Here is a 53,715-nt window from a genome sequence, read left to right on the forward strand (position 1 = left end):
AGGAACTCTTCGAGGGGGCCTTTCCGCGTTTACTTTTCAAGAACAGGGCACCTCCCGCCCCGGCGCCCGACAGCAGCAGGCGTGGAGCTCCTTGCCGTCGGTCGGTCGGCTGGAATGAATGGACGAATCCGGGGGTCGGCAGCTCTGGGCAGGCCAGGCGAGGCAGGCCAGGCCCCCGCGGCCTGGCGCCCCCCGGCGCCTCGGCGGCCGCGCTCACGAGCCAGACCGGGGGAGGGACAGCAGCAGGTGACGACGGCTGGGCCGCTGGGCTATAAATAGGGGCGGGCGTCAGCCTCGGCCCAAGCGGCAGCCAGTGGCGGGCAGGGGCCTGGCGGGCGGGCAGCGCCATGGGATCGCGGAGGGCCCTGAGCCGCGAGTGCGGCGCGGACGTCCGGTCCGGGGCGGGGGGCGACGGCGAGGACGACGGGCCAGTGTGGACCCCCAGCCCGGCCAGCCGCAGCTACCTGCTCAGCGTGCGGCCCGAGACCAGGTGAGTCGCGCCGGAGGGGCCTGGCCGGGTGGCGAGGCCGTTAGCAAGGCCCTCCAGTGGGGCCCGAGGCGCTGGCCCGAGGCGCCGCGGGTCTCTGGAGGCCTGGACGGGCCTGCGCCCTCGAGCTCAGAGCCCCAAGGCCTGAGGCCTGGTTCCAGGCCGGAATGGCCTCACGGGCCCTCCCGGCTCCTCTCCACCCCTCATGGCCCTTGGGCTCAGGCCTCTGGCAAAGCGAGGCTCAGAAGAGGAGAAAGGCTGGATTTGGGGATAATTTCACAGACTGGGGCCTGAAGATTCTCTTTGTCTCCCTGCCTCTCCCCCTGTCCATCGGCACCCCTCACCCCACACCCCGCTACTCCCTGGACTCGGATTCCACAGTTAGTGATAAGGAAACCCAGAGTGGCTGAAATTCCTCCTGGCTGGAAGGGAGGGGGAGAGGGGTGGCAGGGGAGCTGCGAGGCATAGGGGGCGGGGGTGGGGGGTGCTGCTTAGTTAGCCCAGAGTAGGAGCGGATTCACCAAGAAGAAATAAAGCTATGCAAATAAGGTTCCTCCTCTGGGACCAGGACTTTGGTCTTCCTCAGAACCCTTGTGGGAGTTGGGATGAGGTGCTGGTTGGCCTTGTCTGGAGATGTCCAGGACTGAGAGCTTGTGGCTCTGAGGGAACCGATTGCCCTGCCCAATTCGGGGGAGTGGGGTGCCAAGGGAGGGATCTAACTGATGAACACTTTGCTATTCTTCCAAGAGCTTGAAGAGGTGTGGAGGCTTTGTTTTAGCAGCTAGGCTCAGACAAAGGCACACACACAGAGATAAGACAATAGAGACGTGTACAGGCACTCAAAGGCCCCCAGACATGAGTGTTGCCATGGAGATGGGCACTTCCTGCCCCCTTTGGGCTGCTCAGTTTTCCTTCTAACTCTGGAGCCTATTTTCCACAGGGAAACGTGATGGTTTGGCTATTGGAATAGTGATTGTTTCATCCCTTCAGAATTTGTTCTAGGTTATGCAGAAAACAGCCCCTCCTCTGAGAAGCTGTCTCTGGACCTCTTGTCCTCTGTTCCTAAAACAGCTCAAAAACAGGCATCAAGGACATTCAGGAAAAGTCCTGGGCACTTCCTCATGTATTGGCTGAGTTCTGTTGACCTTGGAGTTGGAAAAGTTCAGATGTAACCGGAACCGGTTTCTGCATAAAACTTGTCAAATGGTGTCACATGTCTGAGGCAGGGCTGAGGGCTGGTGTTAGACTGAGTCAGAGTTGACATGGCCCCCGACTGCCAACATTAAGAATGCCCCTTCCTCATAACCACTGGCTCTCTGGAAAAACTGGAATGAAGTGTGGACATTTTTTCCAGTCCTTGGTGACACTCACTCCTTTCTGGGGGCCTCACACTTGTCTCACGCTTATCTCAATGGCTTGTCTGGGCTTTGCCTCCCGAGTCTGGTCTTTCTCAGTACAAGAGGTGGAAGCAGAGCCCTTCTTGGAGATAGCAGTAATAGAGAGAGGGATGGAAGGGTGGCTTGAAAACTGGGCTGAATAGGGAGTGGAGAGTGTCTGGGTTATTAGGACAAAGGCTGTTGGGAGAGTGGAGACAGTGGGGCTGCCTGTCTGAGCAGTTGTGTGGTAGATGAATCTTAATTACACACCTGATGAGCGCAAAGTAGTGTGCCAGCCTGAGAGCTAGAGGTGGGATAGAAGTGGCTGGCTTAAGTCCCCCTTGGACTTAAATGGGAATGTTCTTAAAAAGAGACTGTCATCAAGCCTTTGGAGGGGGCAGGCCAGGGACAGTGGGTGAGAGGGGTTTCTAGCCCAGTACTCTGGACTGTGTTTTGCCCTTGCAGAGTTTTTTACTGCTCCTGTTAGCTGCCCACTGACCCTCACAGGTCCTGAAGGACAAGAAGAGCTGGATTCCTAGGAAAAGCTTATGACCAAAGAGGGGAGAATGTGAATGGGGCTGTGTGTTGGGGAGGGGGTCAAAGGAACAGCTCCCAGTTGTCTAGCCAAGTCTGACTCTTGTGTTGGAGGAGGCAACCATACAGTCCACTATTGCTCAGAACAGCCCCACTGCCCATGGGGATGGTGAGAGCCCCAAGAGATGAAAGAGAAAGAGGGTCCCTTGAAGAGATCCCTAGCTGTCCCCAGCTCCAGCCTAGCTAATAGAACATCAAAGTCACCGTGTTTTCAGGAGCCCTCACCTTCCCAGGGTCCGGACTGAGAGGTGAGCCCTGTCTACATTCACTCTTGGCTCCAGCATTTTTCAGGTCTACCTCTATACATATCTATCATGGAGCTCTTCAGGCATCCTTCTGGTGGGCCCTTGTGAGGATGGGCTGCCCCTGGGAGCTGATGGACAGCTGGCTTGGGGCAGGCTACCAGAAGCCTTGGCCCAGAGTCCTGACCCCCTCTCCCCACCCCCGTCTCTGGAGAAATCTATAGTCCAAAACTGGCTCAAGGATATCTCCAATACCCGCTGGGGTCAGAGGCTCGACAGGCAGATAGTTTCACCAGATTGTAGGCCCAGCCTCCTAGGTCACCAGCCTCTACTGCTTCACTCCTACGAGATGGACGGGTACAGTGGGTTAAGGTGGGTTAAGGAACCACTAGCTTCTGAGGGACACTCAGACATTCCAGAAGTTCCTGTCCCCTCATTTCTTGGAGGTCCTGGCCCAGGTGAGACCAGAGGAGCAGCAGAGCCTGTGATGTTCCTGTAAATAACTTTGTAATCTCTGCTGTTCTGCTCAGGTTGGGCAGGTCATATAGAGGGGTCAGGGAAACTGAAACATCAGGCCAGTACTTCCCAAGGTCCTTTTACATCCCAGAATAGGTGAAAGCCTGTCGAGGGTGGGAGGTCCCCAGCTTCCATGGCTAGCCCTGGTCCCTAGCCCCCACCCTAGGCCTGCTGCTCTCCTTTATGTGAGGAGCCCTGCCCTTCCTGGTCCTGTATTCCTATTCGGTAAAATAAAGGTGGCATTAGGAACTCTTTAAGGCCTTTCTGCCCCAGCATTTGATGTCTCTGATTCTGACTTCCTCAGAGGCAGTAAATGGGGAACCCCCCTCACCCCAGCCCGGGTGGGAGCCCTGAGCCTAGCTCTGGCCCAGAAGCAGGGCACAAGCAGGTCCTGACCTGGCCAACCAAGCATGAAGCCTAGAGAAAGAGGACAGTAGGGCCAGGGAGCAGAGCATCCTGACCAGAAAGCAGCAGGGAGAATGTGTGTGTGCTGGAGGGGTGGAGGGTCACTATCTCAGCTCAGTCCCTTGCCCACTTGCAGGTGGAACCTGTGAAATCTGTCATTTTCCTCTCTAAATTAGAGAGCTGACTCACTCCCTCTCCTTCCCAAGGAAGAAACCCGGACCTAACAAAGTAGAAATCTCTCAGCTCTAAGGAGAGGGGCTAAAGGAAGTTCCATGGTCAGGAAAGGATGGAGTTGGCTGGTGCCTTGGACCCATGGGAGGTTCTGCCCACGCAGCCTCCAGAGGGTTTTTAAAGCTCTGAGCAAAGGCAGCTGCACTCTTGCTCTCTTCTTTCCATCTTTTCTGGAGCAGCAGCTCCCTCTGGGGGGCAAGACCCTTCCTGTTTGAAAGATGTCTTTCTCTTCCATCCCCCTCTCCCTCCCTCCCTTCCTCCCATTCTTCCTTCTCTAAAACAGCGAACACCCACTGTATGCCTAGCACTGTGCTAGCTACCAAAGCTATGAACCAGCTAGATTTGAAGCCTGGGTGGACAGGATTTAGTTGAGCAGAAGGAAGGAGGGATGGCTTTGCAATAGGGAGGACAAAAGTGAAGTCCCAGGGCTGGGAGTGGACATGTTCATGCCAGTGCAGGGACAAGTCAGGCTGCAGTGGAACGTGAGTGCTGGGAAGTAGAGGGAACCATGGTTGTAATGGGGGTATGAGCAGATCAGGGAGGGCCTTAAATACCCAAAGAGTTGACATGCAATGTAATAGACAGTGGGGGGATTGTAGCATTTTGTTCAGAGAAGTGGTATGATGTGAGGGGTAAGGAGAAGGGAGCTGAGGTGGCCATCAAATACGGAGCTAAGAATGAGGAGCACACCAGCAGGCATAGACAGAAAAGGGCCAAGAATTGTTGACTGCCTGGATTTAGAGGATGAGGGAGAGCGAGGAGTCCAAGATGGCAGGTTTTGAGTTTAGTAGTTTGGGAGAATGCTGGTGGTATCCACAAACCCAGGGAAGACTGCAAGGGAAGCCAGGTTTTGGGGAAGAGGGTGAGTTTGGTTTTGTGGTTAGAAAGAGATAGGACCTCAGGGGAGCTTTCTTATGGTTTGAAATGTAGGCCTGGAGTGCCATTGAGCAGGCTGGGCTGCTGGTAACGAAGGGAGCACTTTTCTCAAGGTAGAGACAGCTGAAGGGAGAGAGTACGGGTAGGGTGGCCTTGAGATCTCACTAAGAGCTGGGGTCTAGGGCCCTACTGGAGACATTTGGTTTGGGAAAGGTGGAGGGAGGGTGTCAAAGCTGGCTCATCCCACGTGGGCTGGATCTCCACAAAGGGACCATCCTGTGTGGGTCCTCACCCCCCAGTGGCCCACTGGTCTCTGCTAGTGTCTGCTCCCAGCCTACCCAGACAGAAGGGATGATGGAGCCTCAAGGCAGAGGGGCTCTGTGCTGGTCTGACTGAGCTGGATGTCTCTCAGCTCCTGATGAATTAACTGCTTTGTTTTCTCTTCTTCACTCTCCCAGCGAATTTGCCTTGTATGGCTTTCTTAACTGAACTTTAATGTATTAGTGGTGGGTGTTCTCCAAGCCACCTGTCTCCTTCCCAGCCGGCCGGCCAGGGGATTTCCAGGATTGGGGCCTCTTCTCCCCAAAACGGCCCAGGGCTGAAGCAGGAGCTGCCCCTGCTAGTGTGCTGTAGGGTGGGGAAATGTGCCAGGTAACTGTCAGCCCTGCTCTTGGGGACAGTGACCCAAGTGCCTGGGGCACACCTTTCTCAATGCGCAGCCCCAAGGGACCTCCCTCCTGTCTAACCATTTTCCTGGACTCTGCTGCATCTAATGAGCTCTTGATTTCAGATACATTGGTGTCTGGTGGTGAGGCCACTTGCTAACTGGAGCAGGCCAACTAAGACAGCTGGTCCCTTTTAATAGAAAGGCCTCTGGGCCTCAGATGGTGGCCGATTAATACTTTGCAACTGTTGTTGATTTCGCCGCCTCCTCTCCTTGCTTTTTCGGCCTAATGATTCCGTTTGCTGTTTTTGCTTAGCTTATCAAGCAACCGGTTGTCTCACCCCAGCTCTGGAAGGTAAACGCACATTGCATTACATTTCTCGGACTGCTTTTTTTCTTGGGTCTGGGCCTCTGGGTGACTGCTTGTGCACTAACCAGGCTGCATGGGGTGAGGGGAGGGCTGGAGGGTGGGTGGGGGAGGCTGTGAGAGGGTACTCACGTGAGCATGGGTCTCACAGGGGCCAGGGCTGATGTTTGCATGGGCCATTTGGAAGGGGCGCAGGGACCCAGGAATAGAGACAAGGTTGGGGTCCCTGAGATGCCTGCAACAGTATCTCTTTGCCCCAGGGAGAGACACCATGAGAACAGAACAGGGAGCCACTGGTCACATGACCCACTTCTTCCCCAGCCTAGGTTTCCATGGTTTTTGTAACCACATATCCAGGTTTGACACCTTATTGTCTATCTTCTAACCATGGCCACTAACTTTTAAAACATCTTTTCTTTAATTCCTTTAGTTCTTCTTCTACCATCTCTTTCTCTGAATTTTCCTTTCCTTTGGCTCCTTCATCCCCCTGCAAACTGTGAACTTGGTGAAGTCAAGCAACACCATGTTAACATGTTCTGCACTAGCTGGATCTGCTCTAGAGCCAGCACAGGGGCAGAGCAGACCCATGGCCAGGGTTTGCTGGTTGAGGACTGTCCTCTTGCCTCCTGAGCTGGGGACAGCTCTCTACCCCTGGCTGAACTGTTATGATCAAAGTGGGAACATTTCCTGGCTACTTCCCACCACTTGGGCCTTAGCCCAGAGTCTGGTAGATTTGGGGAGAGTTGGCTACAGTTTCTTTACACAGAAAGGTTTCTGAGTAACTAATTGGTCTGCGAATAGCTAATGGTGTCTACAGACATTGTTAGCACCTACCAAGTATGTGGCCATTTGATGAGGGAGAGCACTGGGAAACCTTTGTTCTGGGGTCTCACAGTCTGAAGGAGGTGGATGAGAGGTTATACACAGCTAATTCAAAGCAGAGTATGGTAAGTGCTGAAAGAGAGAGGACTTGGAGGATTTCTTAAAACGAGGTAAATAACCAAACCTAAAGGGAGTGTTGGGTTCCTTTGAACACCATGAAAACCAAGGATTCTGGTGTTCTTTAGAGACACGTGGTTAGGCTGTGATATCCTTATGAGGTCACAGAGTTGGCAGGACCTAGAGGTGTCATGGTGGGATGAGACCATTTCCAGATGTGTAGACTTCCTGGCTTTCCAGGGAACTGGACACAACACACTTAGAGGCCATTGCACATCTGTGTGGTTTGGAGGATGGGGACAGGAAGTTTGTGGCAATGAGAAGCAGTGTGACATTCAGTGGAACTTGACAGTGTATGCAGTGACTCTCCCTGTCCCCTCAAATGCATCCCAAACCCACTCCACTGGGGGGCTTTCATCTAGTCATGTTGCAGCAGTCAGTTACAATTTTAAAACATAATTTTTTTTTTTTTATAATATAGCTTAGGACCTACTGTGGAAAGTTTGAAAAGATACATGTTTTTTCCTATTCAAAAAGAGAAATAAAATAAATATCTGTTGTTGAATTTCTAGCACTTGTCTCTGCAAATTTTCTTGAAGTGTAGCTCTAATGTTTTCTCACTCAGAAGCTGAAATGATTTTCTTAGATTTACCTAATTGGCTTCATCCCTAAGAGCCTAAGCTGAATATTGGATTCAGGGTCATGTTCATGGGTGAGGCAGGATTCAAATTATGTAGGGAGGATATAGTTAGGGATGTTCTAAATTAGTTGCAGTCATAGAAGTCAGATTCCTTTTAGCATGGCAGTTTCCTCTAGAAACTGTTGGTTGAGATTTGGTATTCCCCAAAGTCAGAAATTGCTGTTAGTATGATAGCAGCAAGAAGCATTTTTCAATTTTACTTCCTGAGTGTTCAGGGAGTTGAGAGCTATGTTCTGAAGGACCCTCTATTTCTGAGTGGTTTAAAAGGGAAAGGAAAGGAAGCTTATTGAACAGATGAGTCCTACGTGAGAATGTTGCACAAAGTTTTATGGAAGTCTAACTGCAGACCCAACTCCAGTGTTCAAGTGTGTGGGGCTGGGATCCCCTTTCCATCTAGTCTTTGTGGGGAGGGCTCCTGTCAACTCCCCGAATGCCCAGGTATCTGCATTCCCATGGAGAAGCCAAGGCTGGGCCCCGATCATTCCAGAAGTTTTATTTGATTCCACACACTTCCTGGGATGCAACCTTTTTCCTCAAACTCAAGTCTATAGTGCTATCCACAGAAACGATAAATTGAATGTGGAACCCACCCCCAAGTGTGTAGGCTGTCGGTTCTGATTGCTTGTGCTCGGCAAAGTTTCACTCTACCACCTAGTGAAGAGGTCACGGACAGATACACATTGCCTTTGGGTGACCACCCCCTCCTTCGAGGCACAGAGAAAGGCAGTTTTCTCACTACAGTTCCTCCTGCTTCTCTACACTTTGCCCCCTCATGGTCCTCCCCGCTGCTCACATTGGGTTTCTGTGTGGGGAGGGGGAGCACAGAGTGTGCACCACACAACCTGGCTATGTGGTTGCGCTTCACGCCTGGGAATGCACTTGTGTCTCTGCTGACCCATGAAGGGGTTTGGCCTGGTGGTTTGCTTCCTGTGCCTGGGAAGGAAAAGACTATAAACAATGAGCATTTCTGGTGAGTTTGTGCTGGGCTCAGGAAGCCCACAGATAGATGTACCTATAGTCGGGAGATGGACTGTCACAAGGGAAATAAACGTCCTGGCTTTTGTGGGGTGGACCTGTTTGTGGTTTGGCAGTCCTGCTGGTTTGTTCTGGAGCTGCCAGTCATGTATTCACTGCAGCCTGTGGTACTCAGAGATGGAGCAGGGGAGCCACGGCTGGCTTTCTACTGCAGGTCCAGAGCCCACTGGGGTCAGACTTCATTTGAGACTCTCTTTTCTGATATCTTTCTGATATCCCTAGGAATAAGAGTCCACCTTTGGGTCTAGGCCCTTAGTGCTGGCTGACTTATTCTTTGTCTACTGTGGGTCTGTGCTCACAAATGCGGGAGTTTTTCTTCAGAGCCCAAGCTCCAGAAGAAGTCCCTGAGCTCCTAGGACTTGTATATCCTTGAGGGTTGTCCAGCTTTTCCCTCTTTGGCATGAGTGGAGGCTCTACTGTGCTGGGGGCTCCAACCCTGAGGTTTGGTCTATCCATGTGTGTGTCTCCCCCATGCACGTGCTTCCTTGGAAATGAAAGGTAGAGGGTGAAGCAAGGCCCCCAGTGGGGATGGGGTAGAGATACCTGGTCCTGGGGTCTGGCATGCTCAGGAGCTTGGCCCATGGTCAGCAGCCTGCCTGTTGTAATGGGCCTAAACCAGGCTTCCATTCAGCCCCTGGGCATCATCCCTGCGCGTGATCTGGCCAAGAGGCCCAGACTCCCTTGAAGAAAGAGTTGCCCAGGTACTGTGGCCATGGCCATGGGATGATGGATGGATGTTGCAAAGGTACAGATTTAAGCTGCCTTGGACAATGCCAGGCTGTGGTATATTTTTGGGAAGGGCTGCTCTGAATAGCGCTTTGCCTTTCCTAGGACCACCTTCTGCTCCATCATTGCTCACCTAACAGAGGAGACTCAGCCGCTATTCGAGACCACGCTCAAGTCCCGGGCTGTGTCCGAGGACAGCGACGTCAGGTTCACCTGCATCGTCACAGGTAAAGAGGCTGACTGTGTGCTCCACGCCAGGGCCTCTGCACAGAGCAGAGTCCAGTGAGGCTGTGGAAACTGGCATGGTGTGGGAATTGGCTGTGTGCATAAAACTGTGCAAGTTGACATTTGCTTTTTTTAGCTTTCTCCTCAGTTTAATCTCCCTGTGTGGGCTGGGTTTCCTTTCTCCTCCCATTCTGGGGCCACGTACACACCCTGCTCTTCTTCAAAACCTGCTCTCAGTAAAGAGTCCTCACCCTTGGGTGTACATACATATCTGATGAATCTTAGTTCCGAGAACAGAAGTTCTCACATTGAAAGAGAGCTTTGAGGCCATCTCCCTGAGTGGCCCAGTTTACAGGTGAGTAGTTTGAGGCTTGAGAGACTCAAGCCTGAGAGGCAGTAAAGTGTGGTGATTACGACTACAGACTCTGGAGCTGGACTGCCTGGTTTGGAAGCCTGGCTCATCCCGTTTCCAATCATATATCAAATTACATAATCTCTTTGTCCCTCAGTTGCCTCCTCCGTAAAGTGGGGATAATAACAACTAATTTCATAGGGTTTTTTTGAGGATTGAATGAGTTGATACATGCAAAATATTTGGAATAGTACCTGGCGTATAGTAAGTTTCTTCGTACTAAGTTAATTAAGACTGTCATTATTTGCATGTCACTGAGTTCAACAATGGGATTTAAAGCTACAGGAAGCCAGTTGGCAGAATAGGAAGCAGAGTGATATTCCTTGGAGGGGGAGTAATAGAAGGGTGGGAGTGCTGGGAAGCTGGCTCCAGGCATTGCTCTTCCCCCAGACCTCCAGGCAGATCCTCCTGTTGTTGTATCAACCTGATCTGATTTAGACATCCATGGGTACCTGCCCTCCCACTTCTGCAACCACAAGGTCAAGGAGTCCAGCTTAAGGTTCCCACTGAGAGCCTGTTTCTTCAGTAAACCAAGGGCGTTGGATTAGAATCTTCTAGGTGGCTTCTAGCAATGACATTCCCTGATTGTGGGGGACTTGTCTGCCCCAGCCAGCTAAACAGCTTGTCTGGGTATTAGGTTCCCATGGGTAGTTTTCACCCTTACCCAGAACCCTCTGAGCTCCAGGCTGAGAACTCTCTGTTCCAGGGGACACAGGGGCATGCCTGCATCCCTTACCTGTGTACAGCATGTTACATCTTGCAAAGTTCATCTGTTTCCATTGTCGTTGAATTGTTACAACAACCCTATGAAGTAAGTGCTATAATTAAATTTTACAGAAGAGGAAACTGGGAGGGGTTAGGTGACTTGCCAGCATCCACAAAGCTGGTGAGGAGGAGTTACTACTTTTCCTCTCTGTGGCATCTGGCATTGCTGGCCTCTGCTTACATTTCCTAGGTTATTGTGACACCAATAGTTTTTAGAAAACATCAGCTCTTTCACAGCTCCATGCTTTTGCATATGCTGTTTTCTATATCTAGAAGTCCTTGCTTATTCTTTTTGAAGATTTTGTTTTATCAAATTAATACATGTGCAAAGTTTAAGACTTCAGATTTTACCAAAAGTCAGATATCAAATTACAGCAGTTTGCCACTCCTTTCAATTTGTCTTTCCAGAAGCAACCGTTTTCAACTTTTAGCCTTTTTCTTCTGGGGTGTATACATTTCCGTAATGCTAAGTAATACGTGAATACTGCTAACTTTTGAGTCTTCAATTTTAGATATTCTCTATTATCTTCATGTCATGGTAGATAAGGAATTAGCTCTCTTATATCATCATTTTCTCTGCCTTTCCTCATGTATCCTCTCAATACAGTTACATCATAATTTTGCTTAAATCAATATTTATTGTTTATCTTATGCCTATGCCAATATTATTTATAACCAAACATTGTAGTATATTATGATTATATTCCTTTCTTATTTATGCCTTTTCTAAAGTTAATACTTTCCTTACTTTTTTATTTATTTCATTTTTATACCTATTGATAATTTTTCTTATACTTTCTAAAAGTCTTCTAATATATTTTTCCAAAGATCAATGTTATCAATAATCTATCACTTACTTTCCTTGGAGACTTCTTTCTTGGAGATCTCTTCTTCTTCTTCTACCTGAACTGGTGATCTTTAAGGCCTGATACACAGCTGTTATCTTGGATTTTCCCTTTCCTTTACTCCTGGATTTGATTCAGTTTCCTGGATCTCATGTCTTTATCTTTCTTAGTTTACTCCCTGGCTTCATTGAAAGACATCCTCCAGTAGTTTCGTCAGGTCCTAAAGCTGGTAGAACAGCAGAGGACATTGTGATGACAACTGTCGACCAATCTCTCCTTTGAGTCACTCTGCTCCAATATGATTTAGTTGCCCTCTGTGTCTGATGCACAGTTTCGACCTAGGATCTCCCTTTATCATCATCCTGTAGAGTCCCTTTGCCTGTCTCCTGTGATGAATTTCCTTTTTTTTTTATTCCACATTTTCCTCTTTTTTGGTTTACGTTCTTGTTGTGGTAGCTTCCTAGAAAGAGTACACAGGAGCTCCTGTTAGACTCCTTGTGTCTAAAAATGTCTTTCTTGATGGAGAGTTAGGTTGGGTATAGAATTTTAAGTTGCTAATAATTTTCCTTAAGAACTTTGAAGACATTGCTCCTTTGTCTTCTTGCTTCCAATTGTTGCTGTTGAGAATGGGAAGACATGTGACCAGTTTTTCTCTCTGGAAGCATGTAGAATCTCCTCTTTGTCCCCAGTATTCTGAAATTTCATAATGATTTATCTTTTTTTATTGTTGTAAAAATATATAACACATTTGTCAATTCAGCGTAAAGATTTATCTTGATATGGATGTCTTTTCAAGCTTTGGCATGCTTGAGTGCTTTCAGTCTGGTGATGGCTTTTAGTTCTAGGAAATTTGAGATTATTTCGATGTTGATTTCTTCCTCTCGTTTTCTCTGTTCTCACCTTCTGGAACTCTTGTTATTTGGGGTATGCTCCCCTGGACTGGTTGTTTTATTTTCTTATCCTTTCATCTCTTTGTCCTTTTGCTCTACTTTCTGGGAAGTTGCCTCAATTTTATCTTTCTACTCTTCTACTGATTTTTTAAAATTTCCAAGAGCTCTTTTTTTTTGTCCTTTTCTATTGCATCCTGCTCTTTTCATGAATGTAACATCTTCTCTTAGCTCTCTGAATCTGTTAGTGGTAGTTTTCTAAAAGTTTCCTTCTCCTTGCATAGTTTGTGTTTCCTACTATTTGCTTTTTTGTTTAAATTTTTTTTTCCTTAATCTTCCATTTACAGGCTTTCCTAAGATATCTAGGAATTCTTGCTGTCAGATAATGGTTAAGAGTGGGAGACTAAAAAGCGATTGGAAGTTCTGAATAAATAGGAGGGTCCTGAAAAGTTGGATCTCCACTGTAGGGTGATCTGGGTGACTACTGTTGGGAACTGCCAAAGTAAGTTTTCTTTAGTTTCTTCCTCTTATATAGTTAGATTCCCTAGTGAATACTCTTCCAGTATCTTGCCTGAAGGATAAAGGTTTTTTGGGAGCCACCCAGATTAGAAGATTGGGATGGGCTGTCCACATAACGCATTTATTTTCTATGTATTGTTATTACATTTTCCTGTTTTCCATATGTAGGTATACCTTCAGCTATGATGGTTTATTCTTAGTCCGCAGTTTTGCCTTTCTAGATAATAAACCTCACCTTTGGCTCAGGTGGGGACTGAGTAGTCACTAAGTGGGATAGAGTGAGTGAGGAAATCAAGAGATCTAATTGCTTTTCAAGCAACTTTAACCAGTCCTCCTTCCCTTTGCCCCCAGTTCCAAAGCTACCTGGTTGCCAATTCTTATACCTTTTGGGAATTTTCTGGTATTAAAAGAGTCAGTCTCAGTTTTCCCCACTGCTAGCTTAGGGTTAAGCTTCCTTGGGTCTGCTAAGTCAGTTTCCACTTGTCTATCTGCTTCCCAAATTTCACAATTTTGTTGTTCCTATTGCTCTCCTTGCCTGTTCTTGTGTCTTTGTGGTCTTATATCTTTTTTTTTTTTTTTTAAAGTCCCTTTAATGTAGTTTTGGAGTTCTGGTGGTACAGTGGTTAAGAGCTCAGCTGCTAACCAAAAGATTGGTAGTTCGAATCCACCAGCCGCTCTTGGGAAACCCTATGGGGCAGTTCTACTCTGTCCTATAGGGTCAGTCGCTATAAGTCTCAGTTAACTTGACGGCAACGGGTTTGGTTGGTTTTTCTTAGTGTAGTTTTAGTGGGTTTTGGAGAGGGAGTGAAAATAGCATATTTTTTCTGCCTTTTTTAAGCTAGAAGCCTACTCCTTCTTTGCCTGGAAAATTCCTTCTCCTCTTTCAAGGGCCAGTTCAAATGGCTTATCCTCTGTGAGGTCATCTCCAGCATTTCCAGGGAGAGCTCTTGCTCTATCCTCCATGGCACCATTTCTTTATTTACATTTCTGTCTCTCCAATAAGGCCATGTAATCTGTGAGGACAGGGAGCACTCCTGATGCCTCTTGCCTCACTGGAGCTGGCACACAGAAGACACTCAGTACATGATTGCCAACTGACCCAAGGGAACTCTGACTGTTCTGATGACAAAATCAGTATCTTTTACACTTTCACATTGCATCTCATGTTGGCAGTGTTGGTGCCTTGGTAACAGCAGCTGTTGGGGAGGCCTGGGGACACAGGAAAGGTCCAGGCATCAGGGATGGCTCCCCCTTCTCACCTTCTTCCTTTCAGCCCTTTGGAGCCATAGACTCTGAGAGCAATGTGAAGAAACCACGCAGGAGTCTGGCTTATAGAATCTTGGGTATTTTATTGACTATGAATCCCAATGTTACTGTAGGAGTAGGCTTTTCCCTGTTTCAAGTGCAACCCAAAGGTGAAAATTTCTACCCCTCAATGCCATAATACCCATTTCTCATGATGGCCAGCCAGGGCCACAATCTTCATGAGCATCTACCATGCTTATCTCTACAACACTATCTTCTCTCTCTCCATCATCCATACTTAGTCCATTGTTGTAACTCATTCTCCTTTCCCCTTCTCAACCCTACATACATAAAAAAATCTTTAATTCCCAGATTTTTATGTAGCTGATTAGGAAAGAGGTCTTTATGATCACTATAGTACACCATAAGCAAGTCTTCCCCAATTAACAAGGAGAAAATATAGACTGGAGGACAGGGGGACGGTGCCTGTAGGTGGGGAGGGGTGATTCAGAAGTATCAGAGTACCAAGGAAATAGGATTAGAAATTGGGTCTCCCCAGCCCTGAGATGTGGACAGTGGATGAATCTATGGCTGAGACTGGCCTCCATGTGACACTGGCCTGGTGATCCTGGCTTGTCTTTGTAGGGAGAGAGCTACCACAGTTACCTTTCCTTCTCCCATCCTGTCTGTAGCATTCCCTAAAGGAGGCTGCGACAGCTCAGCCCCACGAGGGCCCTGCCAGGCATAGGTGATGCTTTCCTGGTGGGCGTCTGTGCCAGTGCCCCTGCTGGCTGGCCTGTGAGGGAAGCCCTTGGGGGCTTGGAGAAGGGACATAGGTCCCCTGGGGATTCTTTTCACTCAGGGTGTGATGAGGAGAAGGGAAGGCACATACCCTAGTACCACTAGGAGCTCTCCTGGCCAGGCTGAGTGTGTGTGCGTGCATGTGTGTGCAGCTGCAAGTGGAAGATCCCTCCTGCTTTTGTGTGCTTTAGAATATAGTTCTCAATACTCCCCAGAAAGGTGCCTCTAAAGCCCACTGTTACTATGGAGCCCTATGGTGAGAAGAGGCACCAGTGGGTGGTGTGAGGGGTGAGGCCCAGGCTTGGGGCTGTAAGGTCCATTCAGCAGCCCCTAAGCCTCCTTGCCCACCCCTGCGCCCGGCCCCAGCCTACCTGTACTTAGATGCCCTGGAGACTGAGGCCATGCTGGCCATTCATGGGCAGGGAGGCTCTGGCGGGGACCTCATAGGGATGAGATCATCCCATGGGATGGTGACAACACCTGTGCTGGCCCTGGCCACCTGCACAGTGGTGTAACCAGGGACTTTAACTCACAGTGGAAACACAGTGCTCATTTTACAGCTAGGGCTGCCCAGAGTGTGTTCCTGGCCAACCCAGCTGCAGCCTTGCCTCCCTTGTTCCCTGCTTCTGTACACAGGTGCCCCATGTGCCCTCTCCTTTCACCCCCACGCCTCTGTATTGCTGTTCCTTTATCAGGCATGTGCTTCTCATCTACCTCGTGCTTGTTTGTTGATTCGCTCACTCGTTTACTCACTCATCCAACAGAGTTTTACTAAGTACCTACTTTGTGCCAGGCACTGTGGTAGGTGGTGGGGATATAGCAGTGAACAAGATGTGATTCCTGCCCATGTGGGACATAAGTCTAGTAGGGGAGGACAAGCATGGAAATAGCTAATTACAGTGTCATGATTAGAGCCATGATGGGGAAGTTCAGGTGATGCTAGAGCTGGAGTGAGGGAGGGGAGGTGGGGGGCACCAAACCCACATTTCCTTCAAGGCGCAGTTCCAGTGCCACTCATGCCATAAAGCCTTTCCTGTTTCCCCAGCCAGAGGTGATCACTCCCTTCCCTGCACAGTTGAGCACTTCACTTGTGTATTGCTTCATTTATTCATCTAAAAAGATTTAATGAGTGTTGATTCCATACAACAGTGAGCCCTGGTGGTGCAGTGGTTACAGCGCTTGGCTGCTAGTCAGATGGTTGGTGGTTTGAACCTACCAGCCGCTCCACAGGAGCAAGATGTGGCAATCTGCTTCCGTAAAGATGTACAGCCTTAGAAACCCTATGGGTCAGTTCTACTGTGTCCTATAGGGTCGCTGTGAGTCAGAGTTGACTCAGTGGCAGTGATTTTTGTTTGGATTCCATACAAGGCATTACTCTAGAAACTTCTGGTACAGCAGTGAATAACATAGAGAAGTCTCTGCTCTCATGGATCTGATATTTCCATAGAGGGGTGGGTAGGAGAGGATAGACAATAAATAACAAGCTCATAAATGTACAATATGTTGGATAGGGATGTGTTCTATGGAGAAAAATAAACAGAGAAGAGGGATAAGAAGTGCCAGGGAGGGAGAGTTGCTGTTTTATCAAGGGTCGTACAGAAAGCCTCTCTAGGGAGGTAATAGGTGGACAGAGACCTGAGGGAATCAAAGTTGAACACTTGCATGGTGTGTTAGAGGAGGAATCAGCAGGACTGCAGGCCTGGAGTGCAGCAAGCAAGGGGGAGAGTGGTAGGAAACGAGGCCAGAGAGGTACTGGGGACCAGGTCATGTGGACCTGGTTGAAATGGAGGGCACTGGGGTGTTTTGTGAGAAGCCCTGGTGGTGCAGTGGTTAAGAGCTCAGCTGCTAACTGGAAGGTTGACGTTGTGAACCCACCAGCTGCTCTGCAGGAGAAAGATGTGGCAGTCTGCTTCCGTAAAGATTTACAGCCTTGGAAACCTGATGGGGCAGTTCTTCTCTGTCCTATAGGGTTGCTATGAGTCAGAATCAACTCGACGGCAATGGGTTTTGGTTCTTGAGGTGTTTTGGAGACGGTTAAGCACTTGGCTGCCGACCAAAAGGTTAGAGGTTCATATCCACCCAGAGATGCCTCGGAAGTAAGTCCTGGTAATCTACTCCTGAAAAATCAGCCATTGAAAACTTTATGGAGTACAGTCGTACTCTGACACACATGAGGTTGCTGTGAGTCGGAGTTGACTTGATAACAACTGGTTGGAGGTGTTTTGAGCAGAGGCACTACATGACCTGACTTTGTTTGAAAAGAATCACTCTGGCTGTTGTGTTGTAAATGGGCAGAAGAGGGGCAAGGATGGAAGTAGTAAGATCAGGGAGGAGGTTTTTGCAGAAACAGAGGTTGAGATGATGTTTATGTGGACCAGGTTGGTGATGGTGGCAAGAAGTGATCATATTCTGGATATATTCTGAAAGGAGAGCCTTATAGGATGGCCTGATGGAGTAGATGTGAGAAAAAGAAAGGAAAAAAGGATTACTTTAGAGTTTTTGGCCTTAGCTGAATTAGAAGGATGAAGTTGCCATTTACTGAGTTATGTGGGAGGTGGGTTGGAAAGGGAAATAGGGAGTTTGTCTTGGGACATGTTAAGTTTGATTCCTATTAAATCTCCAAGTAGAGATTCAGATGCAGTAAAAAATAAGCACTAGTAGTTTGGGGAGAGGTCTGGGCTGGAGATACGAATTTGGGAGCCATCAGCATTCAGATATTTAAAAGCTATGGGACAAGATTAGATCCCCTAGTTGTGAGTGTGGACAGAAAATGGACAGTGGTTCTGGGCCTGAACTCTGGAGTATTCTAACATTTACTGGTCTTGGTGATGAATGAGGTAGAGGAAACGGGCCAGTGAAGTAGGAGGAACAGCAGGAGGGAGAGGCATCCTGGAAGCGGAGTGGAAAGACCTTCAGGAAGTGGGGTCAGAGCGGCTGATAGATTGGATAGATGAGGCATAAAGGTCATCCATTAGGTTTGGCAATGTGCAAGTCATGAGTGACTTTGACAGAAGCAATTCTGGAGCTGTTGTGGGGACAAAAGCTTGATTGGAGGAGAGGAAGTGAAGACAGTGAGTACAGAAAACTCTTTCAGTGAGTTGTTCTATAAAGGAGAGAGCAGAGAAATGGGGCAGAAGGACGTGGGGTCAAAGGAAGTTGTTTTTAGAGAAGGGAGACAGTACAGCTTCTTGTATGCTGATGGGAATGAGATAATAGAGAGAAAAGGTTTGATGATGCAGGAGAGATCCAGGTAATTGTTGGAGAGATGTCCTTGATTAGGCAAGTGGAGATGGGATCCAGTACAGGGGCAGCTTTAGAGGGGAGTGGAGGCAGTTTATCCATAGACAGTAGGGAAGACCAAGCACATGTGGACAGATGCAGGTGCATTGCCACCTTGTGTGCATACATGTCTTACCTTTTCTATTTTACAATAAGTACTCTGAGAGCAGAGACTTGATCTTACATGCTCTGTGTCCTCATATCTGAGCTTGGCAGTCAGCAGGTGCTTAATTGTGTGTGGGTGTATTTTTGAGTGAATATGTTGTGTTAGGAGTTCCTGGGTGGTTCAAACAGTTAAGTGACTAAGTGCTCAACTACTAACTGAAAGTGTTGGTGGTTTGAAAGTTTCTAATGAGTAATGAAATCAACTGGAGCCAGCTTAAGAAATGAAGCAGAATTCATTTGTAAGTCTAGAAGGGCCTCTTACGGATCTGACAAGCAGGAATGCAGCTGTGCTCAGGCAAGGAAAGGAATCGGTATTTGGAAGAATGTTGAGATTCTCTCTGCCTTCCATCTCTTATTCTATCCTGAATATCAACTTAATTTTTCTGTCTCACGGCAGACCAGCTTTGTCTGCTTCTCAGTCCATGTGGCAAAACATGGCTGCCCTATGCCTTCACTTCTAGACCAATCAGCTATGGCCAGGGAGGCAGGAATATGTGACTGAAACAGTTGGAAGCTCTTCCTTGTAGATAGGGCTGAAAATTTCTGGAGAAGAGGGGCTAGACAGACACCTCAATCGGTGTCACAAATAGTGAACGGGTGGGTAAGTAGGTGTGGATGGGTGGATAGATAGATGATGGATGAATGAATGAATGGATGAATATTTTAGCTGGGTATCCAAATAATACCCACAACTCAGGGGCCTGGGGTGAAGGAAGAAGGGCTCTTGGCAGTGATGTTTGTGGTGGGCTGTTGGGAGGGAGACCTCTGAGGATAGGATTGTTCCTATAGTTGAGGGCATAGAATGGGTCACCGCAGAAAGAAAGGTAATTACCACCAGCCAAGGCTTTCTGGAAACTCCTTGCTTCCCTTCCTACAGAAGCTAGGAGGATTCTCCTCTATCTGCCTTCTAGCTGCTGAAGGAAACAATTTTCAGCTTTGACAGAGCCTGGTTTCTAAAAGCATGCTGAACCATATGCTGACCCTGGTCTTCCAGCACACCTGGGGCAGGTGTCCTTCAGGTAGTCTGGGAAAGCTATGGCATCCTTTTCTCTCCTTCCACTGTTTTGGAACTGTCCTTCCTACAATAAAGTCTCTTGCTTCCTTCTTAGGATACCCAGAGCCGGAGGTCACCTGGTACAAGGATGACACTGAGCTGGACCGCTACTGTGGCTTGCCAAAATACCAGATCACTCACCAGGGCAACAGCCACACCCTGCAGCTCTACAGGTGAGGGAAAGGTACTTGGTTCCTCTCTCTGCCCTCCGGAGGGCCCTATGGCCCTGAGCCTGCCCTCAGAAATGGAGTCTGCTGAATGAAGATGCCCAGGCAGGATCGGGGGTGGAGGGCAGTGTTCTGCTGCTGAGTTGTACCGCCTGATGAACCAGGTCTGCCTGCCAGTGCCTGGGATCTCCTAAGGCCAGGATGGGAGTATTTCTGACAGCCAGAGGGCTGAGCGCAACTAGAGGAGGTCCTGACCCATAGAAACATTTTCCGTGAGGTCAGCCGCCAAAAAAAGCTACTGTGTCATTCTTACTGTTTGGGTCACTTGTTTATGAAAGAAACTCTCCTGGGCCCTGAGTCTAATCCATCTGGGGACAGTGTGATCTTGGTCAGCTCCCACCCTCTTTTCAGTCTCAGTTTCCTCAATTGTAACCAAGGGTGTTGGGTGTGGTGATGTCTGAGGCAAGGATGTGTCACTCGGGACAGGATTTGTTTGAGGAGGGCACAGCATGCACAGCTCTGCGAGGCTCTGGCTGCATGGGGTGGGGGCTCGCGGCTCCCAGGAGGAAGAGGTATCACCTCATGCCCCTACCTCTAGGTGCCGAGAAGAAGATGCTGCCATCTACCAGGCCTCTGCCCGAAATGCCAAGGGCATTGTAACCTGCTCAGGGGTGCTGGAGGTGGGCACCATGACTGAGTACAAGATCCACCAGCGCTGGTTCGCCAAGCTGAAGCGCAAGGCTGTGGCAAAGATGCGGGAGATAGAGCAGAGCTGGAAGCATGGGAAGGAGGCGGCCGAGGAGGCCGACACCCTCCGCAAGCTCAGCCCAGACCGCTTCCAGCGAAAGCGACGACTCAGTGGGGCTGAAGTGCCAGTCCCTTCAGCCCCTCCTAGGGAGGCTGAGGGTGGGACCCCGGCAGCCTGGCAGGAGGGAAAGACTGAGCCTGCTCAGCACCCAGGCCTGGGCCTGCTCAACAGTTTTGCTCCCGGGGAGGTGACCACCAATGGGGAGGCAGCCCTGGAGGATGGGGAGCATGGCTTATTGACATACATCTGTGAGACCATGGAGCTGGGGTCCCAGAGAGCCCCCAAAAAGGAGTCTGGGGCCAAGAAGAAAAAGAAAGATGAGAAACCTAAGCAAGGTCTGTGGAAGCCAGAGTTAGAGAAGACAGCCCGAGGACACCATCCTTCTGAAAACCGTGTTCCCAGTTCAGACAAGCCTGACTCCTGTGGAATGCAGGGGCCCATGAACATGGAGCAGGTTCTGACCCTGCCCAGAGGCAGGGCTGCATGGGGGCCTGGGTCCTCTGGAGCAGATGGTGCTAGGAAGCCAGCCTCTGCTAAGAGCACTCGAGATAAGGCCCAGGATGCCCCTGCTCTGGCCCCTGCTGCAACCCATGTCCCTGCCCCAGGCCCTGCCCCAGCTCCGGGTCCAGACCAGGAAGTGTACTTCTCTCTGAAGGACAGGTATCTGGAGAACACCCAGGCAGCCAGGCTTGGGGAGGAGTCCCAGGCCCCAAGTGGCAGGGCACCCAGAGGGACACCCTTGGGGAAGGTAGCTGGCCAGGCAAGAGTCAAGGAGGTGCCTGTCGCCCCTGGCCAACTCACACCTTTCCCAGCCCTCCAGCCAATGAAGCCTTTCAACAGTAAGAGATTCGCCCCTCCAAAGCCCAAAGAGGAGCCTACCACCAACAGCAGGCCCGACTCTTGCCTGAGTCAGGCTCCAGAGCCTGGGCTCCAGGGTTTAGGGAAGTCTCCAACTCAAGCAACTGCCACAGTGCCAACGCCCCCTGCCCGGCGGAGACACAGCACCCGGGACAGCCCCTTGCAGGGGCAAGCAGGTCACAAGACTCCAGGAGAGGTAAGTTGGGTGTTGGGTACCTGAGGCCACTCTGGGAAGCTGACCTCATGGAAACTCTTGGAACAAGAGCGAGCAGTGGGCTATTTATGGAGGGGGGTGGGGCAGGGTAGAGTACCAGCCAGGAGCAGGGGACCACAGGCATGGCCCTTGCTGCAGCCACTCTCCAGATGCCAGGCATATGGACAGCACTGCCTGACTGTGACCCCTCTTCTGAGAGCATGGGAGCTCACAGCCCAGGAACTGGGTCCCAAAAGGACTAGAGGAAAGACAGTGTTCCCTGGGGAAGAGTCCAGCGGAGAGGGTTTTCCTTGGCTATACTAAGGCAAGGAGTCCCTGTGTGGTGCAAATAGTTAAGCACTTGGCTACTAACCAAAAGGTTGGCAGTTCGAGTCTACCCAGAGGCACCTTAGAAGAAAGGCCTGGCAATCTACCTCCCAAAAAATCCATTGAAAACTGTTTTAGTTACATAGTTGCTGCTATAACAGAAATACCACAAGTGGATGGCTTTAACAAAGAAAGATTTATTCTCTTACAGTCTAGGAGGCTAGAAGTCCAAATTCAGGGTGGCAGCTCCAGGGGAAGGTTTTCTCTCTCTGTCAGCTCTGGGGGAACATCCTTGTCATCAATCTTGCCCTGGTCTAGGAGCTTCCTAGCGCAGGGACCTCGAGTCCAAAGCGCATGCTCCCCTCCTGGTTCATTCTTGGTGGTAGGAGGTCCCCTTCTGTCTCTTCCCTTTTCTCTCTTTCATATATCAAAAGAAAAGTCTAATCTTGTAGATTGAGTCCTGCCTCATTAACATAACTGTCTCTAATCCTGCCTCATTAACATCATGGAACTAGGATTTATAACACAGGAAAATCACATGAGATGACAAAATGGTGGACAATCACACAATACTGGGAGTCATGGCCTAGCTAAATTAACGCACATTTTTGGGGGACACAATTCAATCCATAACAAAAACTCTGTGGAGCAGTTCTACTCTGACATACATGGGGTCGCCATGAGCTGGAGTTGACTTGTTGGCAACTGGTTATACTGAGGCAGCAGTGTTTCATGAGGGAGACTGAAGAGCAGTGGAGGCCTGTAGTCTGCAGTGGTTCTCAACCTGGATGCTCGTTAGAAGATTTTTACAAGCTACCAAACGTCTAGGAGATTCTGATTTAATCTGAGTTTTTCTAAGATTTTGGTGTCTGGCATACATACATTCAAAGCTGACTAGTACCCTTATTGTGTGATACCTTTCAAGTCTCGTAAAATGGAAATAATAATACGACCTCCTTACTGAGGGCTGTTGAGAGAACTAGGGTGCTTAGCACAGGGCCTGGTGCTATGAAGAACTAAATAAATAGCAGTAGGTATTAAGATATTACTGAGTTGGGAGGTAGAGGGAAATGGCTTTACTTGGGAACAAGAGTGCCGTCATTTCCTGAGGAGCAGGTAGCCATCAGAGAAAATATGATGTTTTGTGAGGAGAAAGGGCAGTGGGGTGTCCAGTCTTCAAAGAAAGAGACAGATGGGTAACCATATTAAGGAATTTGATGGGGAGGGAAGGAAGAGTGAGATTGAGAGAATAGACAGAGGGAAACAATTTGTCCCTTGGGGTCAGTGTCTCATGGAAGGGGACAGAGAAGGGCAGCACTTCACAGGGACCTGGGGAGACAGTGTTCTGTAGTAGGACAGGAAGAAGACAGTCTTTCTTATGAGGGACAGAAGGAAAAAGTGTTTCAAGAGTAGGGGTAGGGGCAGAGAAAATACATGGAACATACTTATACCAGTTAAACCAGTTGCCATTGAGTCAGTTCTGACTCATGGAGACCCCATGTTTGTCAGAGTAAAACTGTATTCCATAGGGTTTTCAATGACTGATTTTTTGAAAGTAGATTGGCAGGCATTTCTTCCGAGGCACCTCTGGGTGGACTTGAATCACCAACTTTTTGGTTAGCATGTTAACTCTTTGTACCACTCAGAGACTCCAGGAAATACTTATACTAAGAAATTATTCATTGTTTATCTGAAATTCAAATTAAACTGGGTGTCCTGTATTTCTTTTTGCTAAATCTGGCAATCCTAAGTGGAGACAATCTCTCTTTTCAGCAGAACTAAGAGGAGACCATTTCTTGGGATAGAGGAAGCAGGAGTTGTGGGTCCTAGAAATGGCAGCTTCATGAGGGAACAGGAGAATCGGTAGAAAGCCGTGTCACACAGGGGTGAGGGGCAGAGGAGAGGCAGTTTATTGGAACAGTTAAGGGAAACACACACAGGAGGGACACACTGAAACAGCACCTTATGGAGGGCAAAGGGAAAAGCATGTTTCACGGGGAACAGGGAGGGCCACATTTCCCTTGGAGAGAACTTTCATGTGCGGAAGGAAGAGGAGACCAGTTGCAAGGGTGACCTGGAGAGAGGGCTTCATTTCAGTGGGTACTGAGCTGGACCTGGGGACCATAGTTCTGAGGGCTTTGGGGTGGGGCAAAACTCAAGGACTCTCGCCCACTTCGTTCCTGGTCTCACGTGATTTAGGCTGTCAGCATGGTACATTCCTGGAGGCCCAAGTAGAGCTAGTGGGGCTAGTCTGTGCTGACAGCCCACAGGCTGGACAGCAGGGCCTTATGTAAGGATGGCCATGTGGGCCCCCAGGGAGCTCATTTAGGAAGTGACCAGGCTGTCAGCCAAGTCTGTGTGCGAATCTATCTTCTCCGCCCATAGGGGTCGGGACACCCAGCCAGCATGGCTGCATCCTCCTGGCAGGGCGATCCTCTGTGGGTGAGCGCGGCGCCAACATGTGAGAGACTATCTGCGGTGGCTCTGCCATCCTTGCAAGAAGGCTGTGTTTTATTTTATTTTTTTAAACTTTAAAATGTGAAATATACATGTAAAAAATGTATGTTTTGAAGCTGCTGTTTTTCAGTGACTTAATTTGAATAGTTTTTTATATTTCCATCCTATTAAATCTTAAAAAAAAAAAAAACACCTTTTTTTTCTGGTTTTAAAAGTAACACATGGTTATAGTAGACAATATGGGGGAAAACCCTAAAAATTCAAAAGAGAAAATAAAAATTCACCTATAATTCTACCATCCACAGCTATCTATCATTCCATAGATGGTGGGATATCTTGGTGTTATCTTTTTTATGTGTATATGTAGTTTTTTAAAAAATTTAATTTGTGCTCTTGCTTTGGTGCAGTTTTATATCCTGCTTTCTTTACTTATTATTTCATGAGCATTTTTCCTATGGTTCCTAAAAATTCTTTGAAAAACTTCATTTTTAATGGCTGTATAAGGTACCATAGTATGAATATTTTAACTGTTTCTTTCATAGTGTTTGTGCTTTTCTTCCCCATTCTAAGATTAGTTAAATATTAATCTATATGTTTTTCTTAATTTTTGTTGTTTGAATTCTTTCATTTGACTTTTAAATTAATCTGGAATTTATTTGGGGCCCTGGTGGTGCAGTGGTTAAATGTTTGGCTGCTAACCTAAATGTTGGCAGTTAGAATCCACCAGCTGCTCTTTGAAAACACTGTGGGACAGTTCTACTCTGTCCTATAGGGTCGCTATGAGTCGGAATCTACTGGATGGCAATGGGTTTGGTTTGGTTGGTTTTGGAACTTATTTGGGCATATAGTATAGTGTGGAGCCCTGGTAGCACAGTGGTTAAGAGCTTGACTGTTAACCAAAAGGTCGGCAGTTCAAATCACCAGCCACTCCATGGAAACCCTTTGGGGTGGTTCTACTCTGTCCTGTAGGGTCACTGTGAGTCGCAATCTACTAGATGGCAACGGGTTTGGTTTTTTGGTTTTTATAGTATAGCATTAGTCTCTAGCTTGATTTTTTTATTAATAAGTAATTTATCCCAGTATCATTTGTGGAATATTCAGCTTTACCCATTAGCTTGTGATTGTTTCTTTATATGCTTATTTTTTATACGCAGAAAGTCTTTTTTAGTTCCTACATATACATGAATCATAATCCATAAATCTGTTGATTCTCACAGCAGGACCATCTTGTTTTAATTATTGTAGCTTTAGTATCTATTGGGGTAAGTTCTCTTATGCTTTAAAAAAATTTTTTCTAGCTATTCTTTCTTGTTTATTCTTGTAGGAAAACTTCAGAATCATTGTTTGAAATTATCCAAACTCCAAGATACTCTTTTTTAAAACTTTGTATCTTTATATTTACCTTTTACAAAAACCACATGAAAAAAAATGATGAATTATTTTTAACAAGATCATAAAGCCTATATAAATCCTTTCATGGAAAACTAAAGGTAGATTTGTAATGTGAATGGTCTTATAGTAAAACTTGCTAGATATATATTTTTAAACAGCTTTATTGAGGTATAATTTATGTACCATAAAATTCACCCATTTTAAGTGTGCAAAGTGCACTGTTCAGCATTGTACATAATTCAGAGTTGTGCAACCACCACCACAATCCAGTTTTAGAATATTTCTATTGCCCCAAAAGGATCTCTCATGCCCTTTTGCAATCAATCTTCATTCCCACCCCTAGACCCAGGCAACCACTAATATGCCTTCTATTTCTCATACCATTGACATTTTGATTGGGATTGCAATAAGCATAAGAATTTGGAAAAAGCAATATCTTACCATATTTAGCCCTCTCATCTGGAGGCATGATTTTTATTTCCATTATTCAAATTTTCTTTTTTTAAAAATTTTATTTATTTTGTTGTTGTTGAGAATATACACAGCAAAACATACATCAATTCAACAGTTTCTGCATGTACCATTTAGTGACATTGATTACATTCTTTAGTTGTGCAGCCATTCTCATCCACCTTTTCTGAGTTGTTCTTCCCCCATTAACATAAATTCACTGCCCTCTAAGGTTTCTCTATAATTTTTCGAGTTGCTGTTGTCAATTTGATCCCATATAGATAGTTCTTACCCATTGCCATTGAGTTGAATTTGACTCATAGCGACCCTATAGGACAGAGCAGAACTGCCCCATAGAGTTTCCAAGGCTGTAAATCTTTACGGAAGCAGACTTCCACATCTTTCTCTCGAGGAGAAACTAGTGGGTTCAAACCGCCAACCTTTTGGTTAGTAGGCAAGTGCTTAATCACTGCGTCACCAGGGCTCCTTATAGATAGTTCTTAAAAGCGATAATGTTCTAGGCAGACATTTTTTACTAGTTAAGCTAAACTACTGTTTGGTTTTCAGAAGACTTCAGGGAATATATTTGGTTTAAGATTTAAAGATTATCTCATGGCAATAGTTTCAGGGGTTCATCCAACCTTCATGGCTCCAAGAAGTCTGGGGTCCATGAGAATAAAATTTTCTTTTTTATCTCTTTTTAGGAGCCCTGGTGGCACAGTGGTTAAGAGCTTGGCTGCTAACCAAAAGGTCAGCAGTGCGAATCCACCAGCCACTCCTTAGAAATCCTATGGGGCAGTTATACTCTGTCTTCTAGGATCGTTATGAGTCAGAATTGACTTGATGGCAACGGGTTTGGTTTTTGGTATCTCTCTTTATGTTCTGTAGTTTTCTTCATATAGGCCCAGCATATTTCTTGTTAGGGTTCGGTGCTTTAAAGGGCTCTGTTTCTGGGATGGGAGAAAGATGCGATAGTCTGGTTCTGTAAAGATTTACAGCCTTGAAAACCCTATGGGGCAGTTCTGCTCTGTCCTGTAGGGACACTGTGAGTAGGATGGGGATAAGGAGCAACGCATTGTTAAGAACGTCCAGAGACCCTGCAGCCCAGCCATGCTATTCAGACAGCTCTTTCTCCTGGCAGAGGCAATCTTGCCTGAAGGTACTTGGTGAGTGGGAACTGACCTTCAATGCCCTCAAGGGCTGCTCTTTAATGGCCTAACCTGACATCTCTCTGAGTCTATATCCCCAGATGGGAGAGCCCTATGAGATCTGGAGTTGAGGCACAGGAGTATGGCGACATGATAGAATGCTCCATCTGCCCAAATCCTCAGAGGGGGCAGTGTAGGTTTGAGAGAGCTCTGTGGATGTCTTAGGACTCTAAAGTCTCTATTTTTGAGAAACCCTGTGGGTCCTGAGGATGACCATCCAAGGTCTGGAAACTCCCCTTCCAGAATAAGGGTCCAAGAATTTGGTCTTCAGGAAATACTCGAATGTAAGTATTTGTTGAAAACCGATTGAGGGAGGAGGGCTGGAGGAGAGACATGATCCTTACCTTGAGGAACTATCTAACGAATTGCGGGGACTAGACTCACACTGGACCATAAGTGTCACTGCAGTAGGCTTCCAGAGATGGTGAGTGGTGTGGTCTAGAGTCATCAGGGAAGGTATCTGGAAAGAGGCCAGACAGGTTGGCAGCACATATAGGACTTATTAATGGAAATACTATATTAGGAAACACTTAACAAAATTTTTTTTTAGTGAAAAGAATATCTGCCTTTTCTGTTACCTATATAAGTACCACAATTAAAAAAAAATGTCTATAATATCCCCAGAGAGATAGAAATTAGATAAGTGGCAGAGGAAAGAAGATATTCTGGGCAGGATGAATAGCGTGAAGTAAAGATAAAGTGGAGTAGACAGGGAATGCAAAACTTGCCTGTCCTAATTTTAATGGCTAAATGCATTGGAAACATCTCAACACTTTTTCTTATCTTCTGTGTTGTGTGTTCTTCTTTGGTTTCTTTAGCATTGACTATAACATTATCCAGGGTCAATAGTGAGACAGGAATGCAAAACTTGCCTGTCCTAATTTTAATGGCTAAATGCACTGGAAACATCTCAACACTTTTTTTTCTCTTCTGTGTTGTGTGTTCTTCTTTGGTTTCTTTAGCATCGACTATAACATTATCCAGGGTCAATGGTGAGACAGAAAAGGAAGAGAACTAACATTTTATTGCATATAAGCTTCCAGTAGTGGTGGGTTAGATAATTCAGACCAACTTTTCTGCTGAGGACAACTAGAAAAGCTGGGCAAAATATTAAAATATCTGCTTGAAGGCATTGGGGCGCTAAGAAAGTGAAGAATTATTTGGCCAAGATCTGAGAGGAAATGGAAATCCACAGTGGTGAGCCCAGCATGTGTCATAGCTTTTTCCTGGCAGTGTTTGCCTCTCCAGAAGAGAAGACTGAGAGGCTAGGCAGTGTTCTTGACAGCCTCATGGGACTAGGGTGACAAAAATTGGACTCCGTGGTCTCAAGAGTGGGAGCCCTGGTAAACCTCCAGTGCTTTTCATTGGGACCCTGAAGGTTTGCACCCTAAGAGTAAGGGAAACCAGAAGTAAATTAGTCCACATGGGGACTGATCTTAGCTCGGAGTCATCTGGAGGACTAATATCTCAATCCCTGAAAGGTGATTCACCTGGAAGGTGAATCATTAGGGTACTTCCAGATATCAGGTGCCCCCAGGCATCTGGCAGAAGCAAACAAAAATTATATCTGAAGGATGATAACATCATCTTAAGCCTCAAATTATTTTTCCTTTTTTTATTGTGGTAAAATATATATAATAAAACATTTGCCATTTCAACATTTTTTACATGTATAATTCAGTGACATTAATTATGTTCATCATCTTGTGCAACTATCACCACTATTCATTTTCAGATTTTTCCATCACCTTTAACAGAAACTCAGTGCCCCTTAAGCAGTACCTTTCCCTTTCTCCCTTCCTCCCTCCTGCATCTGGTAACCACTAATAAACTTGGGTCTCTATACGTTTGCCTATTCTAGATATTTCATGTAAGTGGGATCCTGCAATATTTGTCCTTTTGTGTCTGACTTATTTTACTCAGCATAATGTTTTCAAGGTCTAATTATTTTGAAAAACAATTTTTCAAATATAATATTTTGCACCCAAATGAAGATAAGCAGGCACACGAAAGAAAACATGAAAAAGAAAAAAAAAAAGACAGGCAAAAATAACAGATAATAGAAATGAGCCCACAGGGATTCCAGATTTTGGAATTATCAGACATAAACTGTAAAAATAAAACTATACCTTCTATATTCAAGAAGATAAAAAGACAGGGTTGAGAATTTCAGCAGAGAACTAGAAACTATAAAAAATGGCAAAGACTTGTAAAAGAACCAAACAGAATTCCAGAAGTAAAAAATATAATAACTAATATTAAGTTAGTTATTGTGTTTATGGCGGCTCCAGTTCTGGCTAAGACTGAGTAAGCACACTCCACCCTGTATCTCCCATTTAGTACAGCTAAAAATCTGGGCAAAATGCATGGAGCAGCTATCTGAGGACTTTTAAAAGTAAATAGCATCAGGCAGTTCCACCACCCTTCTGTCAGTATGTTGTACTGTGGTGGCTTGTGTGTTGCTATGATGCTGGAAGCTATGCTACCAGTATTTCAAATACCAGCAGGGTCCCTCATGGTGGACAAGCTTCAGCAGAGCTTCCAGACTAGGACAGACTAGGAAGAAAGGCCTGGTGATCTGCTTCTGAAAATTAACCAATGGAAACCCTATGGACCACAACAGAATATTGTTGAATATAGTGTAGAAAATGAGCCCCCTTGGTTGGAAGGCAGTATACAATGGCTGCAACAATGAACTCGAGCATACCGATGATCGTGAAGATGGTGCAGGATCAGGCAGTGTTTTGTCCTATTGTACATGGGGGCTTCGTAAGTTGGAGATGACTCAGTAGCAACTAACAACAATGACAAGCAGGCAGTTGGGGAAGAGCAGCCTGGTTTTGTTACCTGAAGCCCAGTAATAAGCATCAGCATTGACAGAGAGAGCTCCAGGAGAAGCCCTTTGGATCAGGCTTGAGGAATGGGAAAAGGGTCTTCTGGTAGTGACAGTGGTTGCAGCAGAGGCTACAGGTACCTGAAACTCTGAGGGACATGAATCTTCCCCTTTAATCAGAGGAGCTGTGGTCCCAAGAGGGTAGGACGAACCCCCATTGCTGTTTTTCGTCTTCTGGGCTTTTTCCTTGCCCTAGGACACAGGCTTAAATGTGAAAATATGTGGCAGAGTTGGGTAAATAAAGCCCTAGCTATGTTAGTTTTTTTTTTTTTTTTTTTGGTGTGTAACTGGAGGACTGAAAAGGAGAGCCCTAGGGGATCAGGAAGTCCTAGGGAGGTTGTAAAGAGGGGGAAGCTTGGGAAAGTGACTTCATAAGCTGTTTATGAACTCTGGGGCTCATTTCCAAGTTGTGCGTTCATTGATCTGATCCTGAACAGCATACAAAAACTTTGAGAATGGAATTAACAGATTGCTGTCCAAGTCCCAGACTGGCCACTGGGTGGCACATACACAGACCAGATCATAATAGCACTACAAAGGCTTTGAAAACAGAACTGACATTGAAACCACTATCTTATGAGTGGAACTTGCAGCCTGAACACAACCAGGTAAATTGTCTGCTAAAGCAAAATCGAAAAATCAGGAAAATATCAACTTTCATGGGAAAAGACAGTCACCAGATGCTAATGTCAAGATGCATAGTTGTAGGAATTATCTTACTTCACAGCAGCTACTATAAAAATGTGCCAAGTAAGGATGAACACTCTGGAAATGAATGGAAAGATAGAAAGTCTTAGCAAAGAAATAGGAGATACAAAGAAGAATCAAATGTAATTTTTGGAACTAAGAAATATAATAACTGAAATAAAAAAAGCTCATTGGATGACCTCAGTAGCAGAATGGAGATGACAGGAAAAAGTCAGTGAACTTGAAGATAGATCAATAGAAATTATCCAGTCTCAACAACAGAAAGAAAGATTGGAAAAGGAAATGAACAGAGCCTCAGGGACCTGTGATACAAAACCAAAAGGCCTAAAATTTGTGTTATCGTATGCCCCGAAGGATAGGAGAAAGAGTGTGGTACAGAAAAAGTACTTGAAGAAATGATGGCTGAATACTTCCCAAATGTGGTAAAAGGTATAAACCTACAGAGTCAAGAAGAGAAAACCCCAAATAGGATAAGTCAAAAGAAGTCTATGCTCAGAAACATCATAATCTAACTGAAGAAAATAAAAAAATATTGAAAGTAGTCAGAGAAAAATGACGCATTATTTATAGGGAAAGGAGTCCCTGGGTGGTGCAAATGGTTAAATGCTCGACTATTAACCAAAAGGTTGGCGATTCAAACTCGCCCAGAGGCACCTTGGAAGAAAGACCTGGTGAACTCTTTCCAAAAGGTCACAGCCTTGAATACCCTATGCAGCACATGAGGTTGCTATGAACAAGAATTGACTCAACAGAAACTGATCTAGTTTTTGGTTTATTTATAAGGAAACAATGATTTGAATGACTGTATATTTCTCATCAGAAATGGTAGAGGCCAAAAGGAAGTGGAACAACATTTTTAAAATGCTGAAACAAACAACCTATAATTCTACATTCAGCAAAAAATAGCTTTCAGGACTGAAGGTGAAATGAAGACCTTCTCAGATGAAGGAAAGCTGAGAGAATACATTGCCGGCAGACCTGTTCCAAAAGAATTGCTAAAGTAGTAAGTTCTTCCAACAGAAAAGAAATGATACCAGAAGGAAACTTGCAAAATCAGGGATGAAGGAAGGACAACCAAAATGGTGAATATATGGGTAAATATAATAGATTATTCTTCTCCCCTTGAATTCTTTTAAATATATTTAAAGGTAGAAGCAAAAATTGTAACATATACAGGAGTTTTAAATGTATGTAGATGTAACATACAAGACAACTACAACATACAGTAGGGGAGGGTAAAGGGACCTGTATGGTAAGACTGCTACATTTCACCTGAAGTGGTAAAATATTGATTCTAAATAGACTGAAAATTTAAGTATGAATATTGTAATTCTTAGAGCAACAACTAAAAAACTATACCAAGAGGTATAGTAAAATTCACTGTATGTAAATTAAAATGGAATACTAAAAATATGTTCGAATAACCCAAGGAAATGCAGGAAAGGGGAAACAGGAAGAAAAAACAGGGAACAAATAGAAAACAAAAAATAAAACGATTAAACTAAATCCAAACATATTGATAGTTATATTAAATGTAAGTGATCTAAACATAACAATTAAAAGACATATTGTGAAAAAATCATCCAACTCAATGGTGTCTACAATTAGCTCACTTTAAATATAATGATATGGGTAGGTTAAAAGTAAAAGGATATCCAAAGAAGACATACAGGTGGTCAATAAATACATGCAAAGCTGTTCAACATCATTAGTCATTAGGGAAGTACAAATCAAAACCACAGTGAGATATCACTTCACACCCACTAAGATGGCTATTATTTTTTAAAAAGGGAGAGGGATAACAAGTGATGACAAAAATGTGGAGAAACTGGAACCCTTGTCCACTGCTGTAAAATGGTGCAGCTGCTGTGGAAAACAGTTTGATGGTTCCTCAAAAAGTTCAACGTAGAATTACCATACCCATTGCTGTCGAGTCGATTCTGACTCATAATGACCCTATAGGACAGAGTAGAACTTCTGCATAAGGTGTCTGAGGCTGAATCTTTATGGAAGCAGTCTTTTGCAGAGCAGCTGGTGAGTACTGCCAACCTTTCGGTTAGCAGCTGAGCACTTTAACCACTGCACTAAGAGGGCTCCTTAGAATCACCGTAAGACCCAGAAACTCCATTCCTAAGTATATACCCAAAAGAATTGAAAACAGGGACTTAAACCTATACTTGTACACTAATATTTAATGTGCATTAATCACAATAAACAAAAGTGGAAGCAACCCAAATGTCCACCAGCAGATAAATGGATAAAAATTATATATAAATGGAATATTATTCAGCCATAAAAAGGAATGAAGTTCTAATACATGCTATAACATGGATGAACCTTGAAAACATTTTACTGCATATGTGTCACATGCACATAGTATTAAATTAAAAAAGAAGTTACTCAGAGAAATTTAAGTCTCCTCCCTTCCTGACCCCCATCACCCATGTCTTTTTCCTGAAGTTAGTTGTTCGAACAGGTTTCTTGGGCATCCTTCCAGAGCTATTTTCTTTGTATTTACAAATATGTGTGTGTATCTTCCTACACAAAAGTTTCATACTGTAATTTTATCCTACACCTTGTATTTTATTTATTTGGGGTATTGATATACCATAATTCACTGAACCCATTCCATATTGATAGAATTTAGGTACTTTCTAGTTTCCTGCTATTATAAACTGTGCTGCAACAAATGTCCTTGTATATGAGTCCATTTGTACATGAAAGTATATCTGTAGGATAAATTCCTAGGAGTATAGTTGTTGGGTCAAAGGGTATAAGTATTTTTTGTTCTGATAGATAATGCCAAATTGCTGTCCATAGAGGCTAATGCTTGTTTTCCCATACCCTGGCCAATAGTGTTATTAAACTTTTTGCTGTTTCAGGCTAGGGCTTTTAGGCTTTATCCCTGAAGTGATAATAAGCCATTGAGAGATTTTTAAGCAGGGGAGTGTAACAATCAAATCTGTATTTTGGAAAGACCACTTGGGCTGCATGGAGGATAATAGTTTAGCAGAGACAAAGACTAGAGTCATGGATACCAATAAAGGGACTTTACAGTAGATTAGGCAAGATACAATTGTTGGCAGCTTGGATTAGGTACTTGGCAGTGGAGATGGAGAGAAGGAATGGATATTGAAATATTGAGGAAGTAAGTTCAGTAGGACTCAGGGATTGATACGGCTGAGGGTAAAGTGGGAGTGAAGGTTGCTTTAATCAAGATCTATTTTCATGAGTCTTGTGACCAGCAGGCTTGTGGGCAGAGTCAGCACTTTCTTTGTAAATTTGTAGATCTTATGCCCATATTAATATTTTCTAATCCTAGAACATCAGAAGTTAAAAGAAGGTTCTAATATCTAACTGATTGCTGGTTATTGGCCCTTTCTTTCCATTTTACTTTGCTCACTTTTCCCATTTCTATTGTCTATGTTCCTTGCTGTATTTTCCACAGGATTTAGTTTTTCTTGTGCTCCTTCCAATTTGTCTTTTTTTTTTCTTCTTCAATATCTTTCCTGAGTTCTGACAACTTCCATATTCTCTCTCCCATCTCTTTCTTGAGTTCTTATATTTCTGCTTTGTATTCTTCTTTCATAAAGGTGGTTTCTTCATTAAGCTTTTAAAATTGTTGGTGAAATATTGGTCAGAATTTTCATCTGTTTCATGTCAACATTTCTGGGAATGTTCTTTGGTACATTTTGCTTCTCTTTTCCACTTTTTCTCATGATACCTTTTAACAGATACTTTTTTTTTTTTTTTTTTTTTGATTACTTATAATGGATCTCCTTAGCAGTTTTTTGGAGGTTTCTTCAGGGACTGTAGTTTTGCTGGTGATTTCTGAGATCTGCTACCCTTAGGCTGTTCCACTCTTCTCTCCTTGTGTATCTTCTGCTTTATTTCTACTCAGTTCTCATGATCCTGTTGTTGTTGTGTGTCATAGAGTCGAGTCCGACTCATAGGGGCCCTATGTGACAGTGTAGAACTGCCCCCATAGGGTTTCCTAGGCTGTAATCTGTACGGGAGCAGATCACCAGGCCTTTTCTCCTGCAGAACCGCAGTTGGGTTGGAACCAGCAACCTTTCAGTTAGCAGCCAAGTGCTTACCCATTCCACTACCAGGGCTCCTCCATGATCCTACAGCCCTTGTTGTACGCAAAGTTAATGGATTTATCACTTTAGGATGAACCCCTTATCTACAGTAACTGTGTTTTTGCTGGTATGTTCTGAGACCTGCTGTTCCTGAGCCGTCTCACTATTTATTCTCACCCATACAGCTTTTGCTGCTCCGTAACCCCCCAGCATCGGCCTCTATCTGCTTTTAGTAGCCCTTATTCATTTTTTTGAGACGTTGATTACGTTTGCCTCTAGTTTCACTAATAATGGAGTTTGCTTTGTTTTTTTCTTGTTTACTTTGTTGTTTTCATTATATTCAGCAGAAAAAGAGGGAAAATTACTACCTTATGCCACCAAGTTTAGATTTAGAAAATCCTTTAGTTATATTGGAATGGGTGGCATTAAGTATAAAAGCAAATAACATGGGATTTGGAGCCATGGTTCTAATCTAAACTCTGCCACTTACTTGCATCTAATAATGAACAAATTACATCCTTTCTTCAACCATCAGTGTTCTTATCTATAAGATGGGGATAATTCTCATAAATGTTTCACATTAAGGCAATAGATACAAGGCGCCTAGCATAGTGCTTTGGAGGGCGTTGTAGTTCAGTGGTAGAATTCTCGCCTTCCATACAGGAGACTCGGGTTTGATTCCTGGCCAGTGTACTCATGTGCAGCAACCACCTGTCTGTTAGTGGAGGCTTGCATGTTGCTATAAGGCTAAACTGGTTTCAGCGGAGCTTTCAGACTAAGACAAACAGGAAAGAAAGGCCTGATGATCCACTTCTGAAAATCAGCCAATGAAAACTCTATGGATCACAATGATCTGATCCACAACCAATCATGGGGATGGTACAGGACTGGGTGGTATTTTGTTCCGTTGTGCATGGAGTCGCGATGAGTCAGGGGCCAACTCGACAGCAGCTAACAACAACATATAAACCAAAAAAACCAAACCCGTTGCTGTTGAGTCAGTTCTGCTTCATGGTAGTGCTTTGCAAATAGTAAGTGTGCAAAAAGGATAATGTTATAATGTGTCATTGATTTCTTGGCATAGGGGCCGTTCATAATTATTTTTACCCTCTCTAGATTGCTTCATGGTGGTACCACTCACTCATTAACGGTAGATGCTGTCATTGAGGCCATTGTTGGGGGCTCTTCTGCCCTCTCCCATTTTACCCACAGTTCTGTCCAGGGTAATTAGTACCACAAGAGAGGAACAGGTTGATTTCTGTGGGAGCCCTGGGGAGAAGACACTCTTCTCCAAATGGCAGGGGTAAGGGGTGGGATAACATGTGAACAGCATCTTTCAGGAAAGTCATGATTTCATCAGGGAGAAAGTGAGAAGGGCCAGAGCTGGGACTGGATGCTGGATATTCCCTGGTCCCAATTCTGGGGTCAGAGATTGGGGTGGGTGGGCATGAGGCTTTGGAACTTTGCCACATGTCCTTTGCCTCCCACCCCCAGGTGGCCTGAGAAACCAGGTGGCAGGATTCCTGTCGGAGTAGTTCTGGATGAGGTCAGATTGGAAATCCTCATGCAAGTGTAGTTAAGTTCTTCTTTTGTCCATGTCTGCTCAGGCCCCAGAGTCCCAGGCAACCACGGTCCCCATCACATCGGCCAGCAGCATCTCTGATGTAGCCTCCCATGGTCCCAGCACCTCTGGAAGTCAGGGCACTACTGAGCCTATGGATACAGAAACCCAGGAGGACAGGAGAACCTCTGCTGACCAGAGAACAGGAGGCAACAAGAACGCACAGGTGGATGGAAAGACACAGATGGACAGGAGGATGCCCACAGATGGGCAGACACAGGAAGATAGAACACAGATAACCCAGAGGACACAGGCAGAGAGCAAGACACAGGTGGACGTTGTGACACAAGAAAGTGGGGGGGCACAGGTATACAGGGGTTCACAGGAGGATGTGGTGACACAGGGAAGGGCAGGGACACAGGAAGAAAGGACACAGGCAGATGAGAAGATCCAGGAAGACAGGAAGACACAGGCAGATGAGAGGACACAAGAAGACAGAGGGATACAGGGAGAAAAGGGGAGGCCGTCAGAGGAGAATGTACCCACAGCCATAGCAAGTCAGCCAGAGGAGGAGCCCATGAGCAGCCTCAGCTCACAGTCCAGAGCCCCTGCATCCTCACCTTCAGAGGGCCCTAGGCCTCCTCAGATTACCAGATGCTTTGAGCAGACCCCAGAAGGGTCTTCTGTCCCAGAAAAACCTGGTTTTGTGCTCAGCTCTGAGGATGCAGCAGTAACAGCCTCCAGAAAACATGAGGAAACTATGCTGGGCCCCCTGTCAGGGAGCCTCACGTTCCCAGCACAGCTGCTTCCTGGGGGGAGCTTGGAGCAGATGGGAGGAGAGAGATGTCGAGGGCCAGGGTGGTCAAGCCTGGCCAAGGAGAAGATGGAGGACAGCTTGTTCCAGTGCCCCAAGGAGGACCAGCTGAGGGAAGAGCTGTCTGTGGATCTGAGCAGCTGTCCTCCAGCTGGCCTGAGCCCAGAAGTGCCCACCATGCCTTCTCTTCCTGGGACTGGCCTGACCAATAGCTCATCGGAGGGGCTGCCCAGCGCCCTTACTTCTCAGCACATGAGCACAGCTGCCGTCCTGCCCTCGGGGGCTCAGGCCTTGCTCGGGTCTTCCCCCACATTGCACCTGGGGCCGGGGACACCCACCCAGAGTCACCCACCAGAAACCATGGCTGCCAGCAGTGAGGGGGCCTGTGCCAAGGTGCCAGATGTGGAGGGTACAACCTCAGGTCCCCGGACCTGTGACCCTCGCCTCATAGATTCCCTGAAGAACTATTTGCTTCTGTTGCTAAAACTATCTGGCACAGAGACAAGTGGAGGGGCAGCAGAGTCCCAGGCGGGCATGGCGACCGGGGCCCCAGTGTCCTCACCTACTCTGGTCCCAACCGTGGAAGTGGCCGGTCTGAGCCCGCGGACGTCGCGGCGCATCTTGGAGCGCGTGGAGAACAACCACCTGGTGCAGAGTGCACAGACCCTGCTGCTGAGCCCCTGCACCTCCCGCCGCCTCACTGGTCTCCTGGACCGTGAGGTGCAGGCTGGCCAGCAGGCCTTGGCGGCTGCCCGGGGCTCCCGAGGCCCTGGCCCCAGCCCCCTCACTGTCCCCGCCATCGTGGTAGGCGAGGAGGGCCCTAGGCCAACCTTGGAAGAAGGATCCAGTGAGGGTGAGGGTGAAGGTGAAGGAGAGGTTTCCTTTGAGGGGTCTGACCTCCTAGGTGCCGCCCCGGAGAGCAGCTTGGGCAGACCAGTGAGGGAGGTGAGTGGGCAGGCAGCCCCTGGGCAGCAGGGACTGCTCTCAGCAGAGAGCAGAGCCCAGGAGCCCTTCCGAGAAGAGACAGTTCCAGGGGAGGCTCTGACAGGCCTCCCTGCAGCCACACCTGAGGAGCTGGCTCTGGGGGCCCGGAGGAAGAGATTTCTCCCTAAGGTTAGAGCAGCGGAAGACGGGGAGGCGGCCAAACCCGAAGAAAGGGAGAGTCCCACAGTTTCCCCCCGGGGGCCCAGGAAGAGCCTGGCGCCTGGGTCACCAGGGACTTCAGGGCGGGAGAAACGCTCCCCTACCCTGGGCAGGAAGGCAGGTCTGCTGGAGGTGCCGCGGGCAGAGGAGGAGCTGACACCAGGAGACCTGGGCACCAGCACCAAGGCCAGTGGCCTGGACACAGAGCTGGCCCTGGATGAAGGCAAGCAGGATGCTCTGGCCAAGTCCAGGAAAGCCAAGGACCTGCTCAAAGGTAAGCAATGGGGATGGAGTAGGGGGAGGGGGCTTCACGGGAGAGGCCTGCCAAGAAGCCACTGAGGACACTGCTGCTGCTGACAGCACCACCACCTGCCCTTGTTCAGGAACTGACAAAGCACCTTTGAGAAGGTCTTATTTAATGATCTCGCGGGCTTTGGAATTAGAAAGGTCTGGGTCTTTTCCTGGCTCTGCTACTCCGTAAAATGGGGATGAGAATAGTATCAACTTTGTAGCATTGTGAGGGTTAAATGGGATGGAATAAATCAAGGACTTATCACAGGGCCTGGCATTGAGCAGCATTCTAACGCTATCATCATCATCATCATCATCGTCCCCTCTTTACAGACTTGTCCCACAGCTACAGTGGTAGGGATGGGTTCAATGCAGGTCTCTAGAGTTAGGGGCCTAGAGAGTAAAGGGATGTCCTCTCCAGACAGCTGTCTGTCTTCCCACTGTGAAGCTCTCCCTGGCCAGGCTTCTTTCCAGCTCAGATTCGTGCTTTGGGGGTCAGAGCAGAAGCCTCAGAGATGGAGGGAGGGGGCAACAAGGGCTGGGGGCTCAGAAGTAGTGGGAGACCTGAATCCTGTTTTCTCTCAGCCTGTGCTCAGCCCTCTGCCTCTGCTTGTAAAACTGTGAGAGGGGCCAGAGAGGGCACAGGGTGGAGGGGAAGTGGCTTCTCCCTCTTAGCTGGGCCACCACTCTCAGCCCCACAGGTCATCCGGAAGATTAGGGTGGAGCAGTTCCCTGATGCCTCGGGCAGCTTGAAGCTCTGGTGCCAGTTCTTCAACATTCTTAGTGACTCAGTCTTGACATGGGCCAAGGATCAGCACCCAGTGGGCGAGGTGGGCAGGAGGTAAGCTGGCTGGGACCATCTCCACGCTACCTGGCTTCCTAAGTACAATGATGGCACTATTGGGCATTGTCCTAGCATCACAATAACCCCATCAGGGAGATGCTATTACTCCCAGAGCAGAGATGAGAAAATGGAGGCTCAGGTGTTAAGTCTCTTGCCTAAACTTGCACAGGTAATAAGTGTCACGCTGAATCTGGGTGATCTGGAACTTGCTCTCCACCACGGTGTCTCTTGGTGCCTGGGTTTTCAGCATCCTCTGGGAGTAGGGTCTGAGGATCACACTCTGCTCCATCGCATGAGCCCTGTGCATGACCTTGGCCTCACGAGAAAAGTCTCTACTCTCTGCAGTGCGGGGGACGAGGGGCCAGCGGCCTTGGCCATCGTGCAGGCGTCCCCCGTGGACTGCGGCATGTATCGGTGCACTGTCCACAATGAGCACGGCTCCGCCTCCACTGACTTCTGCCTCAGCCCTGAGGGTGAGTGTTGCCCTGCTGCCCCAAGTCTCTGCTGGACCTGGCTCCTGGGTTTGGGCAGGGGTCATCTTTGCAGAGATGGCTCCCTCTTTAGGCAGGACAGCCTGAGGGTCTCTGCTGTCTTTCTTTTTCTCCACCTAGTGTTGTCAGGATTCACCTCCAGAGAAGAAGGTGAAGGTACGGGGCCCTTGTGGGGGAGGAGGAGGAGTGGGTGGGTATTCATCCCTACCCCCACCATCTGCAGGAGGACCTTCCTGAAGGGCTTGGAATCTTCCATAATGTCACATTTACCTCCACATACAGCTACACTTTGCCTCCTAGTTTAGGAAAAGTCCTGGGGAGGATAATGGAGGAGGACTGATTTTTCAGAAGATTGTGGGGGAAAAAGTGGTTGGGGGTAGGAGGAGACGTTCTGCAAGGAGTGAGTTCAGCCTTGTGCCCTTTGTCCTTATTAGAGCCTTGATGAAGGGCAGGACTGGCCACCAGGGCACACCTTATCCCACCAGCTCCCTTCCCAGAGTTTCTGAGTGGTCTGTGGACCTCCTGAATCAGATTCACACAAGGAATCTGCTAGAAATGTAGTTTCTTGGGCCCTGCTGCAGCTATCCTTCCTTAATCACAATCTCTGGGGAAGGACCTAGGAAAATGGCATTTTCATTGGGCTTCCTGGTGATTGTGAAATACTCTGAAGTTTGACAGGCATTTTAAAGGCTCAAGTATTAAGGGGAGGGTCTGCACTGCTCCTACAAGAGACATGCTAAAGCTTGGGACTGTGAAGTCAGCCAGCAATGGAAAGATTTCGAGAGCTCCATTTACTAATTAATGTATTAATTCCTTCATTCATTTACTCATTTAATCACTCATTTATTGAACCAGTGCCTTTTGTTCAGTTATCAAATTTGATCATATTAAATAAAACCTCACATCTAAAAACATAGTAATAATTATTTAATATCATCAAATATCCAACCAGATTTCCCCAATGGTCTCATTGGTTTATTTGAATCAGGAACCACTCATTGCTTTTGGTTGATCTATCAAAGTCTCTTTTAACATATAACAGTTCCTCCTCCCTCTTTTTTCCTCCCTCCTTGCCATTTATTTATTGAAGTAACTTGATGTGTAGACTTTCTTGCATTTCTTCTTCTAGTGGGAAATGGTATTCAGTGATCACAGTTAGAGCACTAGGAGTGATCATTTCTGCTGGATTGGCCCTGTAAGCTTTTTGTTCCAGTGAAAAGTGTTGGTTGAGATGGAATCATTTAACTATTTGAGCAAAACACACAATTCTAAAACAAAGTAATTCTGGTATTCTGTAGTGATTGCTGCTAGCACAGGAAACCACTGCCTTCCACAGATTCTTGGGGAGCACTTAGCATGTGACAGGTACCACACAAGCACTATTAAATGAGAAGGATTATATCAGATAGTTTCTGCCCTCAAGGAGCTCCCAGTCTGGTAGGAGGTCAAGGTGCAGAAAGTTGGAGCACCAGGTTGGCGAGGTGAGGGATTGTTGCCAGCCTCTCACCTGCCTTACACACCCCACAGTGGTCAGGCAGAAACTTCTGTTCTTCTACATTTTTCCTGTTCCCCTTCAGTTGGAGAAGAGATTGAGATGACCCCTATGGTGTTTGCTAAGGGTCTGGCTGACTCTGGCTGCTGGGGGGACAAGCTCTTTGGGCGCCTGGTGAGCGAGGAGCTCCGAGGGGGTGGACATGGGTGTGGCCTTCAGAAGGCCTCCCAGGCCAAGGTCATCTACGGGCTGGAACCCATCTTCGAGTCAGGCTGCACCTGCATCATCAAGGTATCCAGCCTGCTTGTGTTTGGGCCAAGCAGTGAGACCTCTCTCCTGGGCAGAAACTACGACGTCACCATCCAGGTACCAAGTCCCATCCCTGTTCCCCATCCTTCTACTTTCTCACCTCCTCCTCTTTCCCAGCCTGGGTCTTGTCGGGAAATGGAGTCAGAAGCCATCTCAGTCTCAACCTTATGAGGTGCCCAGGACCAACCTTGGGGAGAGACATAGCCCAGAATCCAGATACTGTACTTGGCCTCAGAGAACTTGAGAGCATCAAAGCTATTTGGGCCATCGTTTTCAAGCTATATTTTTGCAGCAGAAAACTTTCTCCCTGCCCCCCAAACATAATCTTACATGGAAGCCTTATAAATGCAGTTAAGGGGGAGTGACTATGGATGGGGCAGATGGTCTGGTACTCCACCCATTCAGCCTATTCCTTGCTTTCCACAGGGTGGCCCCTGGGGCACTGCCACTATCATTAGGACTCCAGGGGACACAGTTTGGAAACCACTTTGAAAACCTCAGTTTTCAAAAGTCCAAAGCCCTTTGTTTTGCAAATGAGAAAAATGAGGTTCAGAGTAGAGAGCAGGGCAGATGGGAACCCCATTTCCCCCCAGAACTGGACTCCTCCCCACAGCCCCCTAACAAGTGGCCTCCCACTTAGAGCAGCCTGACAGAGAGCCAGGAAGTTCTTTGCTAATCTGATTTGGTTCCCTATAATCCACAGGGATGTAAGATCCAGAACATGAGTCGCGAGTACTGCAAAATCTTTGCGGCTGAAGCCCGGGCTGTGCCTGGCTTTGGGGAGGTGCCTGAGTAAGTACACAAAGAGGGGGGCCATGAGGTACACAGGCCTATTGCCTTCAGCTTCCCCAAAGAACAGTGATCGCACAGTCTCCTGGGGCATCCTGAGTTATGGCCATGTGCAAATGGGCCCACAGTTACCCCTATGCTCAGCTCAGTGTTCCCTCAAAATCTAGAAATGAAGACCTAAAGATTCACTCCCCACTTTGGAAAAGCCTCTGCCCTGATCTCAGGTCTTCTCCCATCCCTATCCCCTCCTCCTTAGACTGGTTTTTGCTGATTGCAGAGTTTTGAAATTGATGGGGATGGGTAAGCTTCTAGGCAACTTGGGGACTTTTCCGTGTAAGCAGTCAGGGTTGGTGTGGATTTTTGTAGGAGTCAGAGATAAATGGTAATCATTTTCATTTCAAGACTTGCATTCTGACTATGAATATCTAGGGTCTGACTGCTATTGAGCCCAGCTGGTTGAATCCTCTCTAGAGGTGTTCCTCTCTGAGACATACTTACCTCAGTCCCTCGCCTAAGCACAGAGTCCACCTTGGGCCACAGCAGGGTTCACTTCTAGTCCCACTGGCCACAGAGAATGGATAGGACTCTGAAGCCAATGACTTCCATTTCCTTTCCTGAACTTGGGGTGGAGCTCCCCTCTCTTGCTGTCCTTCAGGCTCAGAGCCAAGAATTCCATTCTTGGAAGGGACCTCCTTTTAGATCTAAGAGTACAGAATTGGGATGGAGGGATGAGCTCTCTGGAGTCATACTTCCTGCTCACAGCAGAATGAAACTATGTTTAGGATCATCCCACTGTATCTGATCTACCGGCCTGCAAACAGTATCCCATATGCCACCCTGGAGGAGGACCTGGGCAAGCCCCTGGAGTCTTACTGTTCTCGGGAATGGGGCTGTCCTGGGGCCCCAGCAGCGTCTAGCAACTCTGAGGCTGTGCAGAAATGCCAGACCTTCCAGCACTGGTTGTATCAGTGGACAAATGGCAGCTTCCTTGTCACAGATTTGGCAGGTATGAGGGTGTGAGGGTGTGCATGTGTGTGACAGCATGTGGAGGGGTAAAGCCACAGTGCTTGTTTGATAGTTGACAAAGCATTTTAGTATTTACTCTCCTCTACTCTTCACAATAACCTTGTAGAGTAGATTGGATGCAACCCAAATACATACCAGGGTCTTATGTAGTCCAGTCTATAAGTGAAGTTGCATTTAAAGGAATATAGTCCAGCCCCCATTTAAAATTAAAAAAGAATTTATTTCAGAGAACATTACATAGGATAGAATTCCAAACTCACAGCCACCCTTTTCAAAATCTCCCTTTCTCCCTACCCTGTAGCTACTCTGAACTTTCTCACTCTCCATGAACTCTTTTATTCCAGAACAAAGAGCTTTACTTGTCTTCCCTTCCTCCTCCATCTTTCTTAGCGTTCCATTATGTAAATCAATGTAGTCTCTCTGGCTTCTTTTTAGTTTTATTTATGTTTCTCCCATTACCCAGATTCTCCCCCAACAAAGAAAGCTCAGTGAACATGAATCCTTTTTCCTGCTTTGACCAGTCCTCTCCAGGCCTGTTCTCTTAAACCAGAACGGGAAAGGGGAGAGGAAAAGACAAAATTCTTATACTGGAAGGGGAGAAGGGCTGGGAGTATCACACATTATTAAATCTTGTCCTTGATATAAATAAGTGAGAAAACCAAGGGCCAAAGGTATAAAACTGGCTCAACTGTGCTTTTCTTTGGAGTTAAGTTTTATAATAAATATTGTATCGTTAACTCCATATATTTGGAGTGAGAGAGACTAGATAACACGCTAAGCCATTATCATTCACTCTGTTAACTCATAAGTTCATGCTTCCTTCCATCCATCTGCTTATCCATCCATCCATCCATCCATCCATCCATCTGACATTTACTAAATATTGGGAAGATACCAACATGAATAAGGCATAGCCCTTGCCTTCAAAAGCGGGGAGAAGTACACCAGTTTCTCTAATAAGATGATAACATGGTGTAGCAGAAAGATTTTGGAGTCAAAGAAATTCGACTTAAGTCTAGGCCTCATCATTTCTAGCTGGGTCTCTGTTTTATAGAGGAGAAAATGAAAGCACAGATAGGTTAGGTTATTTAATCTCTCTGAGCCTTTGTTTCCTTTCCTTCTGCAGGACTAATGGTATATTTTCTTCCTATGTCCCAGGTTTGTTATGGGGGTTAAGTGGGGCCATATTTGTAAAAGCCTTGGGTAAACTGTAAAATTGTGTGCGAATGTAAGAGGTCATCATTATTAATATACGAGATAGAATGTGATAAATGCCGAAAGAGACCTGACAAAGAAACTCCTGTTTATTGTATACATACTATGTTTCAGGCACAAGGTTAAAGTCCTGCGTGTATTTGTGATCTTCTCAACACCCCTATTAGATGGGCATTATTATCCTCACCTTAACAGTTGAGGATTAGAGATATTAAGTGAATTGCCAAGTTCACACAACTCAAAAGTGACATAATTCTAAATCCCACACTTGTTCTGCTCTATCAGGCCTGATAGTGAAAGGCAAGTTCCTAGAGGCATACTACCTAGACAGGTTGGAAATGGGGAAGGAGGGCCACAAGTCTAATGCATGAGTGATGAGATACTGGGGTGATGGAAAAATTTCTCCATCACTATTTTGCCTGGCTCTGTTCTTCCAAGGGTACCTTAACCCAGAAGACCACCTTGGCTTCTTGGAGAGCTGGCTGCCTGTATGATAGTGTGGAAGTCAGTCTTACCCAGTGTTAAATTTCCTCTGGTTCGCCTCTAATTTATCTTCACATTCTCATCTTCTGTCTCTTGACTAGATAAACTAATCTGTTAAGGGGGAGGAGGAGGATTTAGCTCAAAGCCAGAGTCTAGCCAAGTCTGTGGTCTGAGCTGATCCAGTAAGGCAAAATTGCATAATTGGGAGAGTTTTGGATCCAGGAGTCAGAAAAGCTGAACTTTTACATTGACTCACAGTGATTGGTCATTGCATATAGTCAGTACTCAATTGGACAAATGAATCAAAGTGACTTTGCTCAAGTCATTTAACTCTTAGCCCATCTCCTCACCTGTAAAAATTGCATATAGTCACTAGTGAATTGAACAAACGAATCAATGTGACTTTGCTCAAGTCATTTAACTCTTAGCACATCTACTCACCTGTAAAAATGGGAATATCATTACTACTAATAATACAGAGATACCCACACTGCCCATCTCCTCACCTGTAAAAATGGGAATATTATTACTACTAATAATACAGAGATACCCCCACTGCATATGAGACAGGCTGGTGGTGATGACCCAGGGAAGGGATGCCTGAAGAAGTACCCTGAAACCTGGGACATCCCCATCTGAAGTGATGTCCTTCCTGTGGACATGGGGCCTTGGATCCAGTCTGGACAAAGGCAGGCTCACACACACCAACCCCAAACTTTCTCTCTTTTTAGGGGTTGACTGGAAGATGACTAATGTGCAGATTGCCACCAAACTGCGAGGGTGAGTGGTTCTTAGGGACAGAATACTCTTGGAGAGTCCTCTCCAGGCAAAAAATGTCCTAAGTCCTTCTGGTTCTTCATCCCTGAGCTGCTGGACTTGGGGCCAAATGGTCCCAGTCACACCGATGGCCATGTGGAAACACTCTAGGGGCTGTCGAACCCCACCTGCTGTGCCCTGACCCCAGGTCTGGACTGGCAACTAGTGACTAACAGGCCTGAGTACCATGGTCCAAGGCCCAGGGTCCACACGTACACCTGCAATTCCGGGTTTTCACCCAAGAAAGCCCATCGGGATGCAGATGATCAAGGCCCCCATGATTAGAGTGATGACCTTGAGTCTGCTCTAATTAAATAAAAAGGTAAATCATCTTCACACCAATTAATGTCCCACATGGGGGATTCCATGTGCCAGGGTATAATGGAGATTTTAGTTGCTGCCACCTAAGGTAGCACCCAGGGAAGGTTCCCTACCACCCCCAAGTAGAATAGGATGTACTCTAGGCACCACATCCTGACCATGGGCATCCCAAAATCTGCCCCCCTAAGGGGCTCCTGCTCTAGGTTAGGGTGCCGAGTGCCATCCTAGGGCCTCAGCTCTCACTCTTCGGCACAGGTACCAAGGCCTCAAGGAGAGCTGTTTCCCTGCCCTGCTGGACCAGTTTGCCTCCTCACACCAGTGCAACGCCTATTGTGAGATGCTGGGGCTAAAAACTATCAAGGGCCCTGAGGTTGCCCATGCCCAGGCCAAGCCCAAAGGCTCCAAGAGTCCATCGTCTGGCAGGAAGGGTGGCCAGCTGAGTCCTCAGCCCCAAAAGAAAGGCCCGCCCAGTCCTCAGGGCACCCGCAAGAGTGCCCCAAGCTCCAAGGCCACTCCTCAGGCCTCAGAGGCAGTCACTGCCCAGTTATTGGGACAGCCTGCCACCCAAGAAGGGGGCTCCAAGGTCCAGGGCATGCGGTAGCCCCCACAGGAGGCTGGGAGCCTCCACTCAGCGGCAGACCAACCAGGAAGCAGCTTGAACCCGATGGAGACTTTCGCAATACAGAACTAACTGGAGATGGTGCGCTGAGGAGACACCACTTGGGGACCCCTCTGAGCAACCTCTCCTCAGTCAGCTCCTCATCAGACGGCTTTGGTGTGTGGCACACACTGGCCTCTCCTGGTGCCATGCGTCACCCAGGGCTCTCAGGTCTTGAGTGACCCCACCTCCAAGTGCCTGGCAGCCTAGGCCCTCCTTGAAGTTTACACTCGCCACTGCTGGAGGCTCCTGGAGTCCTCTGCATGAATGCTGCACCCCACCACTGCCCCCAGCCAAACCCTGCAGTGAATGTTGTCCTCTAGAGGCACGCAGGCCCCCACCCACCCTCTTACCCTTGCTCGGCCCTGATCCCTCCCTGTCCTCAAGGCTCCAGACCTGCTCTGCTGTGTCTGGCCTGGTGACTCTCAGGGTCTCTCCTTCTTCTAGTTACTTTGCCTCATGATCCCAGCTTATCCTGCAACTAACCTGCCCTGAGCCCAGATGGGGCTCCGGGCCCTTCCAGCGCCTGTCATGTCCCTTGTGTGGTGGTCTTTGATGATGCATGTTCATGCTCTTGCTTCCTCCATCACTTAGGCACTCATCTGCTTCCCATGCCCCCTTGCACCCTGCACATCCCTGGCTTTGAGCCCAGTTGCAGCCTGCTGCCTGCCCTTCCCGGACTCTGCCCAATGGCTACACTCACCCTGACTCCACGTCTGCTCACCAATACCCAGGAGAGGAGCTGACCTTCTGGCCTCTCACTCCACCCCAGTATACTTTTCCTTACTTCTCCTGAGCTCTTTGCCCATGAGGCGAAGGCTGGCATGAAGATTTTGTCAGCAGCTGTGGCCAGAGGGAAGGTGTTGATTTTCAGGGACCTTGTGCTCCATACTGAAAGGAAGTGGGAGTCACAGTGAATTTCACATCCCCTCTCCATCAGGGTGGAGGGCTGGGACTTCCCCATGGGGGAGTTCTAGGGAGGATACGTACATACATACATCCATACATTGGGGTGGGAACTAGGATCCCTGCCATCAACCATTAGCTCCTGATCTAGGGCTCCAGCTCTGGTGCTTCATGTATGGACTCCCAAGGAATTGCTGTGCTTGGCCAGCACCCTGGATCCTCCTGAGCGTCCCTCCTTGAAGCCTGGGTTGGGCTGGGTCTGGAGTTAGCTTGCTTCTCTTGGAGTGCAATAAAGGCAGCAACTGTGTATACTGCTCATCCTCATCTGGTGTGGTTGAAGGTGTATGGTTCCCAGGGTCCCCTGTCTCCAGGCAGATTCTCTGAGGGCGTCCTACAGTCCCTGGGCCCACTTTAAAACTGAATCCATGTTCTGGCTTCCAGACTGAAGCTCACTCTCAGCCATCGGTGGCCACAGCTTGATGGCCTTTGCTTTCTGCACAACTGGGCTGAAGGCTTGTGTGCCCCTTAGCAGGGTGTCTGGGGACGTATACCTTTGGAATTGCTCCTTCATTTAGAAGAGGAACCCAAAGGAAGGAGCCAGAAAGAAGTGGAGCAGGATTGGGGGATCTGGGGACCCTCCCTGGCTCCCTCCACTGCAGCAATACCACCCAGGAGACAACCAGCTTCTGCCCCTTAGCTACTCACTGACCACTTTCTGCTTCTCAAGCTGCGGAGAAACTTCCCTTTTTATTCCCAATCCCCTCCCCCCATCACCCATGTCTTTTTCTTGCCTGACATTTCCCCCTCCATTTGACATTTCTGACTTCTCTCCTTCCCCTGGTGCTCAGTTGACTCTCAACCCACTTTTCCTTCTTGTCTCAATGTGCCTCCAACTCTCCCAGCCTGAATATCCAGAGTGCTTTGGTGAGCTGAGAACTGGATATTATTCATTAACTTACTGATTCATCCACTCATTTAGCAACTAGCAACTATATGCCGAGCACCTACTTTATGCGAGACCTGGACTGGTACCTTATGGGAGGCAAAGAAGTATGAGGCAGGCTCAGACGAGACTGTCTATCCATTAGGGTTCTTGGATTTTGAGCAATGGAGATTGACTGGGACCAACTTAATCAAAGAAAAAGGATTCATGGGAAGGATGCTGGGGTAACTCACAGAACCAAAGGAATAGCTGAACAATTGGCCTTGGGAAGGGTGGGAGCCAGGGCAGCTCCAGGGCTCGTCTCCCAGGGGCTGCTGGTGTTGGCAGATCCACAGCAACCAGTGGGTCTCCCTCCACTCAAGATTCAAATTCCCAGTGAAAGAATCTGACCTGGAGCTTTCGTATTGTGGACTGGGAGAGAGGCAGTTTCTCAAAGGATGTGGTCACGCACGCACACACGCACACATGCACATCCATGCACTCCAGTCTTCCCACCTGATGTATTACAACTCTCCCAAATACAACCAAAAATTTCCTCTCTGCTTAGAGACAGTTCAAGGTCACATCTAGCTACTAGTCCAGGGGTAATGACCCAGGGCTACCATTCTGTAAGTCCAGTATCTCTAGTGATACTCTTTTCTCTTTTAGTTTTATCATAGTCCTGTTTTGAAATTCTGCAACCTGTGGATTAACTAGTAAAATTAACCATGTTCAATCAAAATTATGTAACCCAGCACAAAATGAAATATGGGTAAAGGCTACAGTCTGTTTCTATGAGGACTGGTGTTTATGAATAGAGACTCTTTGTTGGAATGACCCAAATCGTCAGTTCTGAAGTTTGGCTCCTTGGCATTCTTGCCTGCGTGACAGGTATTTACACTGGACGTGGCAGTACCAAGAAGCACTCCAGGGAATGCCCACACTTCCGTCTGTGTTCTTGCTGCCTTTTATGTAGCAGCAACTATATTTTCCCTTATACAGCTAATCATCCTAGCTCCTCGCATAACCTCTTGTTATCCATCACTCAGCGGTATAAGGACTGAAATGGTCAGGTGGCTGCTTCAGCTTCTAATTCAGTTGAATCTTTTTGTAACATGTTTTTCCTGTGAGGACTAAAACCTCTACATCAGCTACTCCCAAACCTCAGGTATGAGAAAAGTGTTGAGGATGGGTCAACAGATGTAGTGATACCTCGCCCACCTCCACGCTGCTTCCTAGCCTTGTAGGAGAAATGTCCTTGGGTGGTGTAAACCGTTAACGTGCTTGGCTGCTTAACCGAAACGTTGGCAGGTCGAGTCCACCCAGAAGCACCTTGGAAGTTAGACCTGGTGATCTACTTCTGAAAAATTAGCCATTGAAAACCGTTTGGAGCACAGTTGTACTCTGACACACATGATGTTGCCATGAGTTGGAATCAACTCAACAGAAACTGGTTGCCAGTTCAGAGGTTATGCTACATCTTGCACAACTGACCCAACCTCACAAGGTGTTTCCCAGCAGTGCCATGTCTGAGTTTCCAGCAAACCATTTCACCATCTATCAGGCCAACTGCTTCTGGTTTGTGGGGATCCTGGCAAAACAAGTGAATGCAATAGGCATCAACCCATTACCTTACTATTGCTGTAAAGTGAGTTATTTAGTTGAAGGCAATGTGTAGGGGTACTATAATGATGTTTAGGACATTTGATAATTCCATGGATATTGATGGTGAAAGAGGCATGGTGGGTAAGGAAAGCAAATCCAAATGCAGAACAAGGGCCCATACTAATGAAGACAAATTTCTGCCCCCTCTTAAAGCCATAGGTGTATATTGAGGGAAGCTCAGCAGTATGGCAGGTGTAGCATTGCAGAAGGCTGAGTGAGCAATCCACACACATTGCTTCCTTGTGCCTTTAGAGTCTGCTCTAGGACTGTCATGGAGAGTCCATGTCCACTTGTGGTGGGGTGCTTCTGGCCATGCCTGATTTTATGGCTAGGTGGATCAGATAACGCCAGTTCATGAGGGACAGCATGGCCATCTGATATGCTGTAACCAAGCATTTAGGCTTCTCCAGAGCCCAGTGACAAGCCAGAGGGCATTTTTCAAATGACAGTAGTTACTTGTTGGCCAGAGCATCATTTTGCTCCAAATCCTAGGTTCTCTACTGCATTTTTCTTCTCAGAACTTGCCATACACTCCATACAGCACTACTCTCTACCACAGGCTCCACATGGCTCCCCAATATACCACAGACAGATACCTCAAGCACCATTAGGTCTGCCAGATCATGAGCCTGGGGGCAGAGCCATTTGTAATAAAGGCTTTCCCAGCTGGAGAGCCTTCACTTGCTCTAGGTCCAACCCAAAGCTGGCAGCCTTCTGGGTCAGTCAGTACATGGGTTGCAAGATACTCAAAAGTGGCATATATTGCCTGGAATGGACCTTAGTAGATAGTTGTTCAAAATGCAGTAATTTGTCCTACATTGTGGAGGAAATACTCTGACTGCACCAGACCCTCTACCCCCAGGAACTTTATTGAAGGGCAGATCTTTGTGTTTTCCTGTGATTTATCTCCCACCTCTGGCTCACATGTGTCTTGCCGAGACATCCAGGGAATCTGCTGTGCTCCAGGAAGCATCAGCGTGATACTATCAATATGATGACATTGTGGTGGGGAGAAAGTCATGGTCTCTCTGAGGCAGGTAGTGGCACAGAGCTGGACAGCTACAATATTATATATCTTTAAGCCAGCACAGCACTGGAGTATTCCTGCTCTGCTAGGTGAAGGTGAATTCCTTCTGATGTTCCCTGTTCATTAAAATGGAGGAAAAATAAGTTCACTGGATCAAATGATTCTTACCAAGTGCCAGGAGCTGGATGAATTTGCTCCAGCAAGACCATACCTGGACCAGCACCTGCAATTGGAGTCATCACTTTTTAAAGTACACAATAATCCACTGGTCAAACTGAGCTGTGATAGGAAATCACCATGAAGTCACAAGTATTTGATGGTGACATTACTTTCTACAGATCCCCCAGGAATATGTTATTATTTTTTATTTACCGTTTTAGTGTTGTTGTTAGGTGTCCTCGAGTCAGTTCCAACTCATAGCGACCCCATGTACAACAGAACGAAACACTGCCCTGTCCTGTACCATCCTCACAATAGTTGCTGTTTGAGCCTGTTGTTGCAGCCACTGTGTCAGTCCATTTCCTTGAGGGTCTTCCTCTTTTTTGCTCACCCTCTACTTTACCAAGCATGATACCCTTCTCCAGGGACTGGTCCTTCCTAATAACATGCCCAAAGTACATGAGATAAAGTATTGCCATCCTTACTTCTAAGGAGCACTCTGGCTGTCCTTCTTCCAACAAGATTTGTTCATTCTTCTGGCAGTCCATGGTATATTCAATATTTTTCACCAACACCAGAATTCAAAGGCATCAATTCTTCTTTGGTCTTTCTTGTTCATTGTCCAGCTTTTGCACGCATATGAGGTGATTGAAAATACCATGGCTCAGGTCAGGTTCACCTTAGTCTTCAAAGTGACATGTTTGCTTTTTAACACTTTATAGAGGTCTTTTGTCGCAGATTTGCCTGATGCAACATGTTTGATTTCTTGAGTGCTGCTTCCATTTTAGTGGGAAGGGGGAATTCTAATGGCTTGAGCTTGTCATTTCCTACTAGAGTAGCTCTTACCCCACAAATAAGAGAGCCTTTATGAAGGTTATGCCTGTTACCAAATGTGTCCATTTCAACTATACATGCAAAATAACCTCTGATTGGCTTTGAGGTTCCACTGGGTCTACCAGGAGCAAAACTGAGTCTATTAGTCACCCTTGGCAGACCACGGTGCTATTCAATTATCCCCAGGAATTAGACTTAGTTTGGAGCCAGTATCCCATAGAACACTTCTCCCCAAGTTTGGGTATTTCCCCTTCTATTGTTCCCAGATAAATTGACACAGATCCCTTTAGGCAAGACTGCTGGGCAAGTTTACAGTATGACATTAAGTATTAAAAATAAGGTTTACCTTCAAAAGTGTTTGACTTCTTCTCCATTGAAGGCCTGGAAATTACCTGGGAAATCTTGACTCTACCTTGGCAGCTTGAGACAGACCCATTTGCTCAACCAGCGGTCTTTAGTTAATGCAAATCAGGTAATATCTTAGGGACTGTCCTGTCTTTTTCATTCCTGGGGACCCAGTGATTGATTAACCACAGCTAGAGGTCTGATTTCCATCGCATGTCCATTACGATGACTACCCTATTTGTTCCTACCTACCTCTGTTGCCAAGATCAGGGAGATCATTTTCATCATAGCTCTTGCAACTAGCATTCTAGGCCTAGGGAGAAAACCAGCAGAGCCTCACCAGTTTATTTCACGTGGCAAGGGTGGAAACCAACTTCTGGGCCTTCCAGGGGACAGTGAGAGGGTGGGTGGGCTGGATGCAAGCCATGGACTCAATAAAGCATTCTTGTCTGACCTGAAATCTTTGAGTTCTTGCCTTTCTTAGCTTCCTGGTCTTTTGATGTAATTTAGCATGGGCCAACATTTGTTCCAGATTTGTATTGCCCACCCATAAAGTGACAGAGAGTGACAGAATGGACTAGAAAACAGGATCCATCAATGTGCTGTCTACAAGAGACACACCTTAGAAACAAAGATGTGAATTCATTAAAAGTCAAAGGTTGGAAAATAATGTATCAAGCTAACAACTACCAAAAAAGAGCAGGAG

At 46.9% G+C, this 53,715-nt stretch overlaps 1 protein-coding gene across 1 annotated transcript; it reads left to right on the forward strand.

Moving 5' to 3' along the window:
• The first annotated feature begins 347 nt into the window (after positions 1–347).
• ALPK3 (alpha kinase 3) lies at positions 348–47,094 on the forward strand. Its single transcript, XM_004370812.1, has 14 exons — positions 348–490; positions 5,708–5,746; positions 9,264–9,385; positions 19,411–19,528; positions 20,121–21,384; positions 36,506–38,690; positions 39,401–39,548; positions 39,897–40,024; positions 40,163–40,198; positions 41,620–41,900; positions 42,547–42,635; positions 43,415–43,638; positions 46,088–46,136; positions 46,749–47,094. The coding sequence occupies exons 1-14, from the start codon at positions 348–350 to the stop codon at positions 47,092–47,094; spliced, it is 5,172 nt and encodes a 1,723-aa protein (XP_004370869.1).
• The last annotated feature ends 6,621 nt before the right edge of the window (positions 47,095–53,715 follow it).

This window comes from Trichechus manatus, unplaced genomic scaffold (assembly GCF_000243295.1).
Source record: "Trichechus manatus latirostris isolate Lorelei unplaced genomic scaffold, TriManLat1.0 scaffold00009, whole genome shotgun sequence".
Classification (NCBI taxonomy): Eukaryota; Metazoa; Chordata; class Mammalia; order Sirenia; family Trichechidae; genus Trichechus; species Trichechus manatus.

Excerpts from the sequence above, each read along its gene's own strand:
- ALPK3 (XM_004370812.1), top strand. The coding sequence starts at position 348 with ATGGGATCGCGGAGGGCCCTGAGCCGCGAGTGCGGCGCGGACGTCCGG. Across the intron at positions 491-5,707 it reads AGCGTGCGGCCCGAGACCAG|CTTATCAAGCAACCGGTTGT; the intron begins GTGAGTCGCGCC and ends GTTTTTGCTTAG. Across the intron at positions 38,691-39,400 it reads AGCCAAGGACCTGCTCAAAG|CCCCACAGGTCATCCGGAAG; the intron begins GTAAGCAATGGG and ends CACCACTCTCAG.